Here is a 68,655-nt window from a genome sequence, read left to right as displayed (position 1 = left end):
ACCTTAGGAGATAGCAGACCCGTTCTACTAAGGTTCTTATTTTTCAAGTACTTATTTTTCGTTTTACGAAACATATCATTCTCTCACAATACATCACATTTAATTTAGAAATAAGTTATTTGAAAAATGAGTAGTACTACTTATTTCTCTTAGCAGAACGAGACTAAGTCATCCTAGGTCTTGACCACTGTGCCAATTCCTTAAGATTTTATTACATGCTTATTATCATGTCTTTATTGTCTTTCAACTCTCTGCCATAAACAAAACCGTTAAGCAATGTTTGCATCGGTCGCTTGGTTTTATTTCTTTTACTTTTTATTGATAGGGATGGCTAGCTAGCTTTCGATTTGGCTATGGCTTTTGATTTTGATTTGGAATCAAACAAGATTTAAACCTAATTACCAAAATATCAACACTTTTTTTTTTTTTTTTTGTGTGTGTACATTGGGATAACCAACTTTATGAGCGGTTAGGATGAAATTGATTAATTTTTTCAATCTAAAATATTATCCGGTTATTGAAACTAATAACCTCTATGTGTACGTTATTGAGATTAGTAAGATGGCTTACCCAAACAAATCCGAGAAATCACGTTATTAGTATGTATGTTCAGTAGTGGTAGGAATACTAACTTATCCGGACACAGATTTTGACATAGGATCTCATTGTGCATTCATGCATGAAACCCCACCGGATTACGCCGAACAAGTCAGTGTCCAGAAGGGTCTTGCTAAGTCCCTTACGGCCCGTTTGGACGAAGGATTTGATTTTGGGTGGATTTAGAAGAAGGGTGAATTTGAGGGTAGATATATAATAAGGGTAAATATGTAAAAAGTGTGGACATACCTCCTAAGAATGGTGGATTTATAATCCGGTGTTTGGATGATTTTTTAAGAAGAGGGATTTGGAGAGTGGATATAATAGGATAAGATGTCGAATGACTTAACTGCACTTGTATTTAAATTTAATGTTTATATTACAATAATTGCAATATAATTATATGATTAGGCATTCAATTAAAATTGTGTTTATAAAAGTACTTATTTTCATACTTTTGAACTTTTAATACATAATAATTTATTTTTTAAATATAATTAATTCAACTTATTTGATAATTTTACTCTTTTATTACAAATTGTAAGGAGTTTTTTTTCTTCTCAATATAAATTTTTTTGTGGCCTTTAGATTAATTCAATCATTCTAGACCAATGGATTGGGACATTGTTTTCTAAGAACCAAATCACTAGATTATTTTCCCCACTTTGGAAATAACGTGGAAGAGATAAAAATCTGGTTCTCTCCTCTCTCTCTCTCTCTACCCATAGCCACAAATTCAAATCCCCAATCTCTCTGTGTCTCTCTCATACTACCACCGATCCCACAGCGGTTCTCTCATCTCTGGTTCTCGATCGTACGGCGGCGGGAATGACAGTGGCCGATCACAGGTGACGGCGACCTCCTCCTCCTCCTCCTCCTCTTCCTCCTCCTCCTCCTCTCTCTCTCTCTCTCTGATCACAGACGGAGCAAGGGCAGGCTCGTCATTCACATATCCGTCTCAGGGTGGATTTGCCAACGACGGGGGTACCCCCTATCGTTGGTAATCCGGGCCGCAGGTGGATTTACAATCCAGGAGAGCCAAATCCACCCACAAATCCACCTGCGTTTTTTTCTTCCCAAACACCTGATTTACGTGGGGCCATGGCTCTAAATCCGGGTGCGTACAAATCCGGGCTCCAAATCAAGCATCCAAACAGACTGTTAGTGAAGATGTAGGAAATTTGATTCTAGTTACACCACTCTCTAGCTTTCTCGTAATGCCTTTACAAACGCTAACGTGCAAGCGACGAATTTTGTCACTATTTTAGTAACACCACTCTATAATCGCTACTCTATGATTTAATCATTCCGAACTCCAAATAGTTAACGCTATCTTATTGATCAAGTTCGATTGGTGTGGATGGTTTCATTCATTCTAGGTCCAAAACCTACTAATTAATCAAACAAGGTCTCAATCCAGCCTAACCATGATCATCAAGGATCGATGCGCTATTAATTTAATTATGTTAGCTCCGTTTCTTCTGTTTCCTTCTCTTTTGTTCCGCGTAATTGTAATAGGGTGGTGACACCCAAACATGCATGGGATGAGACATCACTGCGATCGAATTTTCCTACAGAGAGAGAATCAAGTTAGACCTCGAGGAAGTTAGGAATGAATATTGCCCTTAATTACCTTATGTCGGGCAATGGCATGGCAAAAAGAAGAAGAATCCTTCTTCCAAATACATGCATAAATAAAAAGTAAAAACTAGGGCACTCTTGGCTTTTTCCTCTCCGCTCACCACCTCAAAAAACTATGTTCACAAATATTAAAGAGGAATTTTAGTTAAATCTGTGGACTTTTTTTACAACTTTTACCCAATTAGGCGTAGATCTTTTTCTGTCTAGTAATCAAAATACAGATCCTTAAATAACACATCCCCCATGGATTTTTTTTAATCTTGATTAAAAAAATGTAGCTTTGCTCGATTACTCTTTCAACCATAATATCTAAATATCCTTTTTTTTTAAAGTCAGTTTACATTTTCTTTAACAAAATTGCTTGTTTTAATGTCCCTAAATTTTATTTTACAAAAAAATCCTTTTAGGGTCCCTTTGACCTAACTTCTTCCAAACTTTTTGGCACGATTTTTTGTTATATTCTCCTATTTTTTGTTAAATTTAGGTCAAATTTTTACCTAACGTCCTTCGTCTCAATGATAGGAACCGAAAAAGTATAAAAATATTAGCAAAATTTGAAATAAGTCCATATAGAATGACCAAAAAGGACTAAAAGACTGTCTTTTTCATATAGATTGTCTTTTTAAAAGAGAAAAGAAAAAAGAAAAGAAGAAGGCGCTATGTGATGTTTGATAAAGCTGAAAACTGAAATTGTAAGCTGAAAAATTAAGTATTGAAGCTAAGTGATGAAGTTTTAAAGAGAAAAAGTTGTTTGATAAATATATTATGCGATGAATAAAAGAAATGATGACTTAATTTTAGTTCTATTTATTAGTTATAATGTTTCTCTTTTATTTTATTAATGGCCTCCATGTACTTTGTAGTAGTGGTGGAGTGCTGACCGGGGGGGGGGGGTGTTAAGAGTGGTGGCAGTGTCAGTGGTAATGGTGTAGTGGTGGAGGTGGAATGATGATGGTAGTGGTAACGGAGGTAGAGTGGCGACAGTGATGGCGGTGATGGTGGAGTAGTGGTGGTGATAGCGATGGAGTAGAGGTGATAGTAGTGATGACAGTGGTGAGACTGATGGAAGTGATGGTAGCAGTGGGGTGGTAGCTAGTAGTGGTAGTATTTATAGTAGCAGTGGTGGTAGTGGCAACCAAAGTGGTGGAGATGGAGGTGGTGGTGACAATGGTGATGTGGAAAGTTAGTGGTGGAGGAGGGAAGACTTGAATGCAATTTCTCAGAAAAAATACTTAGTTTTATTAACTTTTTAGCATACATTAAGAGACACTTAATCTTTTAAGCAATGTCAAATGTAATTATCAAATCTTTTTAGTCACTTTAATACTTAGGGAGTGTTTCCAGTAATGAATAAGTTTTTGAGAAATGTCAAGTTGTTTTCGGTAGTGAAAAAGTTATTGAGTTTGTAAAAACTTTTTTGTTAGTGAAAATAAGTTGTTAAAATGCGTTAAGTTTTGAGTATATTTTGTTAATGAAAACAGGGTCTTAATTCATTCAGTTTCAAGTGTTGAGTTTGAATTATCAAAAAATCTACTGGTTAAGGCCTAAAATTAAGAAATTCTTTTTTTGGAAAGAGCTGAAACTTAAAAGTTTGCTCTTTCTTAATCTCGCAAGTTTCAAACTACTGTATTTTTTTGGGATCATTCTATATGAAACTTTGCTCTGAATTTCAATTTTTTAAGGTAGCCTGCACTAGGGATGGCAATGGGGAGGGTCGGGGGTGGATACCACTATCCCCGTCCTTGATCCCCGAATCCAAATCCCTCCCCATCCCCTCCCCGATCCCCACCGGGAATTTATTTTTACCCTCCATCCCCGCCCCAAAAAGGGGATAGGGATCCCTGCGGGGAATCGAGGATTCAAAGATTTCAAAACTTTAAAAAAAAAAAAAAAAAAGTCACCTGCCATTACAAAAAACCAAATTCAAAAAATAATAATAATCTAAGCTGCCATTACAAACCAAATGTCAAGGAAAACAACCACAATTCCTGTCATAGTACCATTACAAACCAAATTGAAATCAAAACAGTCACATATCTGCTGCCATAGTGCCATTACAAATTAAATTTAAATTAGAACAGTCACATAGTTGCTGCCATAGTGCATTACAAACCAAATTGAAATTAAGTTAGTCCATTTCTTCTCCATAACAGCAAACCGTTAGGATTCAAAGAGAACAACTTTAGTATGAAGACTAGTGAAGCATGGAACAAGAACACGAGCAAGAATGAGATGTAGAGTCGTAGAGATGGTGGAGAATGAGGATCTTGGGTGCGTTAGTGTGTATGGGTGAGACAGTGAGAGACTCAGAGACTGTGAGTCAAGATAGATAGAGAGAGAGAGGGAGAGAGAGAGGAGTAGGGGAACCCTAACTTATGTATATATATAGTAAGCTAATGACAGTGGCGTAAATAAATGAAACTCTAACTTCTTAATTCTTATTATGTATATATATAACGGGGATTCGGGACGGGGCGGGGACTAACTCATATCCACCCGTACCTATTCTTCATTTTTTTAAAAAAATTATCCAATACCCTACTGGATCTTTAGATAATTCCCGAATTTCCTATCCATTTGCGACGGGAATGGATCGAGTTAGATGGGATCAGCCGAAATTGCCAACCCTGGACTCGGCACGAATGAATGAATCATGAATGAATGATTGATAGAAGAGGACAAAGGAGCGAATATGGACCGAGACCGAGTCTCCCATCCGTTACACTATTCACTTCCCCAGCCCTATTCCTATTCATCAGTCAAAATACGCACAACGCGTTGAACTTGGACCCCACTTCCCCCACTCCACGCCTCTCCAAAAGTTCTCTCTCACTGTGTCTACATACGCACTACTTTCTCTCTCATCAGTTATTCAATCCCGCAAATACACGTCTCCCTCCCTTTCCAAGCAACATCTCCTTCACCCCCCCCACTCCCATATAAAACTAAACTACCCACCTCTCCCCACAAACCCACAAAACAACACCAATCCCTCCTCTCTCTCTCTCTCTCTCTCTCACAGATCGGACTCGCAAGTCCTGGCCTGTTCGTGGAACGATCGACTTACCTGTGGACAGAAAAACGAAACCGCACGAAAACCATGTCTGTCGGCGACTTTGACCCGAACCCCAAACCCAAACCCGTCGTGATCCGAGAGGTCTGGTCCACCAACCTCGAGTCCGAATTCGACCTCATCCGCAACCTCATCGACCGCTACCCTTACATCTCCATGGACACCGAGTTCCCCGGCGTCGTCTTCCGTCCCACCGCAACCGCCCTCAACCACCACCAGCAGCGCCGCCGCCTGGAACCTTCCGACCACTACAAGCTCCTGAAATCCAACGTCGACGCCTTGAACCTCATCCAGGTGGGCCTCACCCTCTCCGACTCCTCCGGAAACCTCCCCGACCTCGACGGCACCACCGCCTTCATCTGGGAATTTAACTTCAGAGACTTTGACGTCGCGCGTGACCCCTACGCGGTCGATTCCATTGACTTATTGCGTCGTCAGGGGATCGATTTCGACAAGAACCGATCCAACGGGGTTGACTCGGCCAGGTTCGCCGAGTTGATGATGTCGTCGGGGCTGGTCTGCAACGACTCGGTGAGCTGGGTGACGTTTCACAGCGCGTACGACTTCGGTTACCTCGTGAAGATCCTCACGCGCCGCGAGTTGCCGGGCGGGCTGGAGGAGTTTTTGGGGATCCTGAGGGTGTTTTTCGGAAACAACGTTTACGACGTGAAGCACTTGATGCGGTTCTGCCAGAGCTTGTTCGGGGGGTTGGACCGGGTGGCGAGGACGCTGGAGGTGAGCCGGGCGGTCGGGAAGTGCCACCAGGCCGGTTCGGACAGCCTGCTGACGTGGCATGCGTTCCAGAAGATGAGGGATTTGTACTTTGTGGAGAATGGGCCGGAGAAACACGCCGGCGTTTTGTACGGATTGGAGGTTTTCTGAGAAGTGAAAAAATATATATATTCGATTTATTTAATTCTTTTGGCACAATTGTCTAAGGTGAATTTTGTAAATTAAGTTGGCTATAATATCAGAATATTGAATTGAAATCATCTGAGAAAAAGTTTCCTATGATCTCGAACAGAGACCACGCGAGAACATAACGATAACGATACCAGCAACATTATTAGTTGAATCACGATTAACAAGAATTCATATCTCGGCGACTAGAAATTAGTATATGGTGGGAGTTATGGGAAATGAAAATGCGATCGACCACCCAAATTAAACAATGGTTCAATGTATACGAATAAATTAACTAAGATAGGGGTTAGATTTTGATAAATAGAGAAGTATCTTTTGAGGCAAAATAATTTAGGTCGAAGGTCGTAGTACATAAATTATCGGGCTACATGATAAGTGTCCAATCTAATCCGATTTGCTATTGTGATACTCCTAGGTAAAATAGTTGTGAGCGTTGTTGCTCTTCAGTCTCCACAGGTGGTTCAAACTAAGACAAGGTCACATGTAGGACCACAAATATGATTGAGTAAACCGATACTTAACTTTGGAGTATTAACTAGTGGTTGTTTATTCATGTTAGAATGAGTATTAGTGAAAAATGTTTCACAGTGAAAGTTCTCCAAATTCACAATTTTTTCCCACTTATTAAGGTTGTGTGACTAATAAAATATATATAAAAAAAAAAAAAAAAACAGATGATATGGCGAAACTGTTTTCCAGACTGAAATAATAAACATATTTTACATGTTGCGGCTTTTACATCAACCCGTACACTTAAGTATGCGTGAGCTTGAAGCCAGCGTCGAAGTTATGGCATGGAGTAAAGGTCATCACTTCTCTTTTTCGTTGGCTCTAAGTGCAGTGAAGTTACACCCGAAAGGCTCTATGGCCGTGTTCCAACCCGTACAACTAAGTATGCGTGAGCTTGGAGCCAGCGTCCAATTTATGGCATGAAGTAAAAGGTCACCACTCCTCTTCTTCGTTGGCTCTAAGTGCAGTGAAGTTACACCCGAAAAACTCTATGGCCGTGTTCCAAGAATGGATGCCTTCTTGTGCTCTTCTCTTACTTCATCCCTCGCAAGGGAAGAAGACTCGATGCTAAACTCTTGATTGGAACTGAATTGAAGGAGACCAGCAAGCGCGTTGACAATTCTGGTGGGCTAGCAGTACAGCTCGATCCGTATGGCAAAACTCACAAATTGCACGAGTAAAATATTGTACGAAAAGTTTGGTGGTCAACTGAGAAGTGTGGACTTGACTTGTGAGTTTGGAGGACTTGGCTATTGGCTATAAGAGCAAGTTTATTAGGTGAGTTAAAAAGGAGAAAAAACTATTTTGACTAACGAAAGGACAAAAGTTTTTTTTGCAGTAGATGAGGTAACCCATTGCTATTGTGCCTCCAGCTACAGTTCTTCAGCATAACAAGCGAAGAACTGTTCAAAAGCCACTCAATTTTTTATTGTTTCCTCTCACTCTCTCTCTCTCCCCAAAAAAGAAAAAAGGAAATAAAAGTAATAATATTTTAATAGAGAATAGGTTAAATAGATAGTATTGGTGCAGTGTTGAAAGAAATATGAATAGGTAAAATGAAAAAAAATGCATTGTTTACTAGCAATTTTACCTCACAGTTGGTAAACTTGCTCTAATGGTAGGTGGCCTTTTGTTTTTAGTTCAAGGCCGGTGTTCATGCGGATCCTCTAACCCAACCATGAGAGAGAGAGAGAGAGAGATATTTTTTTGGCATCAAAAAAAGAACTTCATAGATAGATAAAGAGTCAATACATGAGATAACATTTTTACAGCCCCAATAAACAAAAGCTAGTAAGAGATTACAAGCTAAAAACAGAGAACAAGCAGCATATACAAGGAAAGCAGCTCTCAAAGTAAAAGGTCCACTTGTGAAGAGTTTGAAGACTATCCATCGTCAAAGGGATATGATATATATCACTGTCGGAGTGAATTCTAGAAGTGCAACAAAACTTGCCAAAAGGTGTGCCTAATGAACTTTGATGCACTCACCAAAGGTGATACTGCAAATGTGGACTAAATGAGTTAGAAAGCTGAAATCAAATAACAATGGGGCTGCAATTGCTAGAAACTCCTTAATGCTTCTCAACTATTGGAAATTAAAGAGAAGAGTCATTAGTATGAATATTGATATAAAGTATATGATTTTTAATAGCCCAACTCACTGCCTCAATTATAGAGATGATAGAGGCGCAGTCCCTTTGAGCATTGGAGCTTTTGAAAAAATAGCCCACAAACCTGGAGTTAACCATAAAAATTACTCCCACGCCTGATTTCTTGAGCTGTAAATTAGAAGCATTAGCACAATAGATATCCAAAACAGGATCTGCCTAAGAGCAGAGACAAGGATTGACATGGAAAGGTAAAGGATGATGCTGTATGGGAAGGTGATGCAGGGAGGCGTGTTGGAATAGAAGAACATACAATAAGGACAATCACAAATAAGTGTGAACTAGAGGTACTCCCTCTACGAACACACAATAATGAGATAAATCTTGTTTTTCATTAATCAATAAATAACTCCTTAGTCGTAAGGCTTACAACTTATTATATAGGCTGAGAACTCCAACCTTAATTGAACCCTAATTCTTGTAGAACAAGAAAACATAAAATAGGAAACTAATAAACTATAATTGGAAAACTGAATAGTCTAGAACACTTATTCCTAAAATTAAATCTCCCTAACAAAATTACTAAAACATAAAGTACGAAAAACTAAATAATGCTATTTATTAAATAATTTTCAATTCTCATTCTGCATCATTCTCCCCGACTTGAAGAAACTCATCCTCGAGTTTATAAAGTTGGACCCGCCATAACTTGTCCGCATCAATCTTGTACCTCAAATTATTTTTTCGGACCCCAAACTGTAAAGATGAATATGAAAAAATAAAAGCAATATTGTTTGTCACAACTTACTCTAAGTAATCCAAATATTTTCCTTCACAATAACTTCAATATATTCCCAAAAATAATCCACGAATTGATTACTATGACTAGCTTCAACCCCCTCCGATTTCTGAATATTACGCAAGAAATTCATATCCAAGCTTTCAATTACGGTGTGCTACACGCGGTCCCAATCAAAAGGCTTTGGTGTAGAAAAGCACTTTGAGTCAAGATACGTGGACATGGTTTTAATGACATTACCATTGATCTCACAATGTTTTTCATGCCCACAACTCCAATTGGTTGCTCATCCATCACAAGTTCTTCTTGTTCTGTACCACTACCCATATCAATCCAATATTTTTTCCTTCAGCCACTTCATTCTTGCCTCCCTCATTAAAATCATGATATTCTTTTGTAGTGACTACATAGTCATACTCCTCCGGATAGCCATCCTACGTAGCAGGTAAATCCCAATCAACTTGTAATTGCAATTAGGAAGTATTAGTGTCCAAAAATAAAAAAATTTAGCAATCAACTTTCATTACTTAATTTTTCAACTTTCAATTTCAGTTTTCAATTTTATCGAGCAACACCCTAGCATAGCATCCAGCAAAATTTGGGACCTCTAAGAGCATCTCCAGTGGACCCTATAAAACACCCATTAGCATGAATGGCTAAAATTTTAGCTAGTGAATCAACAAATGTATACAATATTGGAAAAAAAAAAATCAACAAAAGGTGACTCTAATAGACTAGATAAATTGGTCCATAAGCTTATGGCTCAATAGTTCACCCTCTAAATTTAGCCACCAATATATAGACTCACTATATTTTTTGTGCGCCTAACTTGTAAAAACAAAAATGGATTTTTGTTTTTCTAAGAATAAAATGGACCTGTTTAAAATGTTGTCGTGCTACAAAAAAAAAACGTTGTAGGGTTTCAAAATGGAAGATTGCTCTTTTACTGCTCTTCCTTTGCTTTTTCATGTCAACTTTGCGTCTACGAAATATGCTAATTCATCTCATTCACAATGCCACATCACATAGACCGCCTTTTTTTTTTCATTCTAAGTTGATCAAAAATTTTGTTTAAGATAATAAAATTTAGCTAGTCATTGAATTTGTCATTCACTCAGTATACTATTGACTACCTATTGATCCATCCAAGTGGGTTCTATTTATATCAAAAACTACCAATTGGCCATTCAATTTTAGCTAATTTCATTTTTTTTTACGGCGAAAATAAATTTTATTAACCTTTGAAATTGAATAAATTTTACTATTAGCCAATCCTTTTTTTTTTTTTGGAACTGTTAAAAGCCAATCCATTTGAGATGCCATTTCCCCACACCATATAAATAGTGTACTCTCTCTCTCTCTCGTTACATTCTTCTTCTCCCTTTCTTCCGTCCACGTTCATGCTTCCCCGCCTCGCAAATCCGTAGGTATGTACGCAGCCGCAGGTATGAATAATCCCATTCCATTTCAATTCAATTCCTCTGTTTCAGTTCCAAAACAGTCTTTAATTCATTGCATTTTTCCTTATTCCCCAAATTGCCGTACGATTTCTCATCTCAAACCTTGTAATCGCTTTGATTTCTCATGTCCCTTTTTCTTTTTTTTTTTTAATCCAGTACCGCGATCATACGTACTTGGGGGCCGCTGAACTGCATGGCTTTTTTTCTGATTTCGTGAAATTCGATCGTTTCACATTTTCATTGTGATTTAACATCAAGTTTTCTCCTTATTAGATGTGTTTATATACGCACGCACGCATGCATTCATTTGTAGGTGTATGTAGTTGAGGTTGATCTTGCCTTGGAAATATTGTAATGTTTCCCTTTCTCTCCTGAAGTTGGCAAACTTTATTTATCTCTGTTTAGTCTGTCTACATGGTGCAATGTACTTAAGCGCATTCAATTCAGAGAAATGGAGAGAGTCTAGTTTCAGATGATTTGGTATTGTCGATTTTCTTCAATAGTTTTATGTGTTAAGGCTTTGGTGATTTGCACTGATCAAATCAGTAAATCTAGGATCAACAAATGGTGCAAGACACCGAATTCATCGCATAAAGCAGCGGGTTCTTTGACAATACTGGTGGGTCCTGCATCATCATCGTGCAGGGTCCATCAGAAAGCGATGCTTTATGGCGATGTGATAAATGTGCCTCTAAAGTTTCTCATCTATTTTAGCTTCTTTAGCGGAGTTTTTTTTTTTTTTTTTTGGGGGGGGGGGTGGTTTCTCTTTACAAATTTTGTTGATTTTTAATTTTCAAAACCTACAAGGAACTGAGGCATTTCACTAATGCATTTTGTTGAATGACTGTGATGTAATATACGTTTGGCTAATTTACCTTTTGAATCCATTCTAGCATTGGTTACCATTGTAATATGATCTCTCCAGAAAATAAAACAAGTGGCTAAACTAGATTCATTTTGCAAGTTCAACCTAATGAAGCAAATCATTACTACAATTGAAGTGAAGTGATATAAAGAAAAATCTTAGCCACATTTATCGGAATTCGACAAATGATATAATCACTGCCCGTTGAGAAACATTTCTAACTTCTAGCACTTCTTGTTCGCATTTCATGTGTAGTTGTTTGGGCTTCTATGACTTGAGTTCTTGTTATGTTTCCGGCTATGTAAATCGGGTTGCAATGGATAATGCTGTTTTCCAATACTTTATCTTATGCAAATGTGTACAATAAAGTGAATTCATCTCGGTATTTATCTGTACTATTTACCCATGTGACGTATTGAAGTACTGTTTAGATTCAGGAGGTAAAAGGTCTTTATCTCTATCTCGACTCCTCCATATGAGAAGAGGGGTGTGGGTGATCAACAGTTCAAACGGAAGACTAAAAACTCTCTTACTGCTGTAGAGATACCTCAGCCTTTTGGGGCAAAAGGGGCTCGATTCCAAGCAGCTTCGAGCTCTCAAGGCAGGGTACGCTGTATAGGAATCGAAGATAATGAAAATATATTCAATTCCTTGAATGAGAGGCAATTTACATGTTTCTCGATTCCTTTCAATTAGAAGCAGCATATAAACTGAAGTGATATATGTGGCTAGTCAATGGATAAGCTATTGGATTTTTATCTTTCCTGCCGGTGAACTGATGAAATAGTTTTAATTTCAAGTTTCTAGTTTAGTCTTCTGTTGTGGGATATCCCATTATTCTTAAAACTTAAAGTAATTCCTTTCTAACTAAGAATATGAACTAACTCATCACTTTATTATCTGCATCGATCTAGATATGGATACTTTTCTCTTCACTTCAGAATCTGTCAATGAAGGCCATCCAGACAAGCTCTGTGACCAAGTCTCAGATGCGATCCTGGATGCTTGCCTAGAACAAGATCCAGAAAGCAAAGTTGCCTGTGAGACCGTCGCAAAAACTGATACAGTCATGGTCTTTGGTGAGATCACAACCAAGGCCAAAGTAAACTACGAGAAGATAGTTCGAGACACTTGCAGAGGCATCGGCTTCACCTCCCCCGATGTTGGCCTCGATGCTGATCACTGCAAGGTCCTAGTCAACATCGAAGAACAGAGCCCTGACATTGCCCAGGGAGTCCACGGTCATTTAACCAAGAAGCCTGAGGAAATTGGGGCTGGAGACCAAGGCCACATGTTTGGCTATGCCACTGATGAAACACTCGAACTCATGCCCCTAACCCATGTCCTTGCGACCAAGCTCGGGTCCAAGCTCACTGAGGTGAGGAAGAACAAGACCTGCCCCTGGCTAAGGCCTGATGGTAAGACCCAGGTGACTGTCGAGTACAAAAGTGATGGTGGGGCTATGATCCCTATTCGTGTTCACACGGTCCTCATCTCAACCCAGCACGATGAGACTGTCAACAATGAACAGATTGCCAAGGACTTAAAAGAGCATGTAATTAAACCGGTCATCCCGGCCCAGTATCTAGATGAGAAGACCATCTTCCACCTCAACCCCTCAGGTCGGTTTGTCATCGGGGGACCCCATGGAGATGCAGGGCTCACTGGCCGGAAGATTATCATCGATACATATGGTGGATGGGGTGCTCATGGCGGAGGGGCTTTTTCCGGGAAGGATCCTACTAAGGTGGATAGGAGCGGTGCTTATATTGTTAGGCAGGCGGCAAAAAGTGTGGTGGCTTCTGGACTTGCTCGCCGGTGTCTAGTGCAGGTTTCTTATGCAATTGGTGTGCCGGAACCGCTTTCTGTGTTTGTTGACACTTATAAAACCGGGACGATTCTGGAAAAGGATATTCTGACTGTGATCAAAGAAAATTTCGACTTTAGGCCCGGAATGATAGCAGTCAATCTTGACCTAAAGAGAGGAAGCAACTTCAGGTACCAGAAAACTGCTGCTTATGGGCATTTTGGCCGCGATGATCCAGATTTTACTTGGGAGACTGTGAAGTTCCTCAACCCTAAAGCTTGATTCCGGTGCACTAGGTGCAAAAAAAAATTATTGTTTATTTCTGTACATGGACATCCAGTTGCTATCACTTTTCTGGTTGAAGAATAATACAGAAGCTATAGGATACATCTAACATTTGCGTTGTTCTCTATAGTCTTCCAAAGCTGCATTGCAGTGCCGGAAGTAGATTGGTATTAAAGATTTGAAGGAGCCTATAAGGGTTTGGTTCGGGACTTTAGTTTCCTCTTTTCTTTTTGTTGTTTTTTTGCTCGAAGTTCTTTCCAGCAGCTTACTTGATTGCTGGGATTCAAAGTTATCATTTGTTTGATTTATCAATTTTTAGCACAGATTTGATTCAGTAAGATGTGAATAATTTGATCCAGTTGATGGGTATTTATTCAGTTGCTCTATATAGCATAGCTACCATGGAAAAATCAAGATATGGGTAGAGCTCTTTCTTTTTTTCCCTTTATCTATGCTTTTCCCTTTCTGAAACACCATAAAGCCCATTATTTCCTTGTAGGTCCATTATTCCAGTCCACCAAAAGTTTCAAAGGGAGAAACTTAACAGATGGGGTCAAAAAAGTAAATAGTCAAATCCCCTATCATGTTAATTTTTGTTTGCATTTTGTTTTGCCCATGGAATAAACTCCACGTCCCACTTTAAAGATTTTCCAATCTCTCTCCTCTGAAGTTTGGAATTATGCATTGGGATAGAGGGAAAATCTCGTTGAATAACCACCAAGAATGGCCACAGGTCTGCTAGCCCCTTCCTACCACTTCAAAAACCATGCTCTCTTCTCTGCTCCTGTATTGGGTATTGGCAGATTCAACAATTCGTGCAACTATGTTTCTGGTCGTGATGCCTCCAAATCCAACTTGAATCCCTTCAGGGTCAGAGCTGTCAAAGAGAAAACTGAGGAAATTAAGACCCCTTCTTCCTCTTCGCCAGAGGATGTTACAAAGAAGTATGGCCTAGAAGCTGGTCTCTGGAAGGTACCTCTCTCTCTCTCTCTCTCTCTCTCTCTCTCTCTCTCTCTCTGTGTGTGTGTGCGCGTGTGCGCGCAAGCTCTTGACGTAATACAGTGCTGGAAAGAAAATTGACGCTGGGTTTGCTGATAAAATGAAGGATAAAACGAGGAACTGGAAATTAATAAACACAACAGTAATTTTTTTCATTGGGATTGGTTATTTCTGCTCCATTTGGACTTGTTTGTTGATTTCTCTTGATTTGGTTCTGGGGCTTGATAACTTGAATCACGAATTGTAATAGAACAACTACACCCACGTCATCTTTTTTTTCTTTTTCTTTTTTGCATAAATATTGATTTTGGAAAAAAATTCCAGCTCTTTTGAGATGATGTTGCTCATGTATGTCTATCTATGTATTTTTCTCTCTCTCGGATTATTGTTTTGTTGCTTAGACGTGTAGTACAGTAGTTGGAAATAGAGAGCAGGGGCAATAGGGGAGATTTTGTCAAATGGGTATGGAGATGCAAACAAGATAGGGACTATTTATGTGGTATCTCTTTGCTCTTTGGATTGTTGTTTTTGTTGTGTCGTCATCGTCGTCGTCCTAGTAAGGGTAGAGATAAAGTCATTCTAGAGAGGGGTATGGGATAGAGTTGGGCTTTTATGACCTAAAACAAACGTAAATCGAAAACCAAGATGGAACATTCTGTAACCAAACTCTATGAGCAACAAAGCCGAAGATTGTTTTGTACTGAGGAGACTGGATTTTTTTTACCGCTAGATCTATCTATGTCAGTTGAATTACATGCATGTGTTTCCTCAATTTCGCCTTTCGATTAAGCATTTCATTTTTTGAATGAGATGCACTCAAATTCCTGCTGCCCACATGAAGTCTCTCGCGCACACAGAGGGAGAGGGAGATCGAATTTTTGGTGGTAAATAGTGATGCTGTTTAATGAGTATGAATATATAATTACATAGTTTATGTAATCCCATCAAACTAATACTTCCAATGTATATCCTACTATTGTGCGATTATATATTTGATGGATGCTTATGCGGACTGAAAAAAATATTAACCATACACTGAATATACTAACACCGGACATGTAAGCCCTTTGAATATATAGTCTAATTCGATGCTCAAATATGATCAAATAAACGGGCTCTTTTACGTTTTTGATTCGATGTTGGCAGATATTCAGCTCAAAAGAGGAAGGAAAGGAAGGGGACAATGGAAAGAACAAATCAAAGGGGGATCAAGCAAAGGAGCTACTAGCAAAATACGGCGGAGCATACCTGGCCACCTCCATTACCCTCTCCTTGATCTCCTTTGCACTCTGCTACGCTCTTATCAGTGCTGGCGTCGATGTCCCAGCTTTGTTGCAGAAGGTTACTACAAATCTAGTCAAATAGTTGCAATTTGCTGGTTTCAAACACCTAGGAAACGCCCCTCTGGGGACATCTGATAAAATTGGAACAATACAAGGAAGAAGTTTCGTAGGAAAACCTTCATGTGGGAAACTGCTTTGTATAACTCGTTTGATTTGCGGATTAACTGTCTGGGATAGGACTAAATGTACTTAATCCTGAGTTATCCCACGTTTGGTTCCCGAAATGACTGTCGGGATTATTAATCCCAGGATTAATTTTATCCCTATATGGGGGGTACTAAATAATCCTAAGGGGGGAGGTGGGATTACGTAGGATTAACAAATGAGGAATTGTTTTCAAAAATATTTCGATGATATTGAGATTGATTTCAAAAAGTATTTTCAGAATTATTTTCTATAATTTTAATTTCAGAAAATGTTTTTAAATTTTTTTTAAAAAAATATTAATTTTAGAAATTGTTTTGAAAAAACTTTTTTTTAAAAATGTATATTTTTCAAAACTTTCTTATTTTTCAAAAATGTTTTACAAAAAAATTTTAAAAAAAATATTTTCAAAACTTTCATGTTTTTCAAGAATGTTTTCAGAAATTATTTTTGTTAAAAAAATACGAAAATGTTTTTTAAAACTTTCTTTTCTCAAAAAATGATCTAAAAAACTATTTTGTTTGAAAAATGTTTTCAAAAAACCTTTTTCTTCAAAAAAAAGTTTCATAAACTAGTTTTTTTTTTCTTTCAAAAAATTGATTTTCAACTTTTTAAAGAAATTTTTTTTTTTCAAAAATTAGTTCAAAAAAGAAAAAAAAATTTCCAAATTGTTTTGTAATAAAAATGTTTCACAAAAAAATTTGTTTTAAAATGTTTCTTTTTCAAAAATTTATTTTTTCGAAAAATGTTTTTGAAATTTTTTTAAGAAAAAATCCTATTTCTTATCCCATATTTAATCCCACACGAATCAAACATGGGATTGGGTGAAATTAGGGATGAAATTAATCCAGGACAAATAATCCAGGGACTATTAATCCCAGTACTGTTAATCCCATCATTTTCAGTCCGCGAATCAAACGAGGTAATGGTTGAACTTATGTTTTAACATTTTGCTGCTGCAGGTGGGAATCGCCTCTAATGAGACGGGGGAGAAAGTCGGGACTTTTGCATTGGCATATGCTGCGCATAAGGCTGCATCTCCGATAAGATTTCCTCCTACCGTGGCTCTAACTCCCATTGTTGCTAATTTGATTGGGAAGAAAGTTGATAAGGAGATATAGTTTGTACGAGTACATAACGCAGAGTCTGATGTATTTTTGTAAGCGTCATATGTAACTCTCTATGAAATGATATATTTTCCACCCTTGTATGTCAGTGGAAAAAACATAAGATCTACCAGTTGCATTGAGATCGAATAGTCTGTTCTACATTCGCCACGGCTCTTTTGTTTCAGACTCCCTCTCCAGCATATACAATCGAAGCCCAAAAGACTCGTGAATGGCACGAGAAGAGGGTTGAATGGCACAAGAAGAGAGGTAAAATGGGACACTGGTTCCGTTGCGTTGGAGTAGAAAGCTCATTGAAACACTTAAAAGATATACTAATAAGTTGAAAGATGAATGAAAACCATAGCATGGAAATCAAGACATCAAATCGCATAAGGTTATATAAAATGTGGAAGCGACCTAGCTCATTACTTTACAAAGCCCAACCCTACAAACTGCACGACATCCTAATCATTACATAGAAGCCGAGAGAGAAAAGAATACACACGGGGAACTTCTGATAACATGGTTACCTCCATCGTCCCTGTATAGTGATCCAGCTTTGTTCGTGGACTTGTAGGAACATCGAGAGGCCAAACCCCTTGGAGCCTTCAACTCTACCTGTTGGCTTGAATGGGGATAACGGAGAGATGATTGAACATAATGTCTCAAAAAAGCTGGTACCATTCTCGAGCATACGTGATTAGACTTATTGGCAAATCCCATTCATCACCCTGTAGTATTATTAGCAGCGGAAGGCACTTCTGTTGTACTTGAGGGCGGAGTTTGAGGACGAGTTGTGTTGATACTAGCCATTGCATAGTGGTCATGAAGCGAACCCAAGTCATTCCATTCGACAACAGCTGAGTTCGCGAGTTAGGGATTTGAAGATTCATGCTTACAAAAATGAGGGCTAGAAAAGGGTAACAAAAAAAAGAGAAAGCCAAATAAGACTAGAGGATACGTTCTGTACTCCACATGTCTGTAATGCTAATATCGGCAGCATCTGATAAAAGCCAGTAATCTGCATCACTCTGCAAATACCAAAGAAACCATGTAATAACCCCACAAAAATTACAGTCAAAACCATGTTCTTCTTTGTCTATATTTTCACTTGTTAACCTAAGGCAGGCAAACTTTTTCAAGACTTCCATAGACTTGGGCCACCACTGGTAGAGAAAATTATCCACCGTTGCTGGAAAACTCACAGGAAAGGCAATAAAATATTCTCAAAATAGCTTAAGCTGGACTTGCAATCGGCAGATTGTGTGGAGCCTTTAAATAAAGTCACACATTTGAGTTGCTGCAGGCAATCTTTACCTAATAACTAAGACTTCAACGATTAGATAAATTTAAGAAGTTAGGACTCACTTCAACTTCTGGAACAATCTTCATGATCCCACTCACGAAGTCTGGCGAGGGATGTGTATCTGAGAATGTTCCATGGGGTTCTTGTCCCTCCATTTCTACGTTACTTTGTCTGTTTTCTTCAGTTACCACTGGTGCAACTGGGTTTTCAATTAGCCCTGATGCTGGAGGAATGCTTGGGGGTGCCTCAACAGCATTGATCTCTTCAAATCTCTCCTCAAATTGACTGAAAATTTGATTTAGAAGAGACAATACAAATCCATATTATAATGTGAATAATCTGCAACAGAAGGACTATCAACCTCAGGTATAAGTCCAAGGCTGGGTCCAGGCTAAAGATGGAAAGAGATGGCAAACGTTGATACATTACTTTTTCCACCCACAAGAAGCAAAAGTACCTGACAAGGTAAACATCTACCGGACCCATGGTGCTCCTAAGCACTACTCTGTATCTCCTCTGAGGATAGTCAACTGCCTGGTAAATCAGCAAGTTGAGTTAATGAATATGCAAATATGAATTATCCCTCAATTAGGTACGATATTGACATCACCTCATCAGGATCCGGGACTTCTAGCGTGGTGCCATGTGGAGCTTTAATTGCTATAAGGGTTTGATTCTGAGAAAAGTAATGAATAACATGCTTAAGAAATAATCATCGGAAGCAATATTAATAGAAGCCTCATCACCACAAAACTAAGAAATTGACACTGTGAGACATAATTGAGACTGCGCATGAATTAAACCTGGAAGCAGGGTAAGTTTTTGATGTCATCTTCAGTGACAAACAGCAACCTACAAAAGAATCAGAAAAGACAAACTCCATTATGAAACTGAGAAACCACAATCTTGTGAAGTCTTGCTATCTTACTGAATATTTGCAACTTAATAACTGGATTTCAGTACAGTTGAAGAGCATTTTACCTCTGATTGTGCTCGTTTTCACTCAGCTCCCTCAACCTTTCTTGCATTTCTCTACAAGACACGGGGAGTATATAAGCATCAAATTAGCCCTCCTTAGACAAAAATAATTGGTATGATTGTGCATCATCATGTTACCTTATTTGTTCATCTAGCCTGCACTCCTCTATAGAGAGGTTTTCAACTTCTTCCTGCAGAGGAGAAAAGCACCAATCAAAACGAAAGCGCCTATAAACGGAAAGAAATGTGATGCGTTCCTTTTGAACTTGGCACATTGATTGCAGGTGATGCATAATTTACTGGACATACTATGGTGTTCTTCCATACGACTCAAATGAAAGAAACCCAACAAAGCCCTAAAAGAGTACATTGTGGAATGTTATTAAAATCATCACCTTCTTATTGTATTGTATGGCATATATCAGTCAGCTGATCAGCATATAAAGTTTGCAAAGTAATATAACTTTCTGGTTATTCATGTGTAGCTGGCTGTCTTGCATGCAATCCTTTGTCACCATTCTACGGAGCAGTGGTTGACACACTAGCACATCCTAAAATACTACTCGGGTGGGCACAGGATTATTCTTACTTTTAGGAATTTGTTGTTCTTAGAGTTAGGGATATGATGCCATCATCCTTTTTCCTTTAATCTTTGTAACAATTTCAAAGATTATAAAAAAATTTGCCTTTCAAAAAAAAAAATCCTAAAATACAACACATGCTGGGAAACAAATATTGTTTGTGCGTACACGTACATTTGCATGCACACATTCCATGAGTTAGACATTCACATTTCTCGTCAATTCGAATGCTCATTGAATCCGTACCAGAGGAACAGAAGATGAATTTGAACAAAATTAAGCTGCAACTACTCCCTCGCATTTTTTACCAGCAACAATATTCTGAGTAATGAGAAGTGCCTGCTCCATGCTTGACTTGTGTCTTTATAATCGATGCACTTTATCTCAAATTACATCAAAAAGGTCCGCTACATACTAGGGACATGTCTGGTATGTTTCTAAGGGTGGTGAGGATGGTTTCCTCTTACATATGCGTATGACGTAACGCTAAAACCTGGCTCCTTTTAAGGAGTGTTCATCCTACATTGCCAGCTGCCAGCCCCAACAGAGAACTGACTATGTGGATTTTAATGCTCCCGGACAATAGAAAAGAATATGGAAAAAAACTAAAACACATGCATGCATGTTTTCAAATGGCGGTAATCTGGCCACCGGAGTTCCGTAATGCCAACAAGCTCATATGTATCCAGTTTTTGCATACCTGTATAGCTGAAACACTCTCCTCAACCTCCCCTGGCCTTGACACATCAATTCCCCTGATAAACCAAGCAATTTACTAATTAAATTCTTAAGTGAGGTGATTCTAAGAATCAATCAAGATAGGAGTGAAACACAAAACTTTTAAGTTCATAAATATTGAGGAATACATCCATACTTCCACTGAATCCTATTCTTGAGTTTCTTTTCGATAAGGCCAATTCCTTCGAGGACATTGGTTATATCATATATCCTCCTCTTCTGTACCTGCAACAACAGAATCCCTTCAATTGAACAAAACATTACAACAATTGTTATGATCCTAGTGTCCCCCATTGGGCAAGTATGGTCTTCACCTTGTGTATATAAGCTCCTAGGCAGCCTTCCCTCGCCAGCCAATTTTCAAAGGCAAGTTCTACTTCTACCATGGGTTTATATACAAAATGAAGCACAGATTGGATAGTAGTGGTTACCTCTAACGTGTCAGCAGCTTTATTTAGATCAAGAATACCATCTTCAGCATGTTTGATCAGATTGATGAACTTTTTTGTCAATAGACCTTAACAAAAATCACAAAATTGTGATTAGAAATTCCTGCAGCATGTACTTGCTCCATTTCCCAAGGTAAAGAAAATATAGAGCCAACAATAAAATAAATGAAGCTGCAATTACCATAAAAGAACTAGGATTTTGATATTTGCGCTCCATTTTTTACTGATGGCGCTCCACTTTGTTCATGAAGTTACTAGTAACTTCACGTTAAAAGTGGAGCGCGAAAATCAGTTTTCAAGAACTAAAGTTGAAACTAAAAGAAGAAGATACAAGAGTCCACTATGAATATTTGAACATAAGAAACAAACTGCATAAGCAATAATTCAGTTACCGAGAGAGCTATCATATCGACAGGGACCAACTGGAGTAAGATTATTGCCAGAAGGAGAACCTGCAAACATAAAAATGTCAACTTTTCCCCTTTTTTCCTGCTTGTAGGGGTGAAATGTTGTAAACATCATCACTGAAATACTCTTTTGACAATATTTTAGATACTTTGCAGTCTTGCAGAAATATAGTGAAAAAATACAGGAATTTACGTAGTGGGTAGTAATACTCACCAACATGTGATGAAGGAGTTTGAGATCCAGTTCTATTGCCCTTTGCCATTCTTGGCACTTTTTGTGCCTTCCCCCCTTTCCTTGATACAGGTGTCTGAAAAGGACTGCTAACAGCTTCCGCATAGCCAGTGTTATGGTTCCGCTCACTCGATTCAGCTTCAAATTCTGCTATTTCACCCTTCCTCTTCAATGGCTAAAAGACACCCATTTAGTTTTACAATATAAACAATATGTTGAAATGTAACTACATGTTAATTACAAGGAAATCTCAACGGAGGTCCACCCAAGGGTAACATCATCATAAACAGCATATATACAGGGCTTTGAGAACAAAAACAACTGATAACCAACGTACTTAAAACAACAGAAGGTCCTCAAGGCTTGGCTATGAAACAGTAACAACTAAGGGTTGACATTTCAAACCCGCCCAATACCTTTGGCAAATGAAATGCCTGACTAAAGTCTCTCAGAAGTTAACCAGAAAGGAAAAGATAGTAATCAATTCAATCATGAGGAACTCAACATAATATGACTCAACTAAATAAACCCCGACTTAATCACAGCAACCCATATTTCCAAGAGCAACAATATATCTCTCTCCTCACTAAGCCTGTCACCAATATCTTCCCAATGAGCCTATGTCCTTTAGAGAATCAAAGTGGCCAACAGAACCTTTATCGCCTCCAAAATTCCAGGAGAAGCATTCCATATCCTCCTCCTGCCCATTCCGTTACCAACTCTAGTCTTTAGGTTTGTATTGAGAATGAAACTAACTCACAACAGACATCACTAACCATAATGAAGCGATCTAAGCATAAAATCGCTCATAGGTGTATCTTTATTATTTGGATGAGCAATAAATGTGAAACATAAAAGGCATCAAGGAATTGCCAACCAAGTACATAATGACAGATCTCAACCCTAAAATACCAAAAGGGGCCATAGATAAAATGGCATGCTCTACATACATATATGGAGGATCCAAAAAACTAAAATCTTACACGCCAAAACTCAACTATACCCAGCGTATGCAAAATTCTTTAAATGACAATCGAATCCTCCACTCCTTGGGAAGATCTTCTATTTCGTCCCACCAAATCAACCACATAAGCCATGAAGGAGCTAGCAACCAAGATTTGCTCCCGTGTTTCCACACCCTTGCCCCTGTTCAACTCCCCATTACTCCAGTCCAGATCCTTGTAAAACACTCAATCAAATCCGAACAAGGCGACACCGATGTCCACGACTCCCTTGCAATAAGAGAGTGAAAGAGTAAATGAGCAACCAACCATCTCCCTGTCATTATTGCACAAGCAATTCCCGTTCACAACAGTTTCATATCCTTCATACGGAGGACAACGGTCAAAATTTCGCCAAGAGCAACTATCCAAACAAAAAATCCATCCGGCGCCCCTACTTTCCGAGGAAGTTTTTTGTGCATCAGTGACACCGACACCACATGGCGTGCTGACGTGGTGTCACCGATCCATTCATACTCAGACGCATTCGCCCAAAGTTGGGGGCCAAGGCCAAGCTGGCCGACCACTAAACACAACCAGCTCAATCGAGCACGAATGGATCGGTCACACATCAACAGGCCATGTGGTGTCACCGTTCCCGAACTGCTTTCTCCATACCCTTCTATGGAAACCTCTCTCTCTCTCTCTCTCTCTCTCTCTCTGCGAAGAAAGACACACCAAAACCAACATCCCGTCTCCCCCTCTAATCAATCTTACCCTCCCCGTCACCAACACCACCTATGCCATAAAGGAAAAAAAGCTCAAAATCCCAAACATCTCTGCTCTGCCTCCCAATCTAGCAACCGTCTACGTGGTCTAATATCTCAAAAAAGCAAGCTTTATCAAGACAAAACCTATGAATCATACGAAATGAATCACCGATACTAGTCGGAACATCATCTCAGTCTAAACAAAGCATAAACTAGACGCATAAAACTAACAATATTCAAAACCAAACATACCAATTACACAACACCAACTGAAAAATCACAACTCGAGCACAGTCCCGCGCATAAACAAGCGGACACAAACGCACTAACCGGCGATTTGACGACGATAGCCTCAGGTTCCTTCTGCCTGTGGTCAAACGCGGGGGCCGCCGAGAACCTGTGGTAGTCCCCAAACGGCGGCTTCAACGCCGTGAACGGCAGTTGGTTCTTCAAAGGCGGCGTCTGCCGGATGATCTGGTCCGTCGGCTGGCTCGGAGCTTGCGAAGTGGACATCTGAACTCAGAAAGCTCACCAATTTGTTGAAAAACCCCCAGGGGACCGATCGAGCCCTCTTCTTGAAGCTTTGAGGGCTTGTTCAGGAGAGAGAGAGGAATTGGAATCGGAATTGGAGTGAGAAACGGAATCGACGGGGGAGGAATCGGAGGGTGAGAGATCTGATTTGGGGAAGGAGGAGGAGGAGGAGGAGGTGAGAGAGAGGATTAAAAAAGCGGGAAGAGAGAGAAAGAGCAGAAAACGAGGGTAGAGGAGAAGGAAGGAGGGAATTTGGTTCGGATATAGATGTGGAGGGAAGCACTTAGATATACTATTATTAAATAATTGACTCACTACAATAACACTCCTACTTACTTATTACCTGTATTTATTTATTTATTTATTTTAATCATATAAGAAAATGACAGAAAATTAGCAATTGTGTTTTTCTTTTTTTTGTCCTTTTTAGCAATTGTGTTTTTCTTTTTTTTGTCCTTTTTTATCGTCCGGTAGAGGGAAAACATGGTTTCAGCAATTTTTTTTGAAAATAACTAAATTTTTATGAATAAGTGTCAGCGGTTTAATAAAAAAAAATTATTAGGCCAATGTACCGTTAGAGTTTGGTTGCTCCTAACTTAATCGTGAGTACAATTGAGTTTCCTTATTCGAGAACTTATCTCGCATTCTTTTTTCTTCTACCCTACATAAAATGGTGGGTAAGAATACAATTATAACATATTTTAACTAATATTATAGAATACATGTTGTTTACCAGTAACACAATTACGGGAATGGAGATTTTCGCTTGCTTACGTGCAAATTTCTTCTGTGATAAATTTGTTCAATTTAATTTGCTCAAAGCAAAAATGAAATTTATAATCGCCACGAATGAATTTTATTCACTTGATAGTTTATGACTAATCTCCAGCCCAAGGAGTAAATTATTAAGCCACTTTTCCAAAAATATATAATTTTTTAGGAATCAGATAATAATGTTATGAGTGAATAAAATAAAGAGATGAATTTATTATTGTTCCTAGGAGTATTATTTTGTTCATTTCAAAAACTAAAAATACTATAAATAACGTGGGTTGGAATCGGCGATTCGCGCCTTTTGTAAAACTCAGTTAAAGTGGCGATTATTTGGCGCGTAGTGGTGGGGTTTTCGCGAACCCAAGCCCTAACTAACGACACTCGCCACCTCCGCCACGTATGCCGCTAAAGCTACAAGACAAAATATGGTTAGTAGGTGTCTTGCTCGGGCTTGGGCCTTTACTCCATGGACTTAAACAGGCCCAATATTGGGCCTAAATATGGGCCAACAGCTTGAGATAGAAGACCCAACAACTTCAAAAGACACCACAGCTTGAGAAAGATTATATTTGTGAGCAATTTATAGATTTTGTAGGGTACTTCGGCCCCAACTTGAATGTGACTGGTTTATTGTGATAGAATTCGTGGATGACCTGTCTTTAACTAGATTGGATAGGGAAATAGTCGAGATCTGCGTGAACTTACCCGGACACTCCTGACCGTTGAAAAAAAAACAGGGTTTGTCATTTGAGAATTCGCCATGCGATATCGACCTCTCAAGTATACTAATACTGTTTGAGCCTTATGGCCAATTGCATAATCCATTTTTTGTATGTGATACCAGAAGTCTGGGTGCTCCTTGACTAATTCTAGAGCCATGAAGTTAACAACCGGACAAACTTGCAGTGACCCCAATATTTGAAATATTTGACTTATGTGGGAATGAAACATGTGACCTCATTGCATAACCCATTTTAATGATATGAACAATTCATCTTTACTCCAATATTCTACGGGCCTGGAGGTCATTTATGAAAGAATACTCGTTAATACTTAATAGTAATCATAAAATTTTGCTACTTTCTTGAAGCCAATGAGAAAAAACAAATTTAAAATTTATTGTTAATAGATCATCTATTCTTTTTGATGAACACATGATGATAATCAAATTATTCTTATCATAATTTCTATCTGAGGGTATTAATCAACAATTCAGATCATGAAATTGAACCAAAGAGAACCCCTTCATCAGCTCCTGGTTGTTTTTTTTTTTTTTTGGGGGGGTGTGTTTTGGTCATGTATTCTTCTTCTCCTGATGATTGTGTGTTCGGATTGTTCCATATCTACAATGTGGAACCCACCTGCATCAGACGATTGCGAGTACATCTATTTTCATAATTGTTCACATCCATCTGTGTTGTAGATGTGGAACGCACCTGCATCAGCCGACTGCGAATACATCTATTTTCAAATCTGTTCACATCCATCTGTGTCTGTAATATCGCTAGTTTTATATTGGGTCCGGATCTTCTCTAGCAATTGTCCCACACAGTCCAGTAGTTTCTTACAATGAAGGAGACTTGGACCGGTAAGAGCTTTTGGGATCTATACATGTGAGATAGCTCCAACAACTATTGAGATAGCTCCATCTGTGTTGAGAATACTTTTTTCCTTTTTATGCTTTCCTTACCTATGTATTACCCAATTCACATTCTGACCATTCTTTTCATTCATCTAAACTAATTAGATCAATTACAGGTTAACTGATTCTTTAGCTTTAGCACCATAAGTGGTAATTGATTTTTGCACTCCCGTTTTTTTACGAATGCACTCTATTTCTAGTCGTTTCAGTTTAAAACGGGTGCGGAACTCAGTTACAAAATTTTGGATGGCATAATATACAGAATTGAACTACGAAATAAATGTCCTCCAATCATGTGATAAAGAAATTCAATCGACTACTTTTCCATGACCTATATATCTATTTGGCGAGCGAAACGAAGTGACAGGAGCAGAATATAATGAAAATCATGGTTTTTTGTCGCCAAACCAAGAAGGAAGAATCACAATTGTTTGGATTGACAGAAAGGAAAGGTATTGATCCCTCAACTTTTGGGAGTTTCTGAGAGGGAGGGAAGGAAGGAAAGAAAGGAGGGACATTTTGAGCTGGTTTGCTTTGCTTGCAAAGGTGGGTGGAAGTGCTTTCTCCTCTCTCTACCAGGGATTCAGGAAACTATTGAAAATACTTTTGGATAGTTCGGATTGTGCATCCATGCACTACGGGATCTCCGTTTCCCTCTACTAGACCTCGAGAGGAGATATCCAATAAATAACCCGCAACACGAGTTTGAAGTAGAACATGTTCGAAACAATTGGGCAAATGACAAATTAGAAAGATCTCAAATTTAACAGTTTAAGAATAAGATGCTGGTGAAAGCTCTATCCTTTACTCACAGGGATACAGCTAGGCTGTAAATGAGCTGAGCAGCTCGCAAGTTCGGCTCGGTTCGGCTTAGTAAGAGCTCGTTCGGCTCGGTTCGAAGGATAAACGAGCCGAGCTCGAACCTAGCAGGGCTCGGCTCGAACAGGTTCGTCTCAGCTCGAAATATATAGGTTCGGCTCGAACATGCCAATATATAGGTTCGCGAACAGATTTGTCTCTGCTCGAAATATATAGGTTCTGCTCGGCTCGGCTCGAATATGCCAATATTCGGTTCGACTCGGCTCGTTTAGCCAATTTTTAATATCAAGGCCAAAAAGTTGACGAATTCGAGCCGAGCCGGCTCGTTTATTCCAGACCGAATACTAACGAGCCGAGCTCGAGCCGAACTTTTCCGGCTCTATTCGAACTCGAGCCGAGCTCGAGCCAGACGAATTCTGATCGAGCCGAGCTCGAACATGCTGATATTTGGTTTGATTCGGCTCGTTTACACCCCTGGATATGGCCCAAATAGACCAAATTTCCAATTAACGAGACCAATGGTACTAGAATGGTCTACGAGGGTTATCTCCAATTGTTACCTTCAAAGCTCTAGAATTCGTCAATGTGTGCTTAAACTGGCTCGGTTATCCAGTTATCAGAAAAAAGTACAAGAAATGGTTACAAGTTAAGGAACAATTGACACAGACAAGAAGCATGCAACCGCGCACAAGTTTTACTATAATTACAATAAGATTCATATCGCATATTTTTTTAGATTTATATTGTAATCTACGAGTAATTAAAAACAGACACAAACATCGAAAATGGACAAATAAATTGGGTCATAAGACTATTAGATTAGTCTAACAGAAACTCTATGCAAATACTCATACAACAGGGAAGTAGAAACAGAGTAAACAACAGAGGGCTAAAAAACTACTACATTGAAATACACTCAGAGACCAACCACGCACCGCCTCGGCCCACCGACAAGTGTCCCGCCCTTCCCGGAAACCCCAACCGGCAACTCACCGCAATACACCCTCAGAAACCTCCTCCTCCCCCGCCACGCGCCGGCCTTAAACCTAACCCACCCCGCCATCCTCACGTTAAAACTCACACTCCCCCTAACCGTTTTCTCCCACCTGATCCCTTCCACCACCCACCCGTCCACGTACCTATCGACCGCCGCGAAGGTCGCCCTGAGCGCGGTCTCGTCCCTCGTCCCCAGCACAAACGGCGGCACGGTGGTGTCGGATATGGACTCCCCTTTGTAGTACAGAGAGGCGGCGAGGGCGTCGTAGTAGATGGTGATCTTGTGGTTGGGGTTGCGGACGGTGAAGCGGACGTCCCAGTTGGCGGTGAGGAGGGAGGAGTTGGGGGAGAGGGAGAGGTTGGAGAGGGAGAGGGAGTCGACTCGGAACTGGGGGAGGCGGGGGCGGAGGGCGAGCCATGTGATGAGGGTTATGATGCCGGCAATGACGAAGGTGGCGAGGAGGATGGCGATTAGGCGGCGGAGGAATATGGCGCGCGGGGTGGGAGGGGGGCGGTAGGGGGGAGGGTGCGGGGCGGCGTGGGGGAAAGCGGTGCCGGTGGAAGGATTGGGGTAAGGGTTGTTGGTTGGGTACCCTGTGACTGGCCTGGAATGATCTGCCATTGTTAACGCATTTGGAGTCGGAAGTGTTCTAGATACACCAAGAGAGAGAGAGAGAGAGGAGAGAGAGAGCAGTTATATAAGGCAGGCAGAGTGGGCACCGAGGACGTAAATGTCAAGCGGTGTTGGATTTTGATGACGAAAGTTATATTCACTCTTTCACATACTCCGTATTCATTCAATAAAAACCATCCATTTAATAATGGAGCTCGGTTTTTAAATTTTATGTACATTCATAAATCTAACGGTTTAAGGTAATTTTTTGAATTCAACGACTGATTTTTTAGACTGGCCATTTTTGAAAAAAATCCAAATTAATATCTCTATCTTGAGTTTATTCCAAATTCGATTCTAAAACTCTTCTCTCCCTGTCTTTTTGCATACATAAATTATGGTTTCTTTAGTAGGAGAAGATATTAAGGATACTGTAGTCATCATTATTTTGGTTTAGTTGGCATGTTGTAGATCATCGATATAATAAAGGTGAAGCTTATGGAAAAAAAAAAGAGGCTTTTAGGATGATTCAAGTTTTTTAATTTGTGAGGGTGGTCAATAGTAGAGAGGACAATTTATTTAGGTAAGGACGGATAATGGAAAATCCTATACCTGGATGTAGTGTTTAATTGCTGAAAATTATGCTTATTGTGAACAATTTATAATTAAGATTCACAAATGCCTTCTAATCGGTGCGTAATTAGTTTGAATGATTCAGTTGTTGTAAACTTAATGTCAAGTAGTACCGCTCTTTAGGTATGGGTAGTTTGCTTACACTTTACTTAGGACATTCGAAACCATAACGAATACCGAATTCTTCAAGCCGCGCCTTTAGACACAGACATGCGCTAATAGAAAATAAAAGAAGTATGGTATACATAATTTTTTCTTTTTACTTTAAGTGTTATTTTTAAACATAATTTAGGGCATCCGGAATAGTACCTAAATTACTTTATGGGGATCAATTTTATTTTTACTAGCGGAGGGACTTATTTAGATCTAGAGCGAAATCCGTTTAAATGATTTCACAAAAATTGATAGCTTCTAGGAATTTTCAAACCTGAAATTTATGAGGGAACGAATTCTAAATTAATCTCAAACTTCACCGACAAACAAACCCCTTGGATTTTCGTTTTATTTTAATATTTATGAGTTAATCCCGCCGTCCATGTTTGTTTATCCACTTTCACTATTTCACACACCCTGAAAAATTGTTGATAAGACCAATTATTCTAAAAATATGCAATATGAATCTTATTTGATAGATCTCAATTAGATCTACTAAATATTTTAGATATTATATTTGCTTTTCTATTTCCTGTTCCCAAAGTAATGCCTATGCAGCTCCCTAAAAAGCGAGAAAATTTTCAATGCAATGGTTATTTGTAAGTCGGTTGCATTGAAGAAAGCAATTACTCCAGAATAAAAAGAGTACTAAGACCAATTGGAATCTGACGATGCAACCGGTTGTAGATATATCAGGAATACAACTAAATCGTAAAAGGTTTTAAGAACCTTCTTAATCTTACTGCAGATAATCCGAGTAAACAAATTCCACATTTTTAAAAGAGTTGCCTAATGAAATGTTTTCAACACCTTTTGCAGTATTCATTTCCTGTTTTCTACTGTCAAGAACAAGTTGTTTTCATTCCCATTCAACCAATGTCCAGAGGAAATGCTTATACCCATTTCAAGCGACTCACACTCTGAAACACGTTTCCGAAACAAGGTACACCTGTGTCGAAAATGGGCGGATTTGCTAATCCCCATTCCCTCGAACATATAGATAAGTGATACGTGTACCTAAGTGCAAAACTAGGAAGAGTTATGGGGGTTCACCGGCACCAGTGAAACGGTGAAGGCAATGCCATCTTCAAAAAGCACAACTTTCTCAAAAGATTACCCAAATAACAGACATTAACAGTCCCTCGCTGAAAATCTCATTCAATGGTTTGGTCACAATATGTTACATCACATCCATTTGCCCAGAAAGCAGAAATTTATTGGCTTCATAAGGTCACTCTGAAACACGTTTCCGAAACAAGGTACACCTGTGTCGAAAATGGGCAGATTTGCTAATCCCTATTCCCTCAAACATATAGACAAGTGATACGTGTACCTAAGTGCAAAACTAGGAAGAGTTATGGGGGTTCACCGGCACCAGTGAAACGGTGAAGGCAATGCCATCTTCAAAACGCACAACTTTCTCAAAAGATTACCCAAATAACACAGACATTAACAGTCCCTTGCTGAGAATCTCATTCAATGGTTTGGTCACAATATGTTACATCACATCCATTTGCCCAGAAAGCAGAAATTTATTGGCTTCATATGGTCACTATGTACACCATACGGCAGGTAAAGAATGAAATATGGAAACAGGCAAAAGCCCCACATTCAACAATTCAATCGGTATTTTAACGACAGAAACAATCTCAACTAAGGAGAAATTAGAGAGATCGTACCAGCAGAATATACGATTTACGAACTCCGTTGGAAGTCCTCGAGCATCATCCCCTTTAGACTTTTTGCCAGCCACATAGCTGTCTCTCTTGGGGAGACCTTATCTTTTCCAAAAGGCTTCAAAACAACTGAAAGTTCTTCCAATCTATTTTGCTGAAGCAAGTCTGCAGACAATTCCAAAAGCCCTTCCAATGCATCTGCCCGCTGCCTGAAAGACGTGACATCCAAAGTTTCCTTCGCGGGCATTTCCTCTACTGTTGCAGTCGGATTAGCTTTTGCTGGCTCAGAAGGTTCAACTTCTGTATTCAAAGAGGTGGGATTTCTGGCATCAATTTCCTTAATTCCAGAAGTATCAGAGGAAACTGAAATCAGTCTCATATTTTCGGAACAACTAGATGATTTCAGAGCCAAAGGATTTCCAAGGTTTTTCATCTCCTTTTCGTCACTTACTACATTTATCAGTTTCCCAACATCCACACCTTTTCCACTCTCCACAGTTTCGATAACTGGTTGCTCGGTCCCAACACGAAAACTACTGTGCCTTATGACATGGATGACATCATCGAAAGCAGGAGGAAGATGTGCACTAGCTGGATTTTCAATTGCTGGATTTTGTGAAACAACTTCTGTGTCTGGCACAAAATTCGTGTGGTTGGATAAAACTGGAAGTGTAGGAGAAGAGTTGATATCAACTGCTGATGACAGTAGTTCCCTCACAGTAAACTTATCATCGCCATCCACTTTACACGTGAGGTTTAACATGGGCATTACATTATGCTCCCTACTAGGCCCGCTTGAAGGGTTATCATCTTTACAGACAGATGTTTCTACAGATCTATTGTCACGTCCATGTTTTTCCACTGTTGTAGCATTAGGAATGTCAGATTTGATTGGGGAAGCAACTTTGGAGGTAGCTGGTCTTAAGCTTTCAGTTTTGGAATCATGACCAGTTAGTATCTGATCTGTGAAGGCGGTAAGAGGAGTTGTTGCATCATCAGAAAGCTCAAATGCTTGAACTGACAATGAAGACGAGGCAGAATTGCTGCTATCTGCTTGCATCCCTTTGCAAGCTCCCACTAGAGCCTTATGTGACTCTCGTATAGTCTCTTTTGGAAACTGCGCAAGGCGACGAGTGGGCACCATGCACAAAGTCCTCTCGGGATTTTGAGTATTGGCCTCTGCATTGGAAGCATCACCCTCCACTGGGTTCATCCGTCCAGAAAATGACGATCTTCTAGCCAGATTAGGAGGTGTTTTTATTCTTGGCTTTGCAGGAAATCCATCTTCAGCAACATGTTTCATGGGACCACATGGAGGGATTCCATCATGTTTCTGTCTAGTCTTTGGAGAGAAATCAACAACAGGTAACTGCACATATTGGGAATGAATCTAAATAAATGAAAAGTTGAGAACTGATATAGTGGAAACAAAAACAATTAACTGTACTTACCTGATGCTTCAGAGAATGCATTCCCTTACTCCGTTTCACAGACTCAAAGCTCCCGATTGCTGGTGCAAAAGGTGATGTCTCTATATTGGCCTTGAAACCAGGAGTAACTGGACTAGGTTTGGGGACTTTAGGCAACGCTTCTAAATTTATTCTTGGGGTCCCAGCTCCCCCAGTTTCTGTGCGGATCCCTCTTATTGGGGAGCTATTTTCTCTAGCACTCCCTGCTTTTGAAACCACCACAGTATGTTTTGCAGGTTTCGGATGCTTAAATACAGGATTAGATATCTGTTTGGCATGCAAATGTTTCATTACTTCTTCTTCATCCATTTTCAAGGAGCAATTTTGTACATTATCAAGTAACAACTGCTCACATCCAACCTCATCGTCCATAGAAGCCAAATCTGTATCAGTACCTTTGTTGTCACAATTTAATGCCATGACCTTGATTTTTTTCTCGCTTGAAATGAAGCTACCTTTGTCACTACAAGAACTGTTACTGCTCTCGCTTTCAGCCGGATTCTTCCTAGTATCACGAGCGCGAAAAAGAGGCTTCTCTGGTGAATAGGAAGCAGGAGGGTTAAATGATGAGCGGTATTGCTCAACATAAGGCTGCAAATACGGGTGCTTCAGGATAGCTGATGCCTGACCAAAATTGAAATTTGATAATTAGATTGTTTCATAATGATGAAGTTTTTTAAACGGAAACGCTAATGCTGTGAAGGCTTACACTTGGCCGATGTTCAGGGTTTTTTCTTAGCATGCCCTTGATAAGTGTTTTTCTGTCAGAGGATTAACAGATTAATAACCATTCTACATTTTCCATACTACCATTGATTATTGTACTCATTAGTCATCATCAGAAAATGCCATCAAATGGTACAGAAAATATCCGGTCCAAAACCACTATGAAAATTGTTTGACTTACAGGGAGGGGGAATAACAGGAAGGTATAGGACCAATGGACGATCGGTTTATCTTACTTATCAACCCTGCCATGTCCTGAAACCAAACATAAAACGCAAGTATTAAACATGGAGCAAAAAAAATAAAGTTAAGAACAGTGAGGACTTCACCCAACGGAAGGGCGGTAGTAGTTTTTAAGAAAGAAAATAAGATTCAAACGAAATATAGACACATCTACAGCAATTTAATTGTGGAAAAACTTGTCGATGCAAAACAAAATAAAAAGCATGCCTTGAGACAGGAGCTGGTTTGTAGACAAAGTATAACTGCTCTGTAGCACTAAAGTTCGATCAATGTACTGTCATTGGAAATTATGAAAATGTACCACTCATCAACCACATTACATCATTGTTATAAGCACAAGACAGATTCAAGACAAAGTTTTTGCATCCATAATTGGAGACTGAAAAGCAAAATGAACGCGGAGAAAAGAACCTAGGTGAATATATGATTTTCAATCTCTTATTTAACTGTCATACCAAAGCAGACATGGGATAGACATTAAACCATCATCATACAGTTATTCGTTTCACTCAATCTGCCAAGTTTATCTCATGTCTACTAGAGTGAAATTAACCTAGAGAACTTACAAAAGCTTTAAATGCGGGTCGATGAGCAGCCATCTCATACATACAGCAACCTGTCAACAAATTTAAAGTTCAATTTTAGAAGAAAAAACCTAAATTTGTCACGGATTTACTCTTATAAAACTCAGAACATTTCAAGATAAAACAAGAACTGATACCTAGGGACCAAATATCCGATTTGAAACCGTAAGGTATATCTGCAAGAAGTTCGGGACACATGTAATTGGGAGTTCCAACTACCTGGAGACAATGGAATATGGCAGTTAGTTCCACGTTGGAAATTTATAGCACATTCAGTCTTCTTATCATTGGAAAGATCAATGCATAAGCATGATGTTGTCAACCATAAGAAGAAATGTTTCTGGGTGAAGGAATATGGATGAAATGTTCTCTTTGTTTATCTTTTTCACAGTTCTATGCCTAGTAAAGTAATTTTATTTCATATTCTGAAAATAGTAACATGAGGCATTTCATCTTATAAGAATTCTAAAACTACAACAGAAACAATATCCTGTTGATGACATACCGAAGAAGCCAAGTCATCTGCCTTCAAAGTCTTAGCAAGTCCAAAATCCCCTGTATAAAAATCAATGTATAGCATTCGAAATCAGTTAGCAAGCCTTGCATCAGCGGAAGTAAATTCCATTGAAAGTAAAACTACAATTAAGACAAACTTACCAAGGCGAACATCTTGATCTTTGGTAAGAAAGATATTGGAACACTGCCAAGGAGTAAATAACCAAATCAGCCAGTAAAATTTTTGTAGGTAGTAGAAATAACTCAATCCAGACGTCTAGACAAACACTCTATACATACTTTTAGGTCTCGATGTAAAACGAATTTTCCATGCAGATATTCGACTGCCAATAGTAGCTGAGTGAACCACTTGCAGAGTTTCTGGTTACAGACCAAAATCAATAACAGCCCAAATATCAGACACCAGCAACTGAAAACATACAACACAAAATTCGTACAGTATTTCTCACATTGCCATTTGCCACTGTAAATCAGGTTGGGATGCAAATTCGAGAAAGCCATCCATAAAAACACAATTAATTATCTTTTAACAAGAGAAAGAATCTACCTCCTCGGGAAAATACTGCCCATTTGATTTTTTCATCAATTCAGCTCTGTTCGTAATCAAATTTCGACAATGTCAATTTCAACTCTTTAAAAAAGTTAAAGAAAAAGGATATTGGGTATCTGGACAAAAAAAATGTATGGAAACTCACATGTCTCCGCCTTCGCAGTACCCAGTAACGATGCAAACATAGCAACCCTACAATATCAAGTACAACTTCTAATTCAGGACAAAAAAACAGGTAATGCAAATCAACAGCAAAATTTCCCAATTGTGGAAAGAAACGAGGGGACTGACTGACTTTCTCCACCCATGCTTCCTTAAATTCAACAATGTAGGGGTGTTGAATCCGTGCAATCAGAGCCATCTGCAATCCAAAAAAAAATCCCCAAATGTACGCTTATAATTATAAACTCCAACAAGAAGACGACACAGAAACCCCAAGGGGTTGGCCGAGTGGTCCTGTCTTGAGCCTTAGGGGTTTACTCCCTCCTAAGGTCTGAGGTTCAATCTTCTCGCCAGCAAGGCAGCAACTCTTAAACCGCTTAGTCCGAGGTGCACGCGAGCCGACCCGGGACAACTTGCATTACTAAAAAAATAAAAAATAAATGAAGCAAAACAAGATGATCCAATCCAAGAGATTGAACTACCTCTTGGTGAGCAGATCTCCTGCATCGCTCCGTCTGCCTAGCCAGACGAATCTTCTTCAGTACGTACCTGTCATTTCCAAATTCGATCAGTGCAGACTCAAGCCAGTGCGTGCTATATACATATTTAGAGAGAGAGAGAGAGACTAGGGCGTACTTCTGCTTCTCGAGCTTGTGATTGACGAGAATGGCAGCGCCGAAAGCGCCGCGCCCAATCTGCTCCATGATCTCGTACTGATCCATCCGAGACTCCATCGCTTTTCTGTCGAATCAGTAATCCAAAAAGCTCCTCTCTTTTTTTCCCACAATCACCGCTTTTCCGAACAATTTCGAGCTCAATTTTCAGTGAAGAATGCTCCGAGACTCCTCTGGATCTTCGATTTCGCTCGATCCCATCTCCGAAACTCTACCTTGATACCTTCGCTCCTCCCGTTATACCGTCGGTTGAGGGAGTCTTCCTCCTCGGTGTTCAGTACTAGTAGTATAGATTGTACTGTACATTTAGGAGGTTAGGACCAGTTTTTGATTAGAACGTGCTACTACTATCATTAAAATGCATTTTGCTCTTATTAAAATGCTACTCTTACTCCTACCATACTTTGTTTCTTTAATTTCATTTTGGGATGTGTGACCAGTTGCCAGTTGGCGAGCTATTTGCCAAAAAGATGTTTTATCACCGGATCGCGTTTTATTCTTTAGACCCGATCCGGTCGGTCTGATATCCTAAAAAATTGTTAAAAAGGGCGCGAAAGTTGGACGTATATGTGTAATCTGTGTTATCAAAACAAAATGTTAGACTCGTTTGTTTTGGTATTTGAATTTTGAATTTGGAGTGAAGAGAGATAGAGAGATAAACGGATTTTCGGAAACGGCTGTGTTGATGGTTAGAAGATCCGCAAATTAAAATTTTAGGTGAAGATAAGCTGACGAGGTAACTCTTAAGGCTTGCAAGACCTATTCAATACTTATTTGTGGATTGGTAAGACTTCTTTTTCTCATGCCGTCCAAAGGGAATCCCATATTACAAGGGCCTGACATATTTCAATACTTATTTGTAGTAGAAGTATTATGGGACCTACTTCGGGATTCCACACAAATGATCCGAGCCATTCATTAATTCTTAAAATATTTTTTCAATCAACCCTTCAAAAAAGTTATAGCTCAATCGAATAACTCGAAGTGATTGATCCAGTCTTACAACTTTTTATTCAAAATTCAAGATTCCAAATTCGAATGAGAGTTAAATAATTGGATCAAATACTTACATTTTTTGTTGATCTTTTGCAAAGCCATTGAAAAAATATTTAAAATTAATTGACGACTCAGATCATTTGTGTGAGATGCCGAAGTGGGCTCCACAAAAAATCTATGAACAATATATATGTACATGTAGTCGGGTTCTATGGCATGGTCGCGTAGACATGTGGGACATAATTAAGAGTTGTGAATCAGGAAAAGTAACTTCTTTTTATTTTTTGTTAGGGAATTGATATTCGTACTTCCTTTTTGATGCAAGCGCTTCACTTTCAATGTGAAGTTACTGGTAACTTCATAAACAAAATGGAGTGCCTGTATAAAAAAAAGGAGCGCGAATATCAATTTCCTTTTGTTATCAGAAGTAACTTATTTTTATAACAATCAAGCAATTTTCCCTACAAAAATCCGAAGATAAAAGATTACATCATGACGAAGGAATGAATCAAAACTACTAAATCTAAGACCCGAGCTAGCAAAGAAGCATATTAGGCTAACAAACTCAAGAACATCCTGTTAAAGAAAACCAACACGTGGTTATGAGAGTCCCTTTTCAAGACAAAGTAGTAGAGGAACCAAAAGGAACCCAGCTCAAACCATTGAGATGTAGCGCGCATACAATCATCAATAGAAAGCAAAAACCCAAACTAACACATCGATCACAGATTTCAACTTCCGAGCACCAAACCAAATAACAAAAAATAACAAAACTTATTTGTCCACCATCCACACCTACCGGATCTTGAAAAATTGGATCGATACAATCACCGAATTGAAAAAATCAACTGGAAGACACCAAGCCAAAGACAGCCGATACAGAAACCTCCGGTCATGGAGGTGTGGCTGAAAAACGTCGCCTCGTAATATGGAAACTTTGGACAAAGGGATGAGTCGATAATGTAACTTAGGCATGAGTAAAAATCACTTGGATTAAACAACAGTAGTGCTATAGATACACATTTTTGAAAACAGATGGCGCGTACAGATAGAATTTGAACCCATTTTGAGTCCCACGAAGATAATCGGAACCGCTCATTTTGTTCAAAACAACTTGTTTAAGGTTACCAAAAAAAAATCAGCTCATTTGGATATCGGTAAAGGGGTTTACGAAACACCCAACTTTGCTTCAGAAAAGAGCCTGTTTTTTGAAGCAAAGTTGGGTATTTCGTAAACCCCCTTACCGATATCCAAATGAGCTGTTTTTTTACGGTGACCTTAAACAATATGTTTTGAACAAAATAAGCGGCTCCGATCATTTTTGTGGGATCTAAAATGGATCCAAAGTCCATCTGTACGCACTGTCCGTGTTTCAAAAATCTGTGTCGGTATACTTACTGTTGATTAAATCATTGTACGGAGTAATAATCAGGAAAAGTAAAGAGTAAATAATCACTTTGATTGTAAAAAAGTAAGTTACTTTTCCTCGTAATCAGGAAAAAGTAACTTAGGCATGAGTAAAAATCACTTTGATTGTACGTAAAAATGTTGCTCAACCACAGCTATATCTACCAGTCGCGATAATGTTAGTTCGATAATGGTCCCTTTGTCCTAAATTAATGAATTTATCTTATTTCTATCTTTCTAAGATTTTGGGTTAATCCACGTCAAGTTTTTGATCAATCATTCGGCTCAGAAGAGATCTCTAAAAATAAAAAGTAGTTAACTACAAAGGAAAAAAATTTAAAAAAGATGTTTTTTGATTTTTATGTTTTGTCTATTTTGGATTTTGTTACTTCAATCCAAAAAATTTTGCTTACATGATTGGTCTCGTCGAGACAAATGCATAATTCCAAACATGTATTATGATGGAAAAAAAAGAAATTAACCATGTACATAAATTTCTCAATATCCGAGAGAATGATTAACTTAGTCCAAAAGGTCTCGAATTAACAGGATGTCCATCGATCGGGGCCTTGAAACAATTATCGTGGATAATTAGGTGTTCATGTCAGTTTGACTAATTTCGAAACTCTTAAATTAACGAGTGATGCTACAGGTACCGACTGGGTCGGTACCGAAATCCTAGGGACGGCCACGCCGGGCCGTCTCCGGCCACCGGACGGTCGATCCGAGCCGTTCAAAAATTCTATAAAAAAAAAACGAGGGGGCTAAGCGGGAATCAATGGCATCTGAGGTGTGTAAGGTGCTTGATTCGAACATTATTTTTTCGTGTATATATGTTTATTCACAAGTATATACATATATACACGAAAAAAGGGTGTTCGGATCAAGTATCTTACACACCTCGGATGCCGTTAATTCCCGTGAAAGCCCCCTCGTTTTTTTTTTATAGAATTTTTGAACGGCTCGGATCGGCCGTCCGGTGGCCGGAGACGGCCTGGCGCGGCCGTCCCTACGATATCGGTACCGACCCCGTCGGTACCAATATCATTTCTGTAAATTAACTATGAGACAAATGATCAGTGCCGGCTTTGCAAGTTTGTGTTTTGAAAAGTTTTTTGAAAAATAGTAGGGGTAATAAGTGGAGAGAGATAGAGAGAGAAATGTTGGAAGTAGAGGGAATTTATGGGGAATTTTTTGAAAAATTCTTTTTGAAAAGAGAAGAGAACAAGGCAAAGTTTGGATCGAATACTTGACTTTTGTGAAATTTGACCACGTAATAGTCATTTGGTTGCCATCGTATGTCAAAGCCCTCGGGATCACACCACAGTAATGCTACAGCCATCACACGGCATGTGGGGCTCACTCTAGGCCCCGCACAGATGATACAAGATGTTTAATAGTAATTTTTTTTTTAAAAATCGAGTGCGCATCGCGAAAAATCAACTCAATCCAATATGTGTGAGTACTCGATCCGATCTCCCCTTTTTGGAAAAATCGGAAAACTCAATCTTTCCATTTTTTTTGATTTTTCAAAAATGGGAAAATTAAAATGGAGCACCCAGCCACCCACACATATCAGATTGACCTGATTTTTTTTTACGTTCACGCGTTTCTTTTTTAAAATTAACGGCTTGAATCATCTGCGTGAGACCCGAAATAGATCCCATACGCCGTGAGGCTATAGACTTTCTGCATCACACCATACCAATGTGGATATTGTTGTATGATGTGAGGAGGTATCCCCTTGGTTTCAGCAAAGCATGTGCTTTGGTAGCATTATTAATTGTGGGCTGGAGTCAGCGGGGTGATTGGTGTGAGGTCCTCTCTCTTGCTCCCAAGGCGTTGGAAGTTACAGTAGTAGTACTACAGTATTATTTTGGGAACATGGGAAGTAACCATATGTGCAGACATTTGTGGGTTTGTTTGGTCCCTAGACGTACGTACGGCTAGACCCCCTTCCTACTTCCTAGACACCCATCACGTGGCTAAGCTGCTAATGGATTTTTCTAAGAAAATGATAATGTAAAACTGTTTTTGTTTATGTCCAAATTCGGAGACCTTCTACGGACACGGACATTGTGCACGTACGGGCCATAGAATGGCACGCGGGGCTCACTTTGGATCCCACACGACTAATACGAGTCGTTCAATAATTTAAAATAACTATTCGAGTGAGCTCTCGAAAGATTAGCTCAATACAATACGTGTAAGATCTTGATCCAAATTTTTCATTTTTTTTTCATTCGGATTATAGAAACCCAGAAACGGACCATGTGTGCCGGTCTATGCATCATATGTACACAGTCCGTTGGAGGCTTTAGCTTTGGTATACACCAAATGGTTTAAGCCCGTAGTTTTATTGTAATTAATCTTTCTAATCTGCGAAACAGATCATGATGGCTCCTAATAGGGGTGAGCATAGTTCGGATTTGTTCAGTTTTATAGTAAACCAATAACCAAACCAATGCCTACGGATTATAAATTTGAAAAACCAAACCAATCCACAAAATGTATAGAACCAAACCAATCAAAACTATTAAATAAGGTTTGGTTTCGATTTTAAACTACGGTTTGCTTTGAACTAAGTTATCATCTTCAATAAATGTTTAAAATACTTAAAATTACAAAGATAAATTTAAAGAAATCTTATATTAAAATCAATTTCATTCAAATTACCAAAATACACTAACATCAACCAACTAATTCATAGTATAATACCAACAATTGCCTCAAGTCTTAAAATAATAAAACTGAAATACTGGAAATTAGGAATGAGTTTGATATATAGTAGAAATTTAGTCTAAATTATCTTGGTAGGGAAGGTAAACTAAATATTGAAGTGGATTTAATAGGATCCGTAAAAAAGAAAATGACTTGACTAAGGCTCCCATATTTATTTGGTGAATCATAATTAAATTATATATACATAACTATAATATATATGTATTATACGGTTCGGATTGGTTTGAAACCATAACCGTGAATGTGAATCCACAAACCAAACCATATAATACGGGTTCTAATTTTTTTAAAGTATGACCAAACCATACTACTAAAAAACCGAACCTAACCTTTTGGTTTGGACCGAATTCGCAATTTGACGGATTTTTTGCTCACCCCTAGCTCCTAACAACATTTTTGTTACAATCACACACATTTATGCACACATTTTTTCATTTCTTTTTATATACCAAGTATCAGGTGTGGATTTCACACATATATGTGGGTCCGAAACACCCATTTTCTTTAATTGAAAATCAAAGTCCATGTGGCATATGATTATTCAGGATTTCGGGTGTCAACATAATAGGAATGCATCTCCCCTTTGTGATGCCTTTTTTTTCCCCTTGAGTGTTCAGACTCATTGTGTATTTCTTCCTTCTATCAATAAATTTTTTCCTTCGTTGAGAAAAAAAAAATTTCAAAGTCCAAGTCCATAGCTCTTAATGGGATATATATTTCGCACATTTGTGTGTTCGTACATTATTGTAGTATATCCTCGTTTCGGAAAAATTGTTTGGTTTGTGAAACAAGAACTTAAAAAAAGTACGACCTCATTAAAAAGTTAAGGTTTTAACAAAAAATTGAAATAATTCGTGAATTTCTAGTGACTTGCTACAAGAGGTTCAAAATTTTGTTTAAAAACTGCAGTTTTTAAGTTTCTCATTTGGCAGACTGGACTATTCTTTTTTTTTTTTTAATAACTGAATGTCCAGACCAATTTACGTGAACCTCGACTAGACTATCTTTTGGGACGAAGTTACTATTATGCTAGAATAAAAAATTAATGGACTAAAATTTGACAAAGGGGCCGAAGAGAAAAACATGTTTGCCCACACGCTTGTGTGTGAAAAGTATATCAAAAAAACTAAAGTGGGTAGTAAACCATCCCAATTCCCAACCAAGAATCCAGCACACAAAAGCAACAGAAGACCAAACAGTTGGCATGAAGGCAACAGTAACATATATACACACACTGGGGCGGAACCGTGAGTATAGAAGAGTGGGCTATATTTCAGGTCAGCTTTGGAAAAAATAAAAAATTTACGGGTAAAATTTAGTCCAAATAATTTTGGTCCAATTCATTTCACTCATCAATCCATTTTAGCCCAGGATAAATTACATTCACATGCGCCATTGCTCCATTTGTTTCTGGCATAAAATATTGTACCCACATCAGTACTTTCAAGGGGTGAGCTAAAAATCCGTCAAATTGTGAATTCAGTCCAAACCGAAATGTTTGATTCGGTTTTTTAGTAGTATGGTTTGGCCATGGTTTAAAAAAATTAGAAACTGCATTATAGGGTTTGGTTTGTGGATTCACGTTTATGGTTATGGTTCCAAATCGATCCGAACTGTATAATACATTATATATATATATATATATATATATATTATTTAATTATGAATTCACCAAATACATATGAGAGCCTTAGTCAACTACTTTCCTAATTTATTGATGCTACAAAATCTACCGCAATATTTATTTTTCTTTACCTGGCAAGATGTTTAATAGTTGGTATTCTTAGTTAATTAATTATAGTGACTTACCAGTACTATTTCGTTTTCTTAGTTTAAGACTTGAGACAATTGTTGGTATTCTACTTTTAATTTATCTTCATAATCTTATATACTTTAAATATTTTTTGAAAATGATAGCTTAATTTAAAGCAAACCGTGGTTTAAAACCGAAATCGAACTGTATTTTAATGGTTTGGGTTGGTTTGGTTCTATGGCTTTTGTGGGTTGATTTGATTCTCCAAATTCATAATCCGTAGATATTAATTAGTTTGGTTCTTGGTTTACTATAAAATTGAATCAATCCGGACCATGCTCACCCCTAGTATTTTCCATGGAGATTTCTTTTATTACTCCATTTTTCATGCTCCCTAATGCTTACACATACATGGGTGTTCTGGTTACCATACAAATGAACAGAATAGTTGCATTCAATCTACTATGTATTACTTTGTAAAGAATACAAGAAATCAATAAGTTCATTTTTTTTTTCGTAATGTTTTACTCTCACGGTTCGACTTCTCTAGCATAAAAATTCTGGCTCCGCGGGCCCTGATTACATACCGTGCGAAAATACAGCTACTAATAAATTAAAACAAAAAGAGGTAATTGCATGCAGCAAGTTATATTATTTTTTGAAAACAAGCTAAGAAGATTCGTTGAACAGATAGAAGCAAGCCAGTTACAGAATTATTGATTTCTTTTTCATCAATTAAATGTACATGCTGTAATTCACATGCTCACTTTGGTCAAATGGAAATTCGATTATAAATATAGTTGTCAATACATGTCTGATCGATCACCATATCATGAATATATGCCTACAAATAATTGTCAACTTGATAGCTAATTGCTTCATTCTCCTAAAGTTATAATAGTACTTATTTTGTTATCGGTTATGCTATTGAAAGCCACCAATATTAAAGGCAAGAAAAATACTGATTTCGATACACTTTTCAAGACACTTTAACACATAAAAAATTGTGGATTTTTTTTAAAATTTTTTCCTGCCTTATTGACAGCCCATTGTGTATGTTGTTATTAGCATTTTCCTACTGGTGGGTAGAGCTGCCCAACTAGGTACTAATTAATTGCAATTGAGACCAAAGTCACATAATAATTCGTGTGTGGGTGTGTGAGCAGGAGCGCGAGCGTGAAAGCATCTTTAAATCACATCTCAAGCTACTAAAATTTATATACGAGAGCGAGGATTGAGAGCGAGAGCGTAATGTGAGGACTGAAAACACAAGCTGGCGCAATGCGAGGATCGAGAGCACGGTGTATTTTGCAGAATTATGTGACTAAAATTGGGACTATGTCCAGTTGTGAAAACTACTAGTAATTCGGAGCATTAAAACTGCAGTTTTTCAGAATTATGTGACAACTATTAATTTGTTCAATCATGGTTCCTTTTATCTTTCTATTTGATCACATCGTTCAACAAATTGGCTCAACATATGGTTTCATTTTCATGCTTTAAATTGATTACAAAAGCGAACTACATCACAGTCTTATCTATTACTTATCTATTAGTACTGTTTCATACTTTCATAATTTGGTTCCATGGGCCTCTAATCTTTAAATGATAAGTAATAATATTTTAGGATCGTGGTCTATGATATATTATATAATATTATTTATTATTGTGTGTTACATAGGGCCCGCTTCATTAGTGCTATTAATCGTCGTCAATGCTATTTTCGGTTTAGGTTCAACTAAAAATTACTCTTTTTTGAAGTCCGTAAATGACGATGTAATAATCTAATATTTTCATTTACTGTGGGTTCCATGGGCCATACGCGATGTTTATTTTCTTGGTTTTTTGTGTGTGATACATGGTGGTTTCTGGTCTTTTCTTGTTTTAGCTTTTGTTTAGCTCCAGCTATGTTGAAACTGTGGTCTCAATGCTCTATTTATGTGTTAATTGAGGCCTCGAGGTTTTTCTTTGGTGTTGCTGTCTGTTTTACTGGTATTAGTTTTTTTTGTAGCAAGAGTCACAGGTTCTGACAACCTCGGAAAATTTGGTCTGTTTGGTTCTATTTCGAGAATCAGATTTAAACGTTCCAGATCCTGTTCTTGGAGATATAAAATTTGATTCGTTTTCATGCATTAGTTGTTTTGAATGGAATATGTTGTTGAGAACCTTCTTTTAGTGTTCTAAAGTAAAGACGGATTTATTGTCAGAAAAAAGAAGTTTCGAAAACCATTAAAGTTTGGTTCTTAAACTGCTGGCAAAACAGCGGATCAAAAAAAAAACTGCTGGCAAAACATATCCTGCATGCAAACAGAGTGTTTTGACCCATCTGGATTAGAGAAAATTTTAGGAGAAAATTTTCAGTGCCGGATGGGCACGGCCAAGTGGTGCCGTGCAAAATTATTAGAACACCCCCTCAAACCCGAACAAATTTGAGCTGTTCAAACGTGTTTTGGACAGCCGAGATACGCGCATAGGCACCACGTGGCAGCGTCCATAAGTCCATTGCACCTTTTGATTTCATCAGCTATTGGTTATATTTGGTTACCTTGAGGCCCAGTTCAGTTTTGAGGAGGAGAAATGGAAGTAGCGGATTTTAGACATCACCTTGTTGTTTTTCATTTTGTTTCTTGATCAAGTGTCATCTATTCTTTTACCTTCAGTGGAACCGGATTTTATACTTAACTATTGGTTACGACTACAGTTGAAAGGGGGAAATGGAGAAGACTTCTTTCCGTGGAACGGCAGGTGGAATTTTAACAATAAGGTGTTCTTTTGGCCCTGGCTTTTTTCTTGTATTTCCTTTCTTGATTCTGGATTCGTAGACATTTATCTTTGACGTGAATTTTGACTCTAATAACATTTAATTTTGCGGGAGTAGAAATTTGTGGAACCAGCAACGGTAGAGCGCTGGGCTGTTGTAAACTTTTCAGCTCACTGCGACGTACGTGGCCTTATTAGAGACTTGACAAGAATTGGAGAATCGAAGGGGATTGTATGTTCTGCCACTTATCCTTAGTGCAAGTTCGTTTTTTGGGATTCCATGTATGACCTTTAAGTCTTTTGTTTTTGTAGAAAAAATTGAAGCTCCGTTTGATGTATTTGAGGAGAGTCCACAAAATAGGCAGGCCCCAGCTCCTGTTCGAGTGGACAAGACGTTTGAAGAAGTACAATCCCAACTTCCTGGAGCACCTAAATTGCTTCCTGAGAGGAAGAACAGTGACATAGGAGTATATGGTTTGTTTGACTTGATTTATTCCTTTTTTTTCCTGGTACATATTTAATTCTACATTATCACAGTTCTTCTGTGCTAGTGTTTACTTAATGAAAGCCATATAACCTCTAAGGTCCATGGAAGAGAAAGAACCGGGCTGATTTTGGAATTGTGACCCAATGCATGGCTCCAACATGAGCCAATGATCAATACCTCACAAATCTCGTCCTCAAGATCAATGCAAAGGTCAATGCAAAGGTGAGACTCTGTGTCATGGTATAATTTCCCTCTGAGATAAGCATTCCCCTTGCTTTTTAGTTTGGACATTTCACGAAACCTTCTCATCATCTTCTTACTTACTTGCAGCTTGGTGGACTCAATTCGTTGTTATCTGTAGTAGGCCGAACGTGGATGGTCCGAGCCCACACGTATGAAGATCAGGCCGACGACGGGATCGAAAGGGGTAACCATACTCAAACCCAGGTTCGGCTACATTCGAAGCCTTGCAGCGAACAATGGGATACCCGCCCGGCGGCTAGCTCCGAAAGAGACCCTTCAGGCTCGGCCACCTTCCGGGTAGGCGACTCAATCAACTCTCTGCGTGTCGCCCATTCTTAAGCTCGGCCAAGGGTGGGGCTTGGCTGATCATTGTGCCATGCGTCTCCCCACGCGCTGAAGCGATTACGCCTAAAGATAATGATGAACGCAGTGGGATGCCAGCTCACACCAAAACGGTTACCAGATCTAATCAATGATGTCACTATGACGTCATTCGCTCCGTGCAAGGCACATGCCCGTACTTGGAGAGCAAGTCAAGCAGACTCTATAAAGGTTGAAGGATCACAACCCTAAGAGGTAGACACTACTCAATCCCTAAAACCCTAGTCTCTGGCTTTACTCTCTGCACATTCTCATCCTCTCGCCGGAGGACCTTGTCGGGCAACCCTGGCTTGGTCTTAGTCGTGCGTTCACTGTGCAGGTTAAGGCGAGACGGCTAGGAACCACTCGAACCAATCGAAGAGGAGTTCAGATCAAGGATCAACGGGCCACACATTATCTGTTGAAGGTTCTCCCTCTATGCCCTTGATATCTAAGGTTCCTACCATGATTATTGGGATGGAAGTATCATATGGCTCTCCTGGCCAGTCTGATGTACCATCGATTCCAGCGGTAACATGTTGCTTTATTTCATCTTCGTTTTGTTCTTTCTCTCATTCCAAGCGTGGTGTTGTTTGATAGTTTCAGTTCCTAAATTGAACTTGCTATTCCTTGCACTAATGCCACACTTCATTATCCTTATGATGCACACTCCTGAAAAGAAAAGGGGGAAATTAAAAAGAAAGCAAAAAGAGAAATTTCATACATTCTCTTCTCTTTCCACTGTTTTTGCTATTATAGTTCCTTGATATTGTACTTCAATTGTTCTTATGATACGAATTTAGGTCTTCAGCTCCAGGAACTGGCCATTCATTTCACGTTATCAGGACCCAGTCACCCAAAGTTGGGATGATAGATTCACTTTATAAGCGTGTTTCTGACACTGAAGATGATGGCATTTCTTAGGTGCGAATTTTATTGTTAATGCATTTGGTTATCTTGTTACGGTCTGTGATTGTTTGATTTAATAATGCTTTTTGTTTGTATGCCATTACATTGCAGTTTTAACCCTTTGAACGTGGTTGACTGAAGCTAGTTTTCCTCCGAATTCAGGGAGGCTTTACTGGAGTTTTACGTGAGTTCAGGCAAAAGGAAGCCTGATCAAATTATTATATTCAGGTATTTGTTTCTTCTACATGACGCCAAACACAACTGTTTTTATTGGATCACACCTGGGTTATTATCTGCTCTATTCCTTTGGCTTAAGTTTTAGTAATAAATTTACACGGGATTGTAAGACTGAATAACAAACGAGAGAAGCAGGATAAAATCTTAGAGCACACCAAAGATATTTAGAAGAATCTACTGTTGGAGAAAATGTGGCAAGTATTGATATTTAGTTGGACCTGCCTTCCTACTAAATTGAAGCTCCGTCATTGGTAGCATTGCTGTATATGCTCTTATAACAAAACATTTGAGGTATCTCCCGTCATGTATCTCTATGTTGATAGCCAAAGTGGTTACACAAGCACGACATAGCATGAGATAAATAGGTTTGGCTATAGTCCAGATCTAAAATGTGAGGTTTGGGTCCTCTGTAAGTCTGTAACTGGTCTTGCTTTGCCATGTGAGACTAGAAAACTTCTTTTCTCAACCTGCAAGACTGGCTTTTCCCTTGGTTCGACTTGACTCTATGGACTCTGCATCATTTCTATTAACTTGAAGGGAATTGTTGGGCAAAATATGCTTGATTGTATTTAATGTAGCATTTAATAACACAGTAGAATAATTTAGTACCTTTTGACTCGAGCTTTGCTTCTTCTGCTGTGCTAGTTAAGGAATAGTATAATTGTTGTATTGTGCTACCGGAATCCAATCTTTAGTGCACATATGACATGACCTCGAGGTGCTATTAGATTTAACGAGGTCTCTTGAGCATGAAACTGTTTTGACATGCATTTGTTTTTTCTTTTTTGTAATTTCCTACACTCCTTGACAGTGTGACGTAGCTGCTAATTACCTTTTCAATCCATACTCAGTTCTAATTTTATCCCTTCTGTCAATTGACTCAATTGTCTTTATGTTCTGGTTTGCAGGGCCGACCCAAGGGTTTTTAGTGCCAAGGCCTAATATAAAAAGGTGTGCCCTTAAAGACACAGAGAACAACAAGCTGATTAATAAAAACCCCAATTCATTTTCCCCTTCCATTTACATTGATTATCAATTGAGAGAAAACAGAGAAAGAGAACACTGAATAGGGGGAGGTTCTTACCAGTAGGGAAACCCCAGGCATGCCGAAAAACCCAATCGGAAAATCGATTGTAGAAGACGAAGACCTAGTAGGCTGCTACCGTGCTACCTCTCAAATGCAAACGAGAGCACCTTTTTATTTTAGTTGCCTTTTTATTTTATTATGGGTCTTATATTGGGCCTTTAGGCCTAATGAATGTTGTGTAATTTATTTTGGGCCTTTAGGCTGGATGAAGTTTTTTTGTCTAGGTCTTTTTTAAATTCAGATTGGGCCATTTTTTTTTCCTATTGGGATAAAAAGACCCCTACTCAAGCCTAACAGTAAAAATAATAGTAGTGCCCCTAATTCTTTGGATGCCCAAGGCCCAGACCTCTTAGGCCTTGGGGTTGGGCCGGCCCTGCTGGTTTGCTAGGGATGGAGGCAGCGAGTCGCAGTTCAATCAAGTTCTAAACATTGAACTGGATCAAATTATTGAGGTTTTTGTGCTAATCTACGAATCCCAACGTTTCCGGTTTAGTGAAAAAGTTGAAGTAACAGTTTTTTGAGTGGTTGTGCAGGCCTGCAAGTGTCTGGATGAGAAATGGTCACCGAAGTTTGTGGTGATTGTTGCACAAAAAAATCATCATACAAAGTTTTTCCAACCTGGATCGCCCGATAATGTCCCACCTGGTTAGTCCTCCAATAAAAGCATGGAGGTAATTCAATTATTCGATTGAAAAAGTCTGACATTATTTTATTATGCAGGTACGGTAATTGACAACAAAGTATGTCATCCCCGGGGCAATGATTTTTACCTATGTGCACATGCTGGAATGATTGTGAGTATTACCATAGACTTGCGGCATTTAGTTTTAGTTTTTTTTTCCCTTCCTGAAAATAGACTTCGATTCAAACTTGACTGGTAGCTTTTGACATGTTTCTGGTCACTTATGTTCTTTCATTTTTGTTTGAATTCTACTTTTCGACATGTTGAATTGTTGATTAGCGAGTGCCCAATGAATAATCTGAGATGACATGAGCCTTGTCCACTGTTTTTTCTAGCAATCCTGAACTTGTGAAGTTGTGTTCGAAATTTAGGACCTGCCTCTTGTAGTTTGTGACTACTTCAATATATGTGTGATGCTATATTTCTGGACGTGACCAATCCGGTTTGTCATGTTTGGGAATTCTGGACATCTTTCCTTTTCCCATGCCATGGATCTTTACAAGGGGGAGATGCTTAACTCATGCCCTTGGACCAACTGGACAGATGGGGAGCAACCGAACAAACTAATTATTCTTAGTTGGACGGTAAATTGGGCAAAAGTGTGAATGTGGGCTCTCATTATTCTGAGAGCTTCTATATGCCTGCGTGAAAATTAAGAAGGAAGAAATTAGCAGTAGCTGAAATCTTTCTTTAACAATCGATTTCAATTTTCAAACCATCTGCTCTGGGTGATCATTTTTTACTATGCTTTGAACAATACAATCATTTTCGGTACTAATCTGACATTTCTGATTAGTAGCCTGGTTTCAAACCTTAACGAGCTTCAAAAAAATGTTCAAGCTTTGGTTTGTTTATGTACCAAATTGATCTTGAACAAGCTTTTAATGATCAAACATGAGCTCATTTAGCAGCCCAAATTCCAAACCATCCGCTCTGGTGATCAATACTTTTTTTTTCTTTTTCACTATGCTCTGAACAGCACAACCATTTTCGGTACTAATCTTGATACCTTATCATCAGGAAGAGTTTGTACTTGTCAATTAAAGTTCTGGCGAAAAATGTTTGGAATCAATTTTCAATTTCTATTGCAATATGGACTTTTCTGCTTGTGCAGTTTGTTTAAATCTTTTCATGGATTTGGGGCTGGGGTTGTTTATTAGTGGTGATTTGGTGTTGGTAGGAATAGTACTGATAGGTTTGCTTTAAAGAGTGCTGGCTGCTGGTCACTTTACTAGGCTAAGGCGGAGAATAATAATGTGTGTGTGCGCGCTTGTGAAGTACAGGTTTTGAGATTAAATAATAATGCTTTTTTTGTTTTTGAGAAAAATAATGACGTTTATGCATCAACATTCTGTTGTTCCACTATTTCTTTAACAACTTTGTTCTAATTCTACTGATTTAAGAAATAAGATATCTGATCTTTTATCCCATCCTGGACTTCCTTCTCTGTGTTGGCAGTTGCTCAGATATGTTACGCTCACTTGGCGGCCTCTCAGGTGGGAACTCTAACGAAGTTCGAAGAATTCTCAGAGACATCCTCAAGCCATGGGGGGTTGACTTCTGCGGGGCCTGCACCTGTGCCTCAGTGGCCTAAACTTCAAGCCACTGTGTGCAATTCAATGTTCTTTTGTTAATGCTGGAAAATCCCTAAAAAAACTCTTCTACCTTACGCAAAATGACAGGTTAGACAAGTGGTTTGTTGTATTATTGTACATATCTATCCATCCAGCTAGCTTTTGGTGAGCAACTAACTTAGATATTGTTAGGTTGTAGCAAGTCTTATTAGGTTTATCTGTATTACCCTGCCATGCACTTTTTTGGTTTGGATTATGCTCTGGGTATCTGTGAATGTATGTTTTCCCCGACTAGTAAATGGTTTTAAGTATGAAGTTTCGGATGGCATTGGGCTACTCTGTACGTGAAATGATGCATCTTTTGTCCTTCACTTTTCACTAGGTTGGGACATGTATATGCTCGTAAATGTTTTTGGAGCGCATTTTGCTTTCTTCTCTCCAAATATTTTGCATATAGACTTTCAAATCGAACATGGTTTTGCGGTGGCTTTCGGTATATTGGTAGATGCTTTTTATTTGGAAGTGAAAACATTGTGGCCCTACAGTTTTGCACAAGGGTGCGCAATTGTAATTTGGAAATTGCCAGGGGTTTTGGTCTTCGATCTATCTAGGGCGCTGCTATTCGCAGCCCTCTATTTACTCCCATAGCCCGTTAAAAATTTTCAATTATACTCGACAGTTAGTTACCGAAATTGAGATATATTTTCAGCATCCAATTACCGAAATATAATATTTTTTTCAACAGATGTTTACCGAAAATGCATGTTCGGCAGTTGTTTACCGAAAGTTGAACATATTTTCGACATGTAGTTACCGAAATATAATCTTGTTTTCAACAGCAATTTACTGAAATGTTATTTATGATTTTCAACAATCATTTACCGAAATTTAGTGGGCTACGGGAGTAAATAGAGGGCTGCGAATAGCGATGCCCTCTATCTAACTTGCGTATGTTCTGAAACTGCGATCCATCCACGGCTTATTTGTTTGCTTTTATATCTAAACTACTCTTTGACCCCCTTAAGTGTGACTCAATTCCGGCTTTGGTCCTTGGAAATAAGTTTATTTGTTTCCTTTTAGTCTGTTGGATCATACCGGTCAACCGTTTGGCCTCACCTGTTATGGTTCTTTTCATGCTTCGAATTGTCTATCAGAAGCTTATGGAAGTACTAAAACCACTGGCCATTTTCTTATCTATTATTATACTCCAATAGTACTGCCTAATCACCTGTCATCAAACAAATGAACCCTGAGTTTGGAAAATACTAAATAGGTATGATGAAGTTATATGGTTCGCGATTTTGGAATCAGAATAATTCTTGTACTAGAGATATACATAAATGGACTTTTGGTGGACATACGGGGCGCACATTCATCGGGCTAAGTTGGGTTCGAGTTAGGCTTGCACTTCATAATAAGTAGTAATAACACAACTTATAATTTTAAGACCTCTCCCTTGGAAGATAGAGTAATGAACCAACCGCACTAATGGGCCGAGTTGGACCTCTCCCTTGCAAGAATCAGGGGGTGTGCTATCCAAAATGCTAGGTGCACAACCATTCGAACACAAATCCTCACATACACCTGGGTCCCATGCATATTTAACACGCGGGATCCACGTGTATGTGAGGGGTTGTGTTCGGATGGTTGTGCACTTAGCATCTCTCGGTGCACTATACTGCTATGTGACTCGTGTTGGGGTTCAAATGGGCCGAGTTGGAAGCCCAATGATTGAACCTAAAACTTACGTGTATTGGGCTTGCTAAATTTTACTCATGCAAAAATCAGGTCTGGATAACAATTGATTTCTCCAAATTATATTAGCCTTTCGAATTTTGTTTTTCAACAAATATGCTTTAGCTATCAATGTCCGATCCAAATAATTATATGCATGAACAATCAACATTGAACTCCACAGACTAAATGATTTCGTCCGTTGTAGAGTTTGGGAGGATACAAAATTCTGTAATATAGAAGTGTATTACAGGAGCGTAATGTCAGATCGGAGCTTGAGTATCCTAACAAAAAGTTGCAACACGCACCTTTGTTCTTCATTTGTGACCTTTAATAATCTTTTTGTTTGGGTTTCTCATATGTCATAGTCTAACAGCTAGGGTTGGATCATAGATTGGCAAATCTAAGAAAAAAGATTAAAAAAAAAATTAACAGACCGTGACATATTTTCTCCTCTTGTTCTGCAACCAGTTGGAGTACTTTTTAAGTAAAGAAGTTAAATAAAAAAATGTTTGGCCCCTGTCGTTTCTATTTGGTTGGTAAATCTCTCCACAAAGCCATAATCTAAATCCATCCTATAGACATTTATCCCAGGCAGGGGAATTTTTTTGCAAAATACTATAAAGTAAGAAATAAATTAATTATACGTTGAAAAAAGGTGGACGAGTCACTTTAATTAGAAGCATCCAGATATTCTTTAGATGGACCACTTCAAAATCATCAAAACGAGTACCATGACTTTTCCCCAACGCATTTTTTGACTTTATACTGACCAAAACCATCTGAGAGAAATAGAAGAAATAATTATTCAGATCAATATAGCGCGTTATGGATTGTACGTGTAGATATCGTTACTTCCACATGAATCTACTACATTATTACCACACCATATTTTCTCGATCTTTATATCCACTTCTTTACTCCATCGTCCCAAATTGCTCGTCCCATACGTAAATTTTACAACACGCCCCGGTCCTTTTAATCATTGTAAACTCTTCGATTATAAATATCTGTGGATCGAGGACAAAGTACATGCTCTGCTCTCCAATGTACCAGATCGCAAACCCCTCGTTGACAATGATTGATTGCCGCAATTGCTACGTTGGTGTCAACCCCAAATGCCTTCTAGACCAATTCAAATCACAATGAAGACCAAACTCTCTCTCTCTCTCTCTTAAAATCTGTGGAGTATAATTCAGGGGAAAGCAGAGGAGGGGTGAAGAACAGAAAAAAAGAATTGGGATGGAGAATAAAAGGGTGGTGGTGGTGGGAGGAGGAGTAGCTGGTTCCCTCGTTGCAAGATCTCTCCAATTCCGTGCTGCTCTCACCCTCATCGATTCGTAAGATTTTCTCATCAATTCTCTCTTTCTCTCTCTCATATTTTTTTTTGTTGGAATAATTTCTTGTCGGCCTATGTTCCTTAACAAATAATTAAGCACCAGCTCATTTTACATTAATACTGTAATTGATGTTAGAGGATCGAAGAGAGAGAAAATCTGTGTATAACTTACATAATTACATTAGATTTATTAAAACCACCCTCAAAATCTTTCGATTGCACTTGAAAAAAGTTGTTATTTTCTCGGTACTGATCAAGTCAAATGTAACTGTGTGGGATCAGGAAAGATTATTTCGAAATACCATGGGCAAGTTTGAGGGGAATGGTGGAGCCATCGTTTGCGGAGAGATCGGTGATTCGCCACCGCGATTACCTCACCAACGGCCATGTAATTACGTCCCCCGCCATCGACGTCACCCCTACGGAAGTCTTGACGGCGGAGGGGCGCTCCATTCCCTACGATTATCTCGTCATTGCCACCGGTCACCACGATCCTGTTCCGACGACTAGATTTGAGAGACTTCAACAATACCAAGCAGGTAAAATACTATAGCACTTGTTTGACGAAAGTCAGTATTGTTAGTTGTAGTTAGTGGTGCCCACCACTGGGGCTACTGTTTCGTTATGTGAGTATGGTATTGTTGAGGTGTATTTACGTTCACGGAGTTACGATATCCTAACATGGGAGTTCTATTTTGATGCCAATTACGCTTGGACTAATGTACTAATCTTTCCATGACAGATAATGAGAAAATCAAAGGGGCTAAATCCATTCTGATCGTCGGAGGCGGCCCCACCGGCGTCGAACTCGCCGGAGAAATCGCGTTCGATTATCCCGAGAAGGATGTTACTTTGGTGCACAATGGGTACAGGCTGCTGGAATTCATCGGGCCAAAAGCTTCGAACAAGAGCCTCGAATGGTTGAAATCGAAGCACGTGGATGTGAAGCTGGAGCAGAGTGTCGATTTGGACTCGAATTCAGGAGGAGCGTACGTGACTTCTTCCGGAGAAATTATCGAAGCGGATTGCCACTTCTTGTGCACAGGGAAGCCGCTTGGTTCAGAATGGCTCAAGGGGACAATGTTGAAAGGTAGTTTGGATGAGCTTGGAAGGCTGGTGGTTGATGAGAATCTGAGAGTCAAGGGGCACAGAAATGTCTTTGCAATTGGAGACATCACTGATATAAAGGTGAGTAATGGTAGTTTCTTGTCAGATAAGTTTGGTCTGTCTTCTTCTGAATCGAGACGACAATGCATCTATTCAGTAGGTTGAGAGCGTTCCTACATCTCAATTGAGTATCGAAAAGTACTCGACAGAAAAAAGTCAATTCCTGGGGTAAAATTGGATTTTTTGATCAAGTACTTACTGATATCCGATTGATTCGCTAATCAGTGGAGTCGACTTGATCGACCTTGGTTAGCTGTGTAGGAGAGGAGACAAGTTGACCCGTCTGGCTAGATATTTCTATGCAAGCTTTATATCAAACTACGATTCGTCTTTGTTACGGAATGCTCAATCAATTTAGAGGAAATTGAGATGGCCTCAACCATATCTAATCTGCTGTGCATCTGAAAATTATTCCCTGGCAGGAAATGAAGCAGGGGTATTCGGCACAAAAGCATGCTCTAGTGGCCGCGAAGAACTTGAGCATCTTGCTCGCCGGAGGGAGACAAAGCAAGATGGCAGCGTACGAGCCTCGTTCCTCCACAAAGGCTTTTGTTTCGCTGGGGAGGAGAGAGGCCGTGGCTCAGTTTCCGTTCACGACAGTCATTGGAGTCGCACCTGGCTTGATCAAATCCAGGGACTTGTTTGTTGGAAAAACTAGGAAGCATTTGGGTCTTGACCCTCACATTGTTGATGCTTAATTAGTAGTAATTCTTTTCAAATGATTTACAATATCTTTTCCTTAATGAGATTTTTGTTTTTCGTTGAATATAATATCGCACTTGCGATATGAACGGTTTAAGTCATCTTTACATGTCCTGATTCCATAATTTTGGTGTTTACACATGTACAATCACATTTACACAACGAAGTAGACCAGTTTTTAAAATATATTGGCACAAGGTGTCCACATTTTGTTTGGCGTTGTGGGGATGGTTAGGATTTGTTTTGCCCAAAAATAATTCCTGATCAACAAAATTTTTAATGGTTCAGATTGTTTATGGGTCGACCGTTAAAAAAACAAAGAAGAGAAAAGGGATTGTTTTTGGGTTATTACTTACTAGTATTAGATGTTACTGCGGTCGATCCGGCTCAAGATTTGCCAAACCAAAATCGGAACTCTTAAATTTCCAACCAAAAATCGAACCGAACTGAAACTCGATGGATTTTTCATCACCATGACTGTACCTACCAAACTGACAAAGGGTATAGATTTGGTTTTACCCCAAACTCGGTTTATGAAAATTGATATTCGCGCTCCATTTTTTATTGATGGCGCTTCCTTTTTTAACGTGAAATTATTAATAACTTCATGAACAAAATGAGCGCTATCAGTAAAAAAAGAAGCGCGAATATTAATTTCCTATGTGAATAATATACCTATTCAGGCATATGTAACGTGTGTGGTATATATATGAAGGTATTTTCCAAAGCACCAGAAAAAGATATGCGTACAGCGTATATAAAGGCATTTATATTAATTACTACTACATACTAAATTGAGATCATATGTTGATTTTTTCAAAATAAAAAATAGAAATCAAAATCAAAATGAAAACCACGGTTAAAAGATCTAGTTGTGCTATATACACTACACCAAACTACTATATTTTTTGTGAAATTCATTCCGGATCCCACAAAAATAGAGGAAAATACCCAAAAATTTTAAAATAATATTTTAGGAGACCCTGTAAAAAATTAGCTTTAACAGATATCGGTAAATATTATTTTTAAATTCGCAGTGGTGCTACTACGAATCTATAAGTGCTACTACGAATCTAGAAATAATACTTACTGATATTTATTGAGCAGTTTCACCGCTACGAATTTATGAAGAATACTTATCAATATCTGTAGGAACTGTTTTTTTTTATAGACACCCATAAAAATACTATTTTAAAATTCATGGACATTTTGTATACTTTTGTATAACCCAGGGTAGACCGCATAAACATGTAGTGGATGGTGAAGTGGTTTGGTACAGTCTACCTAGATTTTCGTAAAATATCGGACATCCATTGGATTGTCGTTCCCAGTTTTGTCTGTGCGGACCACGTTCCTTCAAACTGCCCGAACAGTTGTTTCCTCCTAGGCGTGCTTCGCTCTGCATCAACCAAGCCCTTGGGAAGTTCATGTCGGCAGTTTTTACTGGTAACAAGTTCTGCCTCTCTCTCTCTCTCCTCTTCGTTAATAGTGCGTTACCTATGGTTTCTCTCTCCTCTTCTGTCCAAGTTGACTTCCAGCATTGAAATCTGCTTTCCCTGAACTTTGCCTCCATTGACATTGTATGCTATGGAACCAGGTTTCGATTCGACAATAGGATAAAGGTGCAAAAACTCTTAACTTTTTTTTTAATTTGCTATTGTTTGTTTTTTCGGAAGCTGATTGCATAAGTTGCCTTGCAACTGTTCGATGAAATGTACCAACCAACCGTCGTAATCAGCAGAATCTCTTCCTACTTGAAGCCAATGTCTCAACAACCTTAGAAATTGAGGTCAGGCAATTCTTTTTCCTTCCTAAAATATGGGCCTTGCTTGACTGGCTGTCCATTTGGGTTCTGGATTAGTTTTATTATTCTTCACATCACGATCACTATCGTATTGAATTCCATTTGTTTGTTGGGAGACCTCAATATAAAAGCAGAAAGTCTACCCACACATACAATCTGTGCACAGATTTCGGATTAGTTTTATTATTCTTCACATCACGATAACTATCGTATTGAATTCCATTTGTTTGTTGGGAGACCTCAATATGAAAGCAGAAAGTCTACCCACACATACAATTTGTGTACAGATTGTGCACAGATTTTGTTGTGAGATTCACTACGGGTTCCACACAAATCATTTGAGCCGTTCATTAAATGTAAAATATTTTTTAAAGGGTCCCAGTAAAAAATAATCTCTATCCGATACCTATAGGTGCTCAATCCAATCATATAACTTTTCATTATCCGAAAATTTGAATGAAAAGTTAGATGGTTGGATGAAGCACCTATAGGTATTGGATTGAACTTACTTTTTACAGGGACCCTTGCAAAAATATTTTACATTTAATGAACGGCTCGAATGATTTGTGTGAAACCCGTGGTAGACCCTACAATGAAATTTGTGCACAATCTGTGCACAGATTACTGTGTGGATAGCACAGTTCATATGAAAGTGCCGTTTCTCATTGTTTATACTTTATATCGCCAAGATGGGCATTGTCTTAACTATTGAAATTGAGCCTAAACATCTTCTCATTTAGTTGGTTAAAGTTGGAAAACTCGTGGTCGGAAAATTTTTCCATTTAGTTCCTCTTGTACCTCTGAATTGGTAGTATCTCAGGGGTACATTTTTCCATGAATTTGGATTTTCGTGGCACAAGCATTGAGATCACTATTTACTTTTGTTAGTACTAATTTTTGGGGTAATGGTTGTTTCTGCTAAACTAAATAAATTAAAGTTCATGCTTTTACGAATTTTTAGGTAAGTCATTCTTCTTATATATATCAATTAAAATATATTTATTAAAATATCATTAAGTAGAAATAAATTGACTATTGTCATTAAGCCTGTACCCTGTAGTCCAATATAGCAAAAACGCCCCATGATTTACGTTCGGTGCTTTTATACATCATATTGCTCAAGGCAAAAAGAATTTTTTTTTTATTTAAGAAATATCGTTATGAAAATAGTTTTGAAGAAATTAAATAGACATCCCACTTACAAGACTTTTATTTAGGTGTTCATCCTAGATATTTTAAAAACTTTTTTTTATCCTCAAAATAAATACATTTTGCCCATTATTTCCCCTCCCTGTACAACGATGCAATTGGATTGTAGAGGACAAACCACATGCTCTGCTCCCCAACGTACCAGATCACAGCCCCCCTCATTGACAATCTACTTTGTTTGGTTTGTGTTTTAAAAAAAAAATTGAAAAATAGTAAGGGTAATAAGTGGAGAGAGATAGAGAGAGAAATGTTGAAAGTAGGGAGAATCTAGGGGATATTTTTTGAAAAATTCTTTTTGAAAATGGAAGAGAACAAGGCAAATTTGCAAAATTCGTGCGTTGGTGCCAACCCTAAATTTGGAAGGGGGGGGGGGGCTGGTTTGCTGCCCCAAGGGGACAGCAGCGTGCTGCTGTGACCCGTTTGCGGGTCCACTCCGGTCTCGTTCCGATGATCGGAAACGTTCACTTTGTAGAGCTCGTCGAGTAGAACAACTATGCAAAAAATCAGCTTAATTGGATATCATTAAGTGTCTAATCGGAGCCCATATAACTCTCGGTCCATGGGTTACAATGGATTTGATCCAGTGTTTTGGATCCATTCTTTTCAAGATAAAAAGGTTTCGATTAGGCACTTAATGATATCCAATTAAGCTGATTTTTTGCATAGTTATTCTACTCGACGAGCTCTACAAAGTGAACGTTTCCGATTATCGGAGCGAGACTAGGGTGGGCCTGCAAACGGGTCACAGCAGCACGCTGCTGCCCCCTTGGGGCAGCAGCCCCCCCGCTTCCCCTAAATTTAGGCTACGTTCCGGAAACATTTTTAAAAAATAAGTACTTATTTTAGCACTTTTTATTCAAAAAATAAGAAGGGTCATTTCACAAAAGTCAAATAAAAAGTTCTTTTCACATTTTCAAACTCAAAAATAATATAAATGAAAAAAAATTCAATTTTTTTTGCACCGTATTAAAGATCTCAATGAGATCTATCAAACAAGATCCATAGTGATAGAAAAATTATTTGCGTAAACACATGATTTTTGAGTTTGAAGTTGCCTTATACAAAAAATAAGACTGTTGCTATGATAATGGGCGTCTGGGGAGGGAAATCGTACCGGCAGCCATGCCGGGCCGTCTCTGGCCACCGGACGGCCGATCCGAGTTGTCCAAAAATTCTATAAAAAAAAAACCAAGGGGGCCTTTGCGGGAATCAACGTCATCCGAGGTGTGTAATGTACTTGATCCGAGCACTCATTTTCCGTGTGTATATGATTTTTTTTTTAGAATTTTTGGACGGATTGAATCGGCCGTCTGGTGGCCGGAGACGGCTCGGCACGGCCGCCGGTACGATTTCTCTCCCGGTGCCCATTGGTACCCATATAAATTCTTCCAAAATAAGTTTCACCTTTCTTATTTTCCGAAACAATTCTTCTTATTCAACAAAAAATAAGTTCTTAACTTGTTTCTGTAACACAGCCTTAAGACCAAACATGACCAAACATAATCAAGATCAATATATGTTCTCTCTCTCTCTGCCCCCTGCCCTGCATATGTGAGCACATACGTACGTAAATCTGGAAGTGTAAATAGACTTTCTGCCCTGGGGAGCCCCTGCATATGTATGCGCATACGTACGTAAATCTTGGAAGTGTATATATAAAGGATCTGTCTATTTCAGGAGAAAGCAGAGTGAAGAAAGAACTGGGAAATGGAGGCCAAGAAAGTGGTGGTGGTGGGTGGAGGAATAGGCGGTGCCCTCATTGCAAAATCTCTCCAATTCCATGCCGATGTCACTCTTATTGATTCGTAAGATTTCTCTCTCTCTCTCTCTCTCTCTCTCTCTCTCTCTCTCTCTCTCATTTGAATGATTTCTAGTCATCTCTATTGATTATCTTTCTTCTGTTCTTTAACAAATTAATAAGCACAGGCTCATCAAACTATGAGATAGAAATGAAAGAACTTCAACCCCGTTTTGATCATTGAAATGTTCTTTGCAGTATACTAGGGGTACATATGTATGCGAAACAATAGGAAGAATAATAATCAATAAAAGGTTACTTTCTTTGCCGATCAAAAAAAGAAAAAAACAAGAGGAAGAATAAAGTCAAACATAGGACAGGTGTGGACTGTTGGGGTTTTTGTTTGACGGATCAATCACTTCTACATTTTCCTCAAGTAGGCAATTTTGCTATACACAATGGATCGGAGCTCCTGGAATCGCTTTAAAATAAGCCTCTTGACAAAGATCTGAAATTTAGGGGTTGCGTCCTCATAGGTTTTGGGTTCAAAACCTTCTAGAGGCTATGAACTATTGTAGCCCGGCTTCCCCCCAGTTTAGTGAACGATGGAATTGGTCCCCATGGCGGAATTGGTTCTCGATGAAATACATGCATCTCTACTCATTCCTCAATCTTCAGAGAATGAGGAGGTCAAAAGACGGTTTTATCGTGGCCTTTTTGACCCCTGATTGATTATGTTCTTAATCAATCCACGATGAAGCGTCATGTACCTAGCCTATTAATCATTCCATTCAATCCATCGAGGACCGCAATCCTTCGTAGACATTGGCCCGAGTCGATAATCTGCGGTTTCCCATGGCTGGCATCTTTTTCCCAAAAGTATAGGTTCAGGGTAGACATACGCATGAGTTGACGTGAACACGTCATGAAAAATAGCCCTTGCGTACCTTTTGAAGCCCACAAAAAACATCAGTGTAAGATGCTTAACACCAATTGACTTTAGGAAAGAGAAACAAAGTAGGTCCTCCAATAAAGAAAAAAATAAGACATTTTCCCTCTAAATCTCGTTATAAACATACAAGTACTTTTGGGACATTTTAGGAGATTTGCTACTTACTTCCATTGATCAAAACCATCCCTAAAAAATCTCTTGATTGCACTATGGAGTTGTTATTATCTTGCATTGCATTACGATATGTTATTGCATTGATGAAAGATTAACTATGGAATCAGGAAGGAATATTTTGAGATAACATGGGCAAGCTTGAGGGGAATGGTGGAGCCATCATTTGCAGAAAGATCATTGATCCCCCACCGGTCTTACCTCACTAACGGCCATGTAGTTTCGTCAACTGCCATCAACATCACTGATACTGAAGTCTTGACAGCAGATGGAAGTGTAATTGCCTATGATTATCTCGTCATCGCCACCGGCCACGCAGATGATGTTCCACAAACTAGACGTGAGAGACTTAAGCAATACCAAGCAGGTAAAAATTCGACGACAATTCTGATATAGTTTCCGTAGCATCGGGGGAAGAAAATTATGCCCTTTTCGCAGCTGTTTTAGAAATAAGCTTTGAGTGCAAATGGTGGATATGTTGCATTGTCTACTCTTCACCATCTAGTGCAAGTTTTTGAAAATTGTTCAGGACAAGTTTACGCATCTCACAATCTCGTAGGCAGCTTTTCAGCTTTCCTCTAGTTTCACATAATTATTCTATTGTATTCACATGTTATTCTATTTCATTAATTATCTAACAATACAAGGGATAACAATTAGATTCACGCTAGCATCAGTAATGATTAGATTCAGGTTAGCATCTGTCACGGGAGTGGTTTATGAGGTGTCTGTACCTCTGATTTTTTCACTGTACTCCTACGGGTATGTAGGAACATTGAAGTTCTACTTTGGTGACATTTATGCTTGAATTAATTGTGCTTATCTTTCCCATGACAGATAATGAGAAAATAAAAGGGGCTGATTCAATCTTAATCATCGGAGGCGGCCCCACCGGCGTCGAACTGGCTGGAGAAATCGCAATCGACTACCCAGAAAAGAATGTTACTTTGGTGCATAGTGGGTATAGGCTGCTGGAATTCATTGGGCCAAAAGCTTCTAATAAGGCTCTGGAATGGTTGAAATCAAAGCGTGTGAAAGTGAAGTTGGAGCAGACTGTTAATTTGGACTCCTTTTCAGAAGGTGCTTATGTAACTTCTTCCGGAGCAGTCATCAAAGCGGATTGCCATTTCTTGTGCACAGGGAAGCCACTTGGTTCAGACTGGCTTAAGAATACAGTATTGAAGGGTAGTGTAAATGAGTTTGGAAGTTTGAAAGTTGACGTGAATTTGAGAGTTGAGGGTCGCAAAAATGTCTTTGCTATTGGAGACATCACTGACATAAAGGTAAGTAATGTTATTTTTTGCCAGTCAATGATGCTACTGGAAAAGAATACCTTCATTAATATCTTGAAACTTACACATTGAGTTGAGATTTATACTGGGTGTCGCTGAATTCGCACCATTCACTATCACGTTTTCAAATGGATTGTGTGCATTTGGGAAACATAAAAATAGTATCAATGCATCTTTTAAATCTTGCTGGAATCCAGCAAGTTCCTAACACGTTAGGATGATACCTCCACTAATAGCGATTGTCCGGATTAGATTGTGTACGAATAATCTTCTTGCTGCTCCGGACCACCAATCAGCAAGCTGACATGGGGCTGCTGAACCAATAAGAGTACTAATCACAGTATTCCTACAATTGACCTGACCCACACACCTTGGTTAGCTGGGTAGGAGACTAGTTGATCCCATTCTACTTTTAATTGTAAGAAAGTTGATTTTGAATGTACCAGTCTAAAAAGTAATAGAAATTCGAAAAGAAATGTTATTTCAGTGTTCATATAGTAATAACCTGATTCTTTGCGACAAAAGGTCCATTCATCAAAGGAAATTAAGATGGTCTCCCACTCTCGTATGTATCTAATGGGTTATGTTTGTTTATAACATGGCAGGAAATCAAGCAAGGGTATTTGGCACAACAACATGCTCTGGTGGCCGCAAAGAACTTGAAGCTTTTGATTACCGGAGGAAATGAAAGCAAGATGGCAACTTACAAGCCTAGTGGTGTGATGGCTATTGTATCACTTGGGAGGAGAGAGGCCGTGGCTCAATTTCCATTCACAACACTTATTGGAATTGCACCTGGCTTCATCAAATCCAGGGACTTATTTGTGGGAAAAACTAGGAAACAGATGGGTCTTGAACCCCCGAGTTGTGGATGCTAAATTATGCTGGTGAAAATGTTCTTTATGTTCTTGATTATGTTTAGTTTTTGTAGTTCTGGTCTGTTTGAATTAGGTATAAATATGATGGTATGTGATATGTAATCTCTGCGGGTTCAAAGAGTAAGAGAGATACAGAAAGAGTGACAAAGAGCAGTTTGTGACTTAATTTGTGTGTGAGTGAGTTTTTGAAATTTGTATATTGTTGTTGATTGAGTAAAATTGTGAGCAGTGTGTGTAATTTCTCTTTGTCCGCGTCAAATCTAAAAGAACAACCACCAAAAGACTTTATTATCCCTGTTTCAACTTAGGTTCTTCTTTGTGTGAAGATGGGTGTTGTTTTTGAGGGAATGGAGTGCTTGGTAGCGGTGCCGAGCGGTTCATCCGACTGGTCATCTCGGCACAGACGGTTTGGATTTAATCCACGTGTAAAAATCTAGATTATCCGTTGCTCGGATTAAGATCCGAACTGTCGATTGTCGACATGAATGGCCGGATCGGTCGCTCGGCGCCGCTACCAAGCGGGGTGCTTGGCTTGTGTATCGCTACTGCCTGGGCCTGGGGGTAAAATCGGTTGGGTGACAAGTTAGGGTTGCTGGGGCATGGGTGAATGTTTGAGAAGTAGTTGTTTATTATCTACTTAATTTTGACGGGTAAAAGTAAAACCTTTCCAACCATGTTATACTGTACATTTTATCTCATGTATATAAGTATACGATGTTCAATTTTTGCCCAGAACAATGTGCAATTCATTCTTTGACCCCCATTTTCGGCAGCAGGGGATCCTGTTGTGCCAATCAACCCGAATATCGGTACCGATGAGGGTCGATGGTGCATAGATCGGAATTGTCTGGATCCCACATAAATAAATCGAGTCGTGCAATTATATTAAAATAAATTTTTGAGTGCTTTTGTAAAAAATTAGCTCAATCGAATAATTGAAAATGCTTAATCCATCTGTCTAATTTTGCTTCAAAATTCATTTAGATTTTTAAAATTCTAAATTCAGAATGGAAAATTGAAAAATTGGATGAAGTTTACATGGATGATCTTTGGGTATATAACAAACCTTGTGGACTACTACTAATACATTGAGCTTAAGTATTTTGGGCCATGTAGTGTGGCTTGTGGAACAAAATCAAGGTACTGGGTAAGTGATTTGTTTTAGGTGTTACATATTATTATTAGATTGAGCTAATTTTTTAAAGAGAATTCGAAGGATTATTTTAAAATTATTGAATAACTCGAATCATTTGTGAAAGTTTTCAGAATAGGTCCCACGCCCAGATCTATACACTATCTATGCATATCCGGTTGGCCTATCCAGAGTGAGTTTCCCTACGGGGCCAAAAGAGCTTATTTCTTTTTCACAAAATACCCAATCGGTTGTGGATGCTCGTACACCGTATAGCCCCTTTAGTTCTGCAGGAAAACTCACTTAGGTAATATACACACATTAAATATCATTCTTCAAAAAATAAATAAAGATCACATCAATCAATCCCTCAAAATACTCCATAAAATCACTGTAACCATAATCCATATGTACACAATCAGATACTCTAATAATACAGAATCATTGCATGTGCAGTTCATCATCAACTAAGCTGCCCAATAAAGCATTCCGGCAAATATTGTCAAGTTACAGCTGTACTAACCTCAGTCTGCTAATTACTTCTCCAGAATCCACACAGTGCCCATTTCAATTCAGTGATGTATATAGCTGTTTCATGATCTACATGATTATTTTTTGTTTGTTTTTTTTAAAGAATGACGAGAAGTGTTACACTTAACTTAATCTGAAAATTGTCCTTATTTGAATATTTTTTTTGCAATTTTTAGTTTTGCGTCAAACTTTTTTAGGTTGTTGATTCGTCTTAACGAGGGGAATTGGAAAAATAATTTTTTTTACCTTTAACCAAGTATTTTGAGAAATAACCACTTTTTAGCCAAAAACGCAAAACTAAAAAATGTGAAAATATTTAAATATGGACAATTTTCATATTTAAGTTAAGTTTAAATTAAGTCCAGAAGAACGCACTAGTGAAAATAGAACCCAACTCTTGCGTACAAGAGTATATGTTGCCTACGGCTACCACCAGAGGTTAACTTCTTAAGAGCATCCACATTGTGATAAGCAAATGAGTGTAGATAAGCAAACTTTAACAACAATGCTCACAAAAATACTACACATTGTAATAAGCAAAGTTACAAGTCTTTTAGCAAATAACCAAATTTCACTTATTCCATAACAAAACTGAACAACTTTTACCAATAACCAAAACTCAATAACCAAATTTGGATTTTTCGTAAATGAGTTTCAATCACGCACCCGATCACACCAAATTATTCGTCTTAATGAAACGATTTCAAAACTGAAAAGCTGGTCGCTGGAAACCTCTTCAAACACCCTCACGCGCTGCGCGTGAGATCCACTCGCATCATGCACAATCTCTTTGGGCGGCGTGTGAGGATGTTTCTGACGACTGGTTTTTCAGTTTTGGAACGAATAATTTGGTGTGGTCAGGTGGGTGATTGAAACTCATTTGCGATTGGACAGATGTGCATTGTGTATTGTGAGGGTTTTTTTTTGGGAAATTTATATAAATGGCCCTCCTAGTTTCATCCGAGTCTCATTTTCGTCCTTCAAGTATCAATTACAACTCTTTTGACCTTCAAGTTTGGTTTTCGTAACAAATTGGTCCAATTGATAACTTCTGTCAATCAAACTGGATGAAAAAAATCAGATTGCTGGCAGTTTAGACGTTGCAGTTCATACCAAATTGGTCCAATTGATAACATCTGCCCTCAATATGATTTTTTCCGTCCAGTTTGGCAGACAAACGTAGGGGTGGCAAACGGGCGGGTTTGGGTCAAATTGGGTAAATTGTTAGTGGGTTGGGTCTTTAATGGGTCATTGACCCATTTAGACCAATTAACTATGAGTCTAATTACCCATACCCGACCCATTTATTTTAAAGCAAATCCGACCCGCCCATTAACCCAATTACATATAAACTAAAAATTATGATCGAAAAATTAGAAAAGTAAAAAAAAATTATGATCGAAACTCATAAATTTTTTTAAAAAGACGAGAATAAGTAATTTTTTTTGTCTTATTGATTTTTTTTGTCTTTATTCAAAAAATTATAAGTTTCGATCAAATTTTTTTACTTTTCTGATTTCTCTCATCAAAACAAATTAATATGACACAATACAAAAAAATGCAAAAAAAATTTGAATAAGGACAAAAAAATAAGTCAATTTTTTAATCCAAACCCTTTGCGGGACTACCATGAAAGAAATTTATTCACGGCGGAGCACAATTTCACGGGTCCATTCGCGCAATTAATAGATGAGATGTGTTTTCAATTTTGATTGGTCAAAATAATTATTACCGGTCACAATTGATTTTTAATTCGGACCATTCAAAATATTTTTGGACGCGTGTGATTTAGCACAAAACAATTGAATAAAAGAGGGAGAAGGCCATGTTTCTAGAGGGAGAGAGAGAGAGAGGGGGCGGGGGGAAAGAGAGGGGGGGGGGGGGGGGGGGGGGAGAGAGAGAGGGGCGGGGGGGAAAGAGAGAGAGCGAGAGGGGGGGGGGGGGGGGGGGGGGAGAGCGAGGGGGTACTCCTTCACTTCTCAATTGCAAAAGAGACCAATTAAGAGATGGAATTTGATGGGTTACTTTCATTGCCCATTGGGTCATTTAAGTTGACCCAATTAATGCCCAATTATGACCCAACTAATAATGGGTTAGTTGGGTTTGAGCCAATTCTTACCCAACTAATAAATGGGTTGGGTCTATTTTCTAGTTGATGGATCTGGGTTTGTTAATGGGTCTGGGTTCAATTTGCCACCCCTAGACAAACGTTATCAATTAATCCAACTTGGAACGAAAACCAAATTTGAAGGTCAAAAAAGTTGCAATTGATGCTTGGAGGATGAAAATAAGACTTGGGTAAAACTAGGAGGACTATTTCTATAAATTTCTTTTATTTTTTTGTTAGGGATGTAAAAATAACCAATATGGAGGTAAAGATTGTTAAGTTTGATTATGGACTAAATGAATAATCAAATGCTGACGTGACACATTTTGATTATTA

The 68,655-nt window shown here is 38.7% G+C and overlaps 9 protein-coding genes and 1 long non-coding RNA gene across 17 annotated transcripts; 6 read left to right on the top strand and 4 right to left on the bottom strand.

Annotated features, from left to right (window-relative positions):
• Positions 1-1,304: 1,304 nt before the first annotated feature.
• LOC131325867 (uncharacterized) lies at positions 1,305-1,763 on the bottom strand. Its single transcript, XR_009199865.1, has 2 exons — positions 1,517-1,763; positions 1,305-1,486 (listed from the first exon to the last, which is right to left on the bottom strand). It is a non-coding gene; the product is annotated as an uncharacterized LOC131325867 (long non-coding RNA).
• Positions 1,764-5,095: 3,332 nt separating this feature from the next.
• On the top strand, positions 5,096-6,303 carry LOC131325655 (probable CCR4-associated factor 1 homolog 11). Its single transcript, XM_058358050.1, has one exon. The coding sequence runs from the start codon at positions 5,339-5,341 to the stop codon at positions 6,191-6,193; it is 855 nt and encodes a 284-aa protein (XP_058214033.1). The 5' UTR covers positions 5,096-5,338; the 3' UTR covers positions 6,194-6,303.
• A 4,174-nt stretch (positions 6,304-10,477) lies between these two features.
• On the top strand, positions 10,478-13,926 carry LOC131325475 (S-adenosylmethionine synthase 1-like). 3 transcript variants are annotated; one of them, XM_058357802.1, is made up of 2 exons: positions 10,478-10,596; positions 12,391-13,926. In XM_058357802.1, exons 1-2 carry the CDS (start codon positions 10,581-10,583, stop codon positions 13,563-13,565), a joined length of 1,191 nt encoding a protein of 396 aa, XP_058213785.1. In that variant the 5' UTR covers positions 10,478-10,580; the 3' UTR covers positions 13,566-13,926. The 3 variants fall into 3 exon arrangements, with proteins under 3 accessions (XP_058213785.1, XP_058213924.1, XP_058213859.1); XM_058357941.1 differs by lacking the exon at positions 10,478-10,596 and adding an exon at positions 10,671-10,692; XM_058357876.1 differs by lacking the exon at positions 10,478-10,596 and adding an exon at positions 11,368-12,082.
• A 127-nt stretch (positions 13,927-14,053) lies between these two features.
• LOC131325722 (uncharacterized) lies at positions 14,054-17,324 on the top strand. Its single transcript, XM_058358165.1, has 3 exons — positions 14,054-14,540; positions 15,714-15,908; positions 17,017-17,324. The coding sequence occupies exons 1-3, from the start codon at positions 14,292-14,294 to the stop codon at positions 17,173-17,175; spliced, it is 603 nt and encodes a 200-aa protein (XP_058214148.1). The 5' UTR covers positions 14,054-14,291; the 3' UTR covers positions 17,176-17,324.
• A 128-nt stretch (positions 17,325-17,452) lies between these two features.
• Positions 17,453-24,364, bottom strand: LOC131324801 (transcription factor E2FB). 2 transcript variants are annotated; one of them, XM_058356961.1, is made up of 14 exons: positions 23,896-24,364; positions 21,837-22,029; positions 21,608-21,667; positions 21,198-21,283; positions 20,903-20,991; positions 20,729-20,783; positions 19,586-19,638; positions 19,451-19,501; positions 19,273-19,321; positions 19,080-19,145; positions 18,927-19,003; positions 18,532-18,754; positions 18,125-18,194; positions 17,453-18,023 (listed from the first exon to the last, which is right to left on the bottom strand). In XM_058356961.1, the coding sequence occupies exons 1-14, from the start codon at positions 24,076-24,078 to the stop codon at positions 17,890-17,892; spliced, it is 1,389 nt and encodes a 462-aa protein (XP_058212944.1). In that variant the 5' UTR covers positions 24,079-24,364; the 3' UTR covers positions 17,453-17,889. The 2 variants fall into 2 exon arrangements, with proteins under 2 accessions (XP_058212944.1, XP_058213023.1); XM_058357040.1 differs by having other exon boundaries at positions 21,837-22,020.
• A 3,743-nt stretch (positions 24,365-28,107) lies between these two features.
• On the bottom strand, positions 28,108-29,070 carry LOC131324731 (NDR1/HIN1-like protein 10). The gene has a single exon (XM_058356855.1). The coding sequence runs from the start codon at positions 28,947-28,949 to the stop codon at positions 28,248-28,250; it is 702 nt and encodes a 233-aa protein (XP_058212838.1). The 5' UTR covers positions 28,950-29,070; the 3' UTR covers positions 28,108-28,247.
• Positions 29,071-31,171: 2,101 nt separating this feature from the next.
• LOC131324653 (serine/threonine-protein kinase Nek5) lies at positions 31,172-36,658 on the bottom strand. The gene is made up of 14 exons (XM_058356747.1): positions 36,289-36,658; positions 36,135-36,201; positions 35,786-35,851; positions 35,636-35,682; positions 35,488-35,533; positions 35,220-35,300; positions 35,082-35,124; positions 34,930-34,979; positions 34,562-34,643; positions 34,407-34,456; positions 33,779-33,852; positions 33,581-33,632; positions 32,854-33,495; positions 31,172-32,771 (listed from the first exon to the last, which is right to left on the bottom strand). The coding sequence occupies exons 1-14, from the start codon at positions 36,384-36,386 to the stop codon at positions 31,422-31,424; spliced, it is 2,748 nt and encodes a 915-aa protein (XP_058212730.1). The 5' UTR covers positions 36,387-36,658; the 3' UTR covers positions 31,172-31,421.
• Positions 36,659-47,490: 10,832 nt separating this feature from the next.
• LOC131324536 (protein argonaute 4B-like) lies at positions 47,491-51,899 on the top strand. Of its 2 annotated transcripts, XM_058356633.1 has the most exons (7): positions 47,491-47,605; positions 47,878-47,998; positions 48,146-48,211; positions 49,696-49,759; positions 49,841-49,952; positions 50,028-50,101; positions 51,448-51,899. In XM_058356633.1, the coding sequence occupies exons 2-7, from the start codon at positions 47,982-47,984 to the stop codon at positions 51,496-51,498; spliced, it is 384 nt and encodes a 127-aa protein (XP_058212616.1). In that variant the 5' UTR covers positions 47,491-47,605; positions 47,878-47,981; the 3' UTR covers positions 51,499-51,899. The 2 variants fall into 2 exon arrangements, with proteins under 2 accessions (XP_058212616.1, XP_058212540.1); XM_058356557.1 differs by having other exon boundaries at positions 50,028-51,899.
• Positions 51,900-54,426: 2,527 nt separating this feature from the next.
• LOC131324449 (uncharacterized) lies at positions 54,427-56,630 on the top strand. The gene is made up of 4 exons (XM_058356451.1): positions 54,427-54,637; positions 54,919-55,175; positions 55,379-55,824; positions 56,226-56,630. Exons 1-4 carry the CDS (start codon positions 54,540-54,542, stop codon positions 56,499-56,501), a joined length of 1,077 nt encoding a protein of 358 aa, XP_058212434.1. The 5' UTR covers positions 54,427-54,539; the 3' UTR covers positions 56,502-56,630.
• Positions 56,631-57,758: 1,128 nt separating this feature from the next.
• Positions 57,759-64,787, top strand: LOC131332654 (uncharacterized). Of its 4 annotated transcripts, XM_058366968.1 has the most exons (6): positions 57,830-57,951; positions 58,044-58,127; positions 61,196-61,323; positions 62,490-62,746; positions 63,217-63,662; positions 64,277-64,787. In XM_058366968.1, exons 3-6 carry the CDS (start codon positions 61,226-61,228, stop codon positions 64,547-64,549), a joined length of 1,074 nt encoding a protein of 357 aa, XP_058222951.1. In that variant the 5' UTR covers positions 57,830-57,951; positions 58,044-58,127; positions 61,196-61,225; the 3' UTR covers positions 64,550-64,787. The 4 variants fall into 4 exon arrangements, with proteins under 4 accessions (XP_058222943.1, XP_058222951.1, XP_058222938.1 ...); XM_058366960.1 differs by lacking the exon at positions 58,044-58,127 and having other exon boundaries at positions 57,759-57,951; XM_058366955.1 differs by having other exon boundaries at positions 57,928-58,127.
• The last annotated feature ends 3,868 nt before the right edge of the window (positions 64,788-68,655 follow it).

Source organism: Rhododendron vialii, chromosome 1a, assembly GCF_030253575.1.
Source record: "Rhododendron vialii isolate Sample 1 chromosome 1a, ASM3025357v1".
Lineage (NCBI taxonomy): Eukaryota > Viridiplantae > Streptophyta > Magnoliopsida > Ericales > Ericaceae > Rhododendron > Rhododendron vialii.
The sequence above is the reverse complement of the archived record's forward strand: the minus strand, read 5'-3'. Positions and strand labels throughout refer to the sequence as shown.

Coding starts and splice junctions, on each gene's coding strand:
- LOC131325655 (XM_058358050.1), top strand. CDS start 5,339: ATGTCTGTCGGCGACTTTGACCCGAACCCCAAACCCAAACCCGTCGTG.
- LOC131325722 (XM_058358165.1), top strand. CDS start 14,292: ATGGCCACAGGTCTGCTAGCCCCTTCCTACCACTTCAAAAACCATGCT. Junction 14,541..15,713: donor TAGAAGCTGGTCTCTGGAAG/GTACCTCTCTCT, acceptor CGATGTTGGCAG/ATATTCAGCTCAAAAGAGGA. Junction 15,909..17,016: donor TCCCAGCTTTGTTGCAGAAG/GTTACTACAAAT, acceptor TTGCTGCTGCAG/GTGGGAATCGCCTCTAATGA.
- LOC131324801 (XM_058356961.1), bottom strand. CDS start 24,078: ATGTCCACTTCGCAAGCTCCGAGCCAGCCGACGGACCAGATCATCCGG. Junction 22,030..23,895: donor CTATCGTCGTCAAATCGCCG/GTTAGTGCGTTT, acceptor GGTGTCTTTTAG/CCATTGAAGAGGAAGGGTGA. Junction 20,992..21,197: donor AAGCTGCTGACACGTTAGAG/GTAACCACTACT, acceptor CTGTTGTTGCAG/GTACAGAAGAGGAGGATATA.
- LOC131324731 (XM_058356855.1), bottom strand. CDS start 28,949: ATGGCAGATCATTCCAGGCCAGTCACAGGGTACCCAACCAACAACCCT.
- LOC131324653 (XM_058356747.1), bottom strand. CDS start 36,386: ATGGAGTCTCGGATGGATCAGTACGAGATCATGGAGCAGATTGGGCGC. Junction 35,301..35,487: donor GGCAGTATTTTCCCGAGGAG/GTAGATTCTTTC, acceptor GTCTGTAACCAG/AAACTCTGCAAGTGGTTCAC. Junction 33,853..34,406: donor GACCCGCATTTAAAGCTTTT/GTAAGTTCTCTA, acceptor GTTTGGTTTCAG/GACATGGCAGGGTTGATAAG.
- LOC131324536 (XM_058356557.1), top strand. Junction 48,212..49,695: donor GATCAAATTATTATATTCAG/GTATTTGTTTCT, acceptor CTGGTTTGCTAG/GGATGGAGGCAGCGAGTCGC. Junction 49,953..50,027: donor GCCCGATAATGTCCCACCTG/GTTAGTCCTCCA, acceptor TTTATTATGCAG/GTACGGTAATTGACAACAAA.
- LOC131324449 (XM_058356451.1), top strand. CDS start 54,540: ATGGAGAATAAAAGGGTGGTGGTGGTGGGAGGAGGAGTAGCTGGTTCC. Junction 55,176..55,378: donor ACTTCAACAATACCAAGCAG/GTAAAATACTAT, acceptor TTTCCATGACAG/ATAATGAGAAAATCAAAGGG. Junction 55,825..56,225: donor GAGACATCACTGATATAAAG/GTGAGTAATGGT, acceptor ATTCCCTGGCAG/GAAATGAAGCAGGGGTATTC.
- LOC131332654 (XM_058366960.1), top strand. CDS start 61,226: ATGGAGGCCAAGAAAGTGGTGGTGGTGGGTGGAGGAATAGGCGGTGCC. Junction 62,747..63,216: donor ACTTAAGCAATACCAAGCAG/GTAAAAATTCGA, acceptor TTCCCATGACAG/ATAATGAGAAAATAAAAGGG. Junction 63,663..64,276: donor GAGACATCACTGACATAAAG/GTAAGTAATGTT, acceptor ATAACATGGCAG/GAAATCAAGCAAGGGTATTT.